The sequence below is a fragment of the Poecilia reticulata genome, chromosome 3, assembly GCF_904066995.2.
Source record: "Poecilia reticulata chromosome 3, P_reticulata-male-v2, whole genome shotgun sequence".
Taxonomy (NCBI): Eukaryota; Metazoa; Chordata; class Actinopteri; order Cyprinodontiformes; family Poeciliidae; genus Poecilia; species Poecilia reticulata.
Window position 1 is genome coordinate 23,283,095 of NC_088832.1, and position 70,627 is coordinate 23,353,721.

The window sequence follows — 70,627 nt, forward strand, 5'->3', positions numbered from 1 at the left end:
ACTTGTCACTGAATCTCTTTGTACTTCCTAAGATGTGGCATTTAATGAAAATATGTTAAAACATTTGAAGATTTGCAAGTAGCCAATTCAACATTTCCTACAAAGCTCTATCTAAATTGCAATATGATACTTAGAGCTAAATAAAATGCTACAGGGACATCTTGTGGTCAGATTGTAGAATTGCAGCTCTGCCCTTTATTTTCCAGGTGTGGACTGAACCATTTTAAAGGGGTTGATCAGAAAACATTCAGTATTCCTGATCTTTAATTTTAATCTAAGTAAATCCAGTTTTCAGATGAGGATTTTACTAACCTGGCCCTGTGTGAAAAAGTAATCGTCCCACCTTTAAGGATTCTTCTTGTTTTCGTTCAGCCACATTGCAGTGTTTTAAAATAATCCCACCTTAATCTTACTAAAGTCTAGACTTCAACCATTTTAATCCCATTGTTTTGGGTTTTTTGAGCCATTCACAGACAAACTTACTGCTGTGTTTGGAACTGATGACTTGTTATTCCTTTTCAGTTTGTTCTTTTAAAAAGCAAAATTTTGATTTGACTATTTACCAAATACTTTTTTACTGTTACTCGAGTCATTTCTTAGTTACTTGTTACTTTTACTTAATTAAACGTGTGTTAAAGTAGTGCTACCCCCCAGTTCAATTGTGGGTACTCTACCCACCTCTGTAGTAAGACTGTTCATTTATTACATTTTTTGCATTTTTGTGCTTCCATACAGAAGAGGCCGCCGCGCTTTCCTTTAAAGCTACAGCTGCTGGATTTAAACTGCACGTTAATCACAACCCTAAATATGCTGCAAAAACAAACGGCTGACAGCATTTCACCCACACGAATGAACTGCTGCTCCGCCCATTTAAACGAAGTGAAAGACGAGAAGTGACCCAGGATGACATAAATAAATATCAGGTTTGTGAGTCCGCACCCTTAGAGGAATGTGACTGTGTGCGTGGACGTGGCGTGGCAGGAAAATCCCGGACAAAGACAGACCGGGCTCCTCCACGTGGAGCCTGCCACGGAGCAAAACCCGCAGCGGGGACCAGAGCGGGGGAGGGCGGAGTGCTGCAGAGCCGGCGGGGCGGTGCGGGACGGGCCAGAGGTGTTCTCCAGAAATGAACCTTTAACCTGCGGAAATCAACGCGTTTCTCCTGTCAACACTCCAGCTATGCATTCAGGTAGGCTCGATGTGCAGGTTATAGAGCTGCTGCTCTGATTTCACCGACTGCAATGTTATTTAAATATTTAGTTTCCAGGTTACTAAGGATCCTGGGATTTAACAAGACCTTAAATATTTATCCGAGATGGAGGCTTGATGTTAAAGACGGACATCATTCAGGAACCTGTTTGTCTCGTCGTGTGAATGCGGTGGCAGATAATGCTGCAATGAAACGGAGCAAACTGCATCGACTGTATGAGGAAGCTGCAGTGATTTAAACAATAAAACATGAACAATACACTGATGAACCATCTAACTTTTAGTAAAGGACACAAAATGTGTTTTAGTTGTTGATCCAATGCTTATTGATAAAGAGAAAAATTGGAAGGCAATGACCATAAAACATTGAATTTCTAAGAACAAAGTATAACAATAACTAATCTTAAAGAGGCAGTTTTCATTTCGACCTACTTACCCTTCAACAGAGAATAAAAACTGCAGATTTTTTTTCATGCATCACAGCAAATTAGCTAATTTTCTTTTGCTAAAAGCTTCTTCTCTTTGATGTGACTATAAATAAGGATTCAGAATAATGTATTTGTTAAATCTGAATGGTTCTAAAACAGTCTGAAGATTTACAAGACTCAAAGAAAACTGACTTTTGGGTTTAAATGTAATGCAAAAACCGAAATAAACCGAAATTAATTTGTAGAACTGTATCATAACTTTGAGAATGTTATTTGTATCTTTTCAGTGAACGCAGTTATTTTCATTTTTATGGAAGCCATTTCCACGTCTGTAATGAGAACAGAGTTTATAAATGAATCCTGTATTTATGACTTGATCATGTTTTACTTATGAGATAAAACCTAATAATAATTATCACAACATTCGCTTTTACACAGGCAGAAAAATGGCTTCCATTGTAGTGTTGTTGTTTTTCTGAAAGTTGACCTTTTTAACTACAATATAAAGCAGAATGTTTGATTTTTGTAAGTTGCTAATTTCAAGAAAGAAAAAAAAAACAATGCTAAAATCAGCAGATGTGAACTTGAAACCTTCAGTTAGTGCAGATGAGTTTTAAAATAATTTGGTTTTGTTTCCCGTATAAAATGTCTTCGTTTTAAATCAGACTTCCTATTAAATCTTGAAGTGTAACAGTTTTCATTGTGGGGAAACTACACTGAATGTTTGATCCCATCATTGTGTATTTTCAGGTCTGCTCATGGGGTACCGGCTGGTCCCACCTGCTCTGTCCCTGTGTTTCCTCATAAACCTGAGCCTGGCAGCACCGGGTCTCACTGGGACTCAGAGGTGACCCAGTTACTCCATTAGGGAGCCTCACTCATCACATTTATAACATTTGAAGCTAGAATTTAAGCTACAACATGTCCAGGTGACGGGAGATGTTTAGATTCATGTTGTCACTGTTTGACACTAAATCAGACTAAACTATTCCTGTTTAAGGTAAAAATATTTTATTTTTGGTAAATATTGGGTGATGTTCAAGTTACACATGTAGGACTAAAAATAAATAAACAACACTCAACACGTCATAGATCTACTTTAATGTGTTGTCTTTGTTTTGTTGTCATTTGTTCGTCTTTCAGGGAAGAATCGGACGCCCATCCCCCTCCAGGACTGATCAACCCCTTCGGCTCTGGAGAAGAGGAACGCAGGTGAGAGGCTTTCAAACGAGGCCCAGCTGATGAACTGTGACCTCACTCAGAGAAATGAGCTTTCTAAGAAAGCCCATTTCAAGTTTATGCCCACATCACCACTCGTTTCGTCCAGCCGCACTATTAAGGTTTTACATCGTTGCTAGCAATCAAAACCTAGCATAAAATAAAATCATCAGCCATTGTTTTTGTCAGATTGGTTTCTAATGTTGACACATAAAACTTAGACTGGAACGATTAATCAGATTAATTATCATGAATCAATTAATCGTCAACTTGTCAACTGTAGTACACAGACTCAAAAAACATTTGCTGAGAGCTCAACATTTTCAAAGGAGTTATTAACCTAAAAGTGTTAAAAAAAATTATATATTTTGCATTTAAGATTAAAAAGTCCTTTTTTGTAAATGTTTTCTTATTTATGTGGCAGCTTTAGCTTCATCTGATGCAAATTCAGTAAAAAAAGATAAAAAAGCCTTTATTGACCACTTTTTGCTATTCATTTATTAATCAGTTAATCCAAAAAATAAAAAATAAAACAAAAATTAAAGGATATTAAGAAAGATGTTAAAGACTTGGGTTTTTCACATGTTGATTCTAGGAAGTATTTATTTATTTATTTTTCAGTCTAGATGAATGTTTTGCTCCAAAATATCAAGCGTACACTGAAGGAATGTTATGTTATTTCATTTTAGGCAATAAAATGCCTATTTTATTTAAAAAAGGAACTTAATTGTTTATCTGCCATTGTAATATTGTAAAGGCTTAAATGAAAAATGTGCAGAAAGCACCTATTTTTTTATTTGATTAATCGATTGTCAAATAGTCAATACATTAATCAATAACTGAAATAATTATTTGTTGCAGCCTTATATAAACCCCACAGGCTCCGTGTTTAATTTTTGAGAGTGGACTGAGCAGGTTCTGTCTCGTCACTCTGGATTTTGGTTTCTGCTGCTGAGCCAAACTCTGATAAGAACTGCAGGAGAAACGCCAAACTTTGTTTTAATTATTATTATATGAATATTCCCAGTTCACATCTTTATTTTAATAATTTCACCAGTTATTTTTTACTATTTTAATCTTTTACTTTCTGTTATTTCCACCTGATGTTTTGTAAAACTCTGTAATCGCAGGTTGTTGCAGAGCTACATTCAGAAAAGTCTACGCAACAGCCAGGGAAGTCCTGACATCACTTCCTGGGAGCAAGGTAGATGACACCTACTCCAAACAACACTTAATATCCAAGATCCATACGAATATGGATCAATAAATCACTGAATTATTGAAAGGGTAACTTATTTTAATGATTTAACTGAAGAAGTAAAAATTTCTCTGGTCATGGACTTGATTGTTCCCCATTTTATCACTGATCGGACCTGAAGCAACTTTAACTTTTTGTTTTGTTTCACCATACTACGGTGTCATATTTGGGCAGTTACAAAAAGAATAACTTTCCACCAAAATCTGAAATTTTGAGATTGATCTCAGAAATTTCCCAGAAAAAAAACACATGGATATTTGAGTTTCAAAATTCAAAACAAACCATCATCCTCCTGTCACTTCCTGTCGTCTTCTTTGCCGTTTTCAACAGTAGTAACGTCCAGCTGTTGATCATGTCTTGCATGATGCAAAAAAGTGTTTCCACTGTAGTTTTGCAAAATAATTTTATCTCAGTTCGGCCAAAAACCACCTCATTCTGACACAGAAACTTTTTGTTAAATATGAGTTTTTTCCAAATACTTTTTCAAAGTGAAATTTAAATGAACGTTAGTATACAACGCGTCTTCTCTGTTTTGCTTCAGAAGTTTTCTTCCTGTTTCGTCTCTACGATTATGATCGCAGCGGATTCTTGGATGGCTTGGAAATCATGAAGCTGCTCTCTGACTACAACTCCCATCATGCACTAGGACCAGAGGCCAGTGAGCAAGTAAGCTGAAGTGACTGAGTCAGTGTGTTGTTGTTTTTTAAGCCACTAGTCTTTCTTAACATTTCTTGTTTTTGTTTAGGCAGTAGTCTGTAGTATTTGTGTGCATTTGTAAAAACCTCCTTCAGGGTTCTTTGGCTGCTTTTTTAAACGTGTCTTTTCTTTTCGTGCCTTCTGGGTTCAGGTTGTGTCCATGGTGGATTTCTTACTACAAACTCAGGATCTAAACCAGGATGGCCTGCTGGACCCTTCAGAGCTGCTGTCGCCTTCATTTATCAATACACAGGTACACCGACAACATAAACTTTGACTGTTGGCAAAATTTACATGACATGCACACATTGTTTCATCTGTAATATTTTTTTATTTAAAAATCTGAAAGTTGTTATACTTAATAAACTACCTCCAATTGTCTTTAGAAGCTGCATTATTAGCAGAGTTGGGTAGTAACTAGTTGCATGTATTCAGTTACATTTACTGGAGTAACTCTGTGGAAAAAAATGTACTTTTTACAAGGCTGTACTTTTTTACTTGAGTAATTTTAGTGTGAAGTATCGATAATCTGTCCACTGTGAGAAACTTCACTGAGTGAAGAACAAACATGTTTTTAACAGAAATTAACAAGACACACACCTGCAGTTTTATTAGCTTCATATATTTTATTGAAAGAAATTGTTTTGGAAAATGTTTCTTTTGCTTAATTTTGTTATTTTGTAGTTATATTATTCATGTGAATTATTTTCATTTTATTTAATATTTAAATATTTTGTTTAAATGAGTTTAAATTAAATCAAATATTTAATATTTGTGAATACTACAATAAATACTACAATTATTATGTAAGCTTTCAACATTGAATTCAACTTTAAAGTTTAAATGTCAAAAGGTACTTGAGTATCCTTTTTACCAAATACTTTCAATCTTACTTGAAATAAGATTTTTATTTTTTGCACTGTGACCAGTAAAGGCTACTAGCATGCTTAGCTTTAGTATTAGCACTAGCACTAGTGATGTAGCTAAACTAGCTAAAGCGAGTTACCATAGCAATTGAAAATCTATCATTCAGTGTTACATTTGAAAACCAATATAACTGATTAAAATACTAATAATTGTAACAGCTTTTAATGTCCTCAAGATTTGCTCCAATGATTTACTGTTGCATCCTAATTGATAGATTTATTTATTTATTTTTTTTGCATTATTTTTTGAAGTGACGTTGTTTATCTACATCTACTTTAAAGGGCTCAAGCAACAACCAAAAACCTCATCAAGAGCAGGAGTTGGCAGAAGAGAACATGCAATCAAACACAATTACTGTGGAGTCGAATGCAGGAGCAGCGGAGCAGAAAGACGAGCAGCAACCTAACATAATGACGCTTCAGGACGAACCCATAAAGCAAACAGAGGAACATCAAGATCAAGAACTTCCTAATGCGCTAGCAGAAACCCACCATGACCCTGTGCATCAAGGACAACCAGAAATATAAATATTAACCACTTTAGCCATTTAGCCTGCTGCAGAAAAAAAAAACTTTTAAAGATAAAAGATAAATTATAAATTTATCACTGTAAATTGTGTGGTTTTTTTTTAAATATATGAATCTCTAAGCATATTTTAACAAATGGCTGTTAAAATGCTGGGACTATTCAACGGCTTTCTGTCACATTCTTTCTACGAATAAAGTGATTCCCACAGCTTTTCCCACAAAAAGCCTTTTTGTCACTATCAATGAGTCACATTCCCTACTTTCAAACCCACATCTGATCGGATTTGTCATTGTTTGCAACTATTATTATCTGTTTGGTATTTAACCATTATACCCAAGGAGTGCAATCAGACTGTTATTTACTTACACTGCTATGATATATAGTTAGCTTAGTAAACCCAGTGTGCTTAGATACAATGGTGATGTGCCATAAAATAACACAAATTTTCAGAAAATGGTCATCTTTGTTATTACATTCAGAATGACTAGTTGAAATAACAGAAATGTAAATTTTTTTAGCAGTTGATTCAAAATGTTTGTGGGAAAATGTTTGTAAATTGTAAATCAACTGAATTTATAAATGATTTATTTACTTTTTGAATTTGGTTTAAAGGCTACTGCCTTAATAATAAATAAATTGTTTCTTTGATTTATTTGTGTCCTATTGGTCTAATTGTGTTTACATTTAGGTTAGATTTTGTTAGAATTTATAAGTAATAAGTAATATATAAGAATGCACAAATATGTTTAAAAGAAAAAGTTCAAAAGTTCAAGCATATATATATATATATATATATATATATATATATATATATATATATATATATATATATATATAAGTGCTTCAAACGTTTTTCATATTTCATTTTATGTATTTATTCATTTTGTGACATTAACGTTACCTCACAAACCGAATAAACAGGTAACGTTCGGTTGCTAGGCAACATGAAAACAAGCTGAAAGATGGCAGAGGACATAGAAAGTGAAGGTAATGGAGTTAACCGACAGATTTAGAAGTACCGCAGGACTTGCTGAATTTGTTAGAGGTGTATTACGACAGCTTTCGTTTTTCGGCTCTGTTTCAGAAAACGAAAACATTTTGGTTATTCACAGGAAGATAACGGCCGCATTCGAGCCGTTTGACTACGAGTCCAAAAACACGGTGGACGTCCGGTAAGTAATAGTTGATGTACAATTATTAAAAAAGTACAAAATAACTAATAATAATAAAATGGTATTTCAGTTTTTCATTTTAAATATTGAAGCTCGTTTTCATTAGACACGGAGACACATTTAAGATTTAATTTCTATTTGTTTTGATGATTATGATTGAAATGATAGCATTTTGTCATCAGTAAGAACAAATCTGTATAAATTGGGAGAATTAAGTGTTTGGAAAACCTTCTGGACTGAAAGGTAGAAAGAGTATGTAGGTCTCCTTTTTTGTCGTAAGTATTTTTTTTTTAAAAAAGCTTGAAACCAAACGAGGTCAGGAAATGGCGCAGTTCCTGCATCAAGCTATGCAGATATAATGCTTCCTTAACTCTCATTATGTGCCTGTTTTCCAGGGAGATTGGTACCATTATGTATTCTCTGGACTGCTTCCCCACTCAAGCAGACATACGTGAATTTATAGCAGAGGTCAGAGCAGTCTTTATGTTTATTCTTTTCATACACAAATGAACTAATCACGATTATGTAAATGAGCGGCTGCTGGCCACGCCCTCCCAACTCACGTGTTCACCTCAGACGTATGAAAATGGCTTCAAGCAGAAGCGCAGCAGTACAACTTCACATCTTTGTTCCAAAAGCACAGTAATTCAGCACAAAAACGTTTTTTCCTCTAATGCGGCATTTTTCTAAAATTCGCGAGGTAAAAAGAGAAGCACTTCTCTCAGCATGTAAAAAAAAATAAAAAATCTGACAATGTCGGTAATGTCCCGACATGTTTTTCCAAACACTGTACCTTCTTAATATAAACTATCATTTCATGTTTACTACAATTCTGCTAGTCAATGCGCAGATATTGTAGCGCAACATGAGACACAGTCAGGACCAGCAAAGGCGTCATTTAGCACAGCGTTAGCTTATGCTAACGGACAACTCATGACTGTGCTGAACAATACAAGAAGACACACAAAACATTTTGTACTTACATCACCATCATATGCAGGTTTGTGACAAACAGGAACAGAACTTTCCTTCACTCCCAAGTATTTTAGATAAATCCGGTCCTGTAATGTTGGTAGTTGTTAAGAGGACTTCTTCCTAAAATGATTTGCGCGAACGACAAATTTCTTTGGCAACATCGCAGGGACATTGCAGGCAAAAATAAAATGAAGCCATGCAGCTCTGTTCTCCGTGAATGAGAGAAACGCATGGACCGCACAGAAACGTTTTCCTTTTCCAGAAGCCATAACAGCGGTAGTTTAGCGTCTTGAATGAAGTGGGTGGAGCTCCACTTCAGGCATTTAAGGTTGCTAGGTAACAGATTGTGAAACAACATAGAGGTTTTTGTAACATGGGCTCCTTTGCAGACACCAGAAGAATATTTACTTATTTCCAAAAAACAAACAAACAAAAAAAAACAAAAAACAAGTGGGTGTTTGTTGTTGTTATTGTTTAGTTTTTAGATGCAGGAAATACCCAAATTAGCATAATAGTGGACCTTTAATGTGCAAAAGTTCTGGTGTAAAGTTTAAAGAGTAAAACCCAGGTGTCTTGTTCTGTCCACCCAGGTGGAAGAAAATTCCTCAGGAACTGTACATCTAGATAGGTTCATGCCAGCTATGACCAAAGTCCTGTTGGAGAACAAGTAAGACAATTCATGTTGGCGTCATGACACCAGCATTCAGATTTTGATGCAGATTTTCTGTTTGTATAGTATGAAACTCCTTAATAATTAACTCTTTTACAGTTATTTTTAATCACCATCACCAGAAAACACACAACAATCTATTTTGTTATGAATGGACAGTGAATAGGTTCATCAGATAAAATGCTTTTTTTCCACAAATGTGTTTTTCATGTTAAAGAATCTTGCACCATCTACTATTGCAATTATTATCAAGTGTTTATATTGATTATTCACAAACTCTTAGAAGTATATGTTGAGCCTCCAGTCTGAGGTGACAGAAAAACTGATTTATGATTTAAATGCTTCTCTTTCTTGGCCTGACCTTTAGACAGACGATGGATGCATATTTTTTTCACAAAACAGTGAATTTCCTCTTGTCCAGTTGTCTTACATAAAATTAGATTCAAAGTTATTCTCATGAACTAATCCCCTATGAGCATTAATGTTTGAAGCTTTGTTAGAAACTTTACATTTTTATTCCGTAAAGTATATAAAAACTAAACTTAGACCTGTAATCCGGCGGCCCAAAGACTTTAGAGTAGTTAGAGGTTTGTGGAACTGTTTTCACACTGAACAACTCTTAAAATAGTTGTTCATCTATCCATGTTTTGTCTTTTCGTTAAAATGTGCAACATTTATTCACAAAACAACGTAGAACAAAATAAACCTAAACACAAAGTACATAAAATAAAAGAAAGCCTGAAAGGTAAGAGTCCTCATTTTCAAGCAATTCTTTTTATAAAGAGAATATTTTAAATCCACAATGATGCTGATGATATAAGAAGAGTATAAGTGTCCTGGCTGTAAGTCATTTTAAAATGTTCGTTGTAAAACACAATGACTCCTGTGTAGTCTCTGCGTTACTAATCATGTGTGATGTGTTTGAAGAATAGTAACCGGCGTTTTGTTGTGTCTGTTAGGTTTCCTCCCATCCCCAGGAGCAAAATATTTCAGGCATTTAAGGTGAAATTGGCTGTTTCTTCCTCATCCTGTCGTTTGTTTCTCTGAAGCGGCTCTTGCTGAAACTTTCTCAAGAATTCACATTGTCACACGAGCAACAATAGTAACCCGTAAACTGCTTCCAGGTTCTCGACAAAGAGCAGAAAGGTTTCCTCGAACCCGAAGAGCTGACAAAGTTTATGATGGAGGAAGGTAAAGCAAAAACTTCAAGAGGAAACAGAAGCTAATACTAGTTGTGGAGAGTGGATTCAGTCTTAGTATATTTTTTATTGAAAGACATTTTGCACATTTTTGTGTTTGTTTTTTAACCAGGTGAACCTTTCACTCAAGAGGAGATGGACGAGATGCTAACAGCACACACCAATCGGAAGGAGAACGTCATTTATTACGACAAGTTGATCAACAAACTCACTGCTGACGCTCCCAAGTAGAAAGAGTCACTGTGTGCTAGAAAAACCTAAGAAATAATTTGTTTCCTCACTATTTCATTAAATGATATTGTGCCAGTAAGTGTGTACTGGACTTGATGATATGGAGATAATCCAGGCTGTTCAGGTTCTGAGTTGCTCAGAGCTGCACTGTGGGCTCAAAATAGATGCTGGGAGACAGACTGGGTCTTAAAATAGCAAGACGTCTTGCAACCTCTGCAGAACATTTTACAGTGAGCTTATTTAACAGTGGAGATGTTCTTTTCCACACTGTAGTTGGAGCATATACAGAGTAAAGGCAGCGCCGAAACAGTAAAAGCCTCATCCACCTCATCTTCAGTCTTCAGTGGGTGAAGCTTCACTGTTGCCTTCTTACAGCTAAGTCATTTTAATGAACGTCAGAGAAAGTGCTGCAGCGTCGATAAACTAAGATCTCATTCCTTTATGAGGAAGTGGCAGAGAAATATAACCAGGTTATCTTTTATTACCACCATCTACTGGTGTGTTTGTTCCTTCAAACTGTCATTGTCACAAGTTAGTGAGCATCTTGGCTTTTAAAAATCTGTTAAGACTGAAAGTCGTTTAATAAATCCTGAGCTTTAGCTTTTTGAATTGCCTTGTTGCTGAAAATGTGCTATATAAATAAAATTACCTTCTTTCCTCTTATCTATCCTGAGTACATTTCTAAAAAAAGATAAACATTTTTACTGTATATTTGATATCAAAAAACATGCAATGGATGTAATAATTTTACATTATAGCAGATGTAATGCTGCTTCAAAGATTTCAATTAAAGCTTCAGTATGTAACTTTTATTTTAAATAAATGTTTCCACATATTTGTTAAAACTGTCCTTATGTTGTGACAGCCAACCTGAAAAGATCAACATCTTCCTGGAGCTGCTGTTACTGTCTGAACAAATGCACCGCTCCCGACCGAAAACAACCAATCACAGCCAGGAGGAACTTAATGGTGCAGTCAATCACCCTCCTGTACTCACTGCTCAGTGTGCTAACAGCAGAGAAACAACTTACCGTTACAGGAAAACCGTTTATCCTCCATCATCGGTGGCCATGCTAACTAGCTTAGTATACACAACAGATTCTGCTGTCAAGAAGAAGCTGAGTAGCAGAGAGGAAGAAGCGCCACACAGAGGGTGATTAACAGCGCTAAGACCCGCCTTCTGGCTCTGATTGGTTGTTTCTACACTGAGAGAAGAACTCGACTTTATCCGTCTCATACCGTCAGTGACAGTTTCAACAAATTAACATCTGATTGTTTTAAAGTAATTAGATTACACATTTACATTTAAAATGTGTAAACACAGTGAAACTGGTCAAGATGATCATACAGTCATTATCTTGTACTGAACTATCATTAATCCAAAGGTTAAAGGTGATGCGAGTTGGTAAAGCAAGTCGATGGTGAAACTAACGTTAAAGTCGGCATGAAATGATTTAGCTACATGAGGATGAGTCGATAAAAAATGTCATCGTGCTGCTCTATCATCAAGAAGCTGTGATGTGTCATGAATAATTAATAACAAAACAAAGCAATGATTGCTGATCAGCATTTTATCAGAGATGATTCTGCAATGACTCGACATGCATGAAGCAGTTACACAGCTGCAGAACACACATGAATGATCCCACTTATCCAACGCGTAGATAAGTGCTGCGACAAACAAACGGTTCCCTCACTGAGCATGCTGCAGTGTTTCCATCCACTGCCAATCTAGCATTTAAATCACAGTTTAAGACAAATACAGAAACTTCAAACAGAAATCCACAGAAACAGGCTGTAAAAAAACATCCTGATTTTATCAAACACCAACAGTGAAAACAGAATAAGGCTCATTTACCCTCACAGACCTGCCAATTACAAGCAAAACAAATGCACAAGATTTAAAGAGGTTTCCACACTTTCCTGAATTTCTGAACTCATACAATGTAACAAAAATCATGTGTTACACATATAAAGTGGTTTAAAAAAAAGTAGTAATTTTTAACCAAGAAAAGAAACTTTATGTTAAGATATAGGGATGAAACACACGTCAATCTGAAAGAGAACAAACAGCAGCAGCTGGAATGTTTGATTTCTACATAGTGAGAAGATAGTAGAGTTGGCTTCATTTCAATTAAAATTCAGTTGCATTAGTAAATAAAAACAAAATAAATGTAATGAGGTATAATGTCATTTTCCCAAACAAAAAAGGAAGAAGATGAGAACATCCAATACCAGATGAGAACTAAACATATAAATATATATTTTATGAATGGTCCACTGTCGTCAGTCATACGGATTATAATGTCCCGTTAAACCTCAAAAATAACTAAAGCTGAGCTGCTTAATCCAGAACTGTAATGAGAGATTTGGTCCAAAACAAGCAGTAAACAAAGTGATGGAGGGATAAAACTGAAAGAGCTGCAGAGACAAGTCATTACATCTGGCAACCAAACGTGACTCCATATTACTTTTGCATTATTTCACTGCAACTGAACTACAGAGAAATTACAGTCCAAACACAAACATACCAAAAACCACGACGCACAATTTTCACATAAACAGGGAGAAACGGGAGCGTCAAATCCCGAGAAACGGGAGAGTTTTACCTCAGAGAAGCAGAAGAGGCATCAAAAGTTTGAATCCAGCAAGTTTTCACTCAAAACTTGACGTTTCTACAAGATAAATTATTTGCTAAAAGGCAAGTGAGGCATTTGTAAATCACATCCTGCCAAAGACATATTCTTAACTGCATAGCTGTGCTCCAGGTTGAAATACAAATACAACTGATCCTACAAAAGCTATGTGTGCAAATCTTGGTCAAAAACCATAACAAAAGCCGAGTGGTGCAACAAAAACATCTGATCACATCCAAACCTCTTCGTCTCATCCAGAACAAGTGTCAAGTTTTTTTTAAGGCCTCAGAGAAATGAAAGGACAAATCATTAAAATCACCAGAGTCGGATGATGAAACATTTACTGAGTGTTTTATAAATGTTTTATTGTTAAAAATTAGCTAAACGGAAAAAGTGTAGCTACTAAGTTTCAATATTAAATGACACTGAATCAGTGAGATTGTCCTGAAACTAAAGAAAATCCAGTTGGATTAGAAAGAAAACTACAATTTAACATTTAGTGATTTTCTATTGCATGTCGTTTGGAAGTTAGAACAGAGTCAGCTACAGAAATATGTATGATCCGACTCTGAAGCAATAACAATGACTTTCTTATTTTCAGTTTGGGCCCAGAGCTGCAAATTTAATGATAGCGTTAGCTGTGCAGCCATGTCAGTACCTGAAGGATCGGGTGCAACACACCGAGACTCGAGAGTCAAAAGGACGATCTGGTGTCCCTCCTTAAATCTGCAGAACCAAGCCGGCAGCGGAGACGTTGTCCCCTCCACCCGCAGTCTGATAAACGTCAGTGCACACCAGCACCGGCGCCACGCAGATCTGGTAGTCGTCCTCATGCCAGCAGCTGACCGGCCGGCTCTCCAGCAACGGGATGCGCTGGCTGCCCTCGCGGTGGCTGACGGAGAACGAGTCGTCCATAATGAGCCTGGCTTTTCTCAGGTCGATGTCGTTTGAGCCGCAGACGTGACGGTTCGCCGTGAGCGAGGCCTTGGCGGTGGCGGACATGGTGTTCTTCCACTGAGAGCCGCGTGTCACAATCATGGCCTGGAAGGCTAGAGTGTGGACATGGAGGCGAGTCAGAGGCTTACCCTTCGATTTACCGCCGCTGGTGGCGCCGCCTGAGCTAGCAGCCTGGTAGCGCTGGTTGAGGATGCGGTAAACCTCCCTCATCTGGTCGAGGACGGTCGCTACGCGAGGGTTTGGGTCCGACAGCACCGTGATGTTGGAGCCTTTGAGTAGGCTGAGAAGATTAGGGAGTTCTTGTTCATTCATGCCTAAAGAGTCTGCCTGGAAAAGAAGAATTGAGATCAATGCTTAAAGGGGATTACTGATTGGTGATCGGCTGCTTAGAAACGAGAAATCTGATCTGAACTCAGATCAGATTCCACTAATGAGAACTCTTTGGTGTGGAAGTGGAAAAAATGAAGTCGGTGGAAACAAAAAGACATTCTGGACGGGAACGTGTCTGATGTTCATTTAGGTAACTATTAAACCGAAGGCTACAGTTTAACATGTGAATGTAAAATAAAATGTAGCTGATTTTTGTTTGGGTTTAAAACAAAAAGAGAAAATCCACAAAACTGCTAATTTAGGATGCAAGAAACTGTAATGTTTGTTTTACAATGGTAAAATCCCGTTTACTTGAAGAGCAGTGAAACACTGAGTGTCTCATGTCGCCTCTGCTCTACTATAAATATGAATGATCTCATCATACAAACTACAACGCTCCTATCAACGACAGTAAACGGCATCAACGGATGGAGAAGCATTGTTGAAATGAAGAAGAGTCAAATTTCTTTTTAACTTGTTTCTGGTATAAACACCTTTTTTTATACCAAAAGGCAACATAGTTACTTGATTAATGCTGCCCCTTTAATGTTTAATAATAAATAAATAAAAAAAACTTTTCTGATGGATTTGAAAATGGATTTGTTGTTATTTAATATATAAAACCCCCCCAGAAAGTTTCTAAAATCTGTATCATGACATCAGAGCTTTATAAAATAATAAAAAATGGTCACAAAACCTTTGACGCCTCTAAAAATAACTTGCTGTACAAAAATTATATTTAAAATGTAATACTATGATCATTGTTATATGGTTGTTGTTGGATAAAAATAATAAAAAAACATTCCGTTTGTTGTAAAACTCCATATTTTCACATTCCACGTCGTTCTTTCCAGTCTGCATTTGAGAAAAGTACTCAAACTATTTTGCTTGCAGATTTAAATCAGGAGATTTAAATAAACAAATCTAACGTCCACCTCAGTGTTTTCTACACACTGGCCTTTCTGATTTCCATGTTTGGATAATGTATTTGAAAATGCCAACATGGACACATTCATTTAAATATTCAGTCATACATACATGAGGGATGACATGGTGAAGAAGGTCGTCTACTATATTCTCGTCCACAAAACTTGCCATCTCAAAATGGATGCCGATCTGAGGCGACGAGGAGGTCAGCAGGTCCGCCAGCCGGGAGAGGACCGCCTCTCGCTCACCTGGAACAAAAACAACATGGAGGACTCAAAGGCACTTCAAGCAGCAAGGAGAGGAGGTGAAGGAAGCAAAAACTATGATGTGAATTTGTTTAAAGTGATGAACTGAAAGAACATGAATCCAGTCAAAAGGTCAAACTGGATCTGGGTCTAGTTTTGTTGTACAAATCGTCCAGTTCAGAGAGGAAAGTTCGGTTTAACCTGTTCTTCTCGCTATTTGAACTTCTGCTTTTTCAGCTGTCATGACAAATACAGCTCTGGAAAAAAGATTAAGAGACCACTTAAAATGATCACTTCTCTGATTTTACTCTTTATAGGTATATGTTTGAGTAAAATGAACGTTGCTCTTTTATTCTATGAACTAATGACAACATGTCTCTGAAATTACAAGCATAAATTTAGTTTTTATTTACAGAAAATGAGAAACGGTCAGAATAATGAAGACGATGCAGAGCTTTCAGACCTCAAATAATGCAAAGAAAACAAGTTCATGTTCATTTAGAAACAACAATACTAATGTTTTAATTCAGGAAGAGTTCAGAAACCAATATTTGGAGGAATAACCAGAAGGTTTTTCCAGAGCTGTATTTCCCCAGTAACTCAACGGAGTTGAAACCCAGTTTGTCTGTGAAACAAATTTTACAAATAAATCTGAATCAGGTATTCTTAGTAAATCGAAGCAGTTGATTATCTGAACAGCTAACCATCAAACTAAGTCATGTTTTCTACCTGAATTGAAGGGGAAGTTGTCCATCATCTGAAGCCCTCCCACCACCACCAGATCAGGTTTGAAATCTTCCAGTTTCTCAGCAAATTCTTCCAAAGAGTCCAAGTAGGGGTTATGAGTGTCACTGTGAATGATATATCTACAAACAAAACATGCGACGTCCAGTTTACTTACAAAGCACTTTTAAAAACAATCCAGTCTGACCTAAATACTTCCAGGTGTTCAACTTAAAACACAAAGATGCAATGAAATGGATTTAATAACAACAAAATATAAAACATAAGTGTCAAAATCTCTGCTATTCACAGCAGAAAACCTGATGTTTACTAACAGACGTAAAATTATAGCATGCATCTCAATTCAAACCTGCACAAGATCTGATTTTAAGAAAGAAAAAAAGAGAAAATAAAAAGCTTAGAGATCCACCAGAAAAATGAACCAGACATATTTTTCTTAATTTTCCAACACTTTTCAATTGTTGCTAACAACTCTCTTCAGTGTGCAGGTTGGTTATTGAGAGACGTCGTCTCAAAGTTACATATTTCCAGATTCACTGAGGTTTAAACATAAAGCAAAAGGTTGTGGGGAGCCATTTAGGCACATATTAGTTACAGCAGCTGCACAACCCTTTGGTACGTCTTGCATTTCCAGTTTTGGTAATTTGTTGAGGAATCTTTTGGTTGCTGCATTTCTGAATGAGTAAATTGACCTGCAGCTGACATGAGGCCCTGAAGACAGTGAGCAAAGTTAACTGAGATAATCGCCAATATAAACACACTAAAGACTTGTTAAATATACCTGTTTGCTCTGCGTGAGGTGTACGTCCCCCAGCTGGCACCAGATGAATATTCAAGGATCAGATGTATGTCTGGCTCTTCTATCACTTTACCAGCCACTGGCAAGAAAAACAAACATGGACTTAGAAGAGAATTAAGCATAAAAGAGAGGTCATGTTTAATCTAGATTACCTGTAATGTGCTGGGACAAAACTTCAGTGAAATCGGTGCTGAAACTTCCCCCTAACAACACGTCACATCCCTCTGTTGCCATGCGACCGGCCATCACAGGAGCATTGCCACCTACAGACCACCTGCTGCCAGGTAAGTCACGGGCGCCGTCCACCAGCTCATTGAAGAGGGTTTCATTAATCATAAAACGCCTGCAGGAGCAGGAAAAGAAAGTAAAACGACAATACTAAAGACTTAAAAGAGTTTGTAACATTATTCTTTTTGGTTGTTTTATATTACAGGAACAAAGTTTCCCCCAGAAAACTTGCTAAGCCCAGTGGTTGGTGCGATCAGGCATTCATTCATCCAGCAGCCCGTCATGTGTTTGCGTTAAAAAATGTTTAAAGTTGACTGAAAATTCGAAAATATCACTTGATAATTATGTGTTATTGAAAATTGGAAGATTAATACCTGAACACCAACTCTAAAGTCTTTAAAAATGCAAAACATTTTAAAAGCATTTTAAGCAATGTTTAGCCTGGTGGGGGACAAGTAAAGCCTGGTGGCCCATCAGGCTTATAATACACCAGAGAGAAACCTGCAGGAACACAACATCGCTGAGTTTTAGTGTTGTAACTAAATTATTATGTTAGTTATTAATTACGCAGAAATAAATTGTGCAAATTAAAGCCTTTTTAATACAATATTGTGAATGCATTAAAAGATGCAAATAAACGTACCATTCAAATTCATTCTATATAAAGAAATAAACATTTTGTTCCCCAAAGTGTAATAACAGAATTCCTTTAGTGATCATTTGTGGCAAATAATGCAGCTAAAAATATGTCTAATATCAACATGAGATAAGCTCAGCTCTTTCTGCTTGACTTGTAGAGCTGACCTGTTGATTAATATACTGCTCAAAAAAAATAAAGGGAACACCACTTAAGTGTTTAAGTGTTCCCTTTATTTTTTTGAGCAGTGTATATCATTTTTTGATTAACCAATTAATGATTGGCTAGCAAAAAGTGCTAAATTAGAGTTTGGTTTTTTACATCATTTGAACCAGGTAAAGCTAAAACTGCCACTTGATTAGTTATGGTTTGAACATATTAACAGAAAAAGAATCTTTTTTTTATCTTGCAAAATATATATAATTTTTATATCGTTTTGGCGTAATAACTACTTTTAGCGTTGTTCTTTCAGCAAACTGGTATTTTTGTAGAGTCTGTATTCTCCAGTTAAGGAGTATACACAACTTTTACTGTAAACATGCTGCTCGCCATCCAACATTACTTACTCTGCAGCAGCTCCCGGTGCAAAGAAGTAGGCAAAGCTCTGAGCCAGTTGTTCAGCATTCTCCAGATAGTCATAATGCAATGGCTGGTCTGTGTGAGAGATGCCTATCTTATTTAGGAATGACACGCCGTCTACTAGGAGGTCGACGCAGCCACCAAACCCTGAGGAGGGAGGAGACACAGAAGAAGAAATACAATTACACACCAACGTTTCTCCCTGCAGCAGCCATACAGTCCATATCTGAGGCCAAAACAGAAGAAGAGAAAAACACTGAAGTAAATTGAGGAGAAGAAGAACAAAAGCAAAGTCGTGCAAATTGTAGGTTTTACAGAAAAGCTGCGACATGAATGACAGTGGATCGGTGGGAAGAGTAGTTAGTCGTCTTACGACCCAAACGTTGTGGGTTGGATTTCAGTTTCCTGCTGACCCATGTGACCCAGCATGTGAGGCTTTAATGCAAAGTGATTTCAGTGGTCAGAATGATTACAACCTGCCACAATGGAGGGCAAATGAAACATTGAACAGACTAATTAAAACCTAAATGTCAGATCATCTTTCAATTAGATTAACATATCAATTCTAAAGTCATTCTGCTTCATCACAACTAAGTTTTCTACTGCTTTCTGCTAAAACATGACAGTTTGTTACACATTTTAAAAAAATATCACAGAGACTAATTTATATTGTTTCCCTTAATATAAATGATACCAGGACTGCAGCTAAAAATCAGTTATTGATTAATCAATTATTTTGATGATTAATCTATAAAAAAATAGGGATATTCTACATACTTTTCATTTAAGCCTTTTTATACAATATTGGAAATGCATAAAAAAATACAAATGAACAATTAAATTCCTTTTTGAAGTAAGAAAATAAACATTTTATTGCCTAAAATGCAAAAGCATAAAATTATGTTAGTGCACACTTGGTCTCCTGTTGCAAATGACATCTGCAGCAAAAAATAAACTACTTCTAATGTCCAAATGTGAAAAGTTCAGCGCTTTAACATTAATACAGTGTAGGGCTGATCTAATGACCATATTTTCAATTAACCTATTAATAATTAGGTAGCAAAAGGTGATTAATAGAAGCCTTCTTATACATAATTTACACTGGATGAAGTCAAAACTATGCCACTAGAGTTTTGAGTTGAACATATTCACAAATCTTTTTTATTTGATCTTATTTACAGTTTTGGCTCAATTACTGCTCTGGATAGTTTTTTCTTTCAGCAAATCACCTTTGTTGACTCTGTTTACTCCAGTTAACAATTAATTAATTCATCACGATTAATCGTTTCAGTCCTACGCAAAGTTATTGTTTTTTAATCTGACATTAGTTTACCCTGCATGAGATTGGGAAGCAATACGTGTCACCTAAAGTCAGTGTGAAATGATAACAGGCTGAGTCTGCTGTCAAACAGGGTAAAGGTTGGTCCAGTACAGATTATAAAGTGAGTTTGATCAAAGTCTAAAAACTGGATTTTTGGAACTGGGTCACGACATCCAGGCTGACATTTTTCAACATATTTACAGGAAACTAAACTAAGTTGCTAACTAAAGTGCTGGGAGTCCCGGTTCTTCTTTTTAAAGAAACTTTTTCAACAATTTGTGTTTGTGATTCATAAACGATTCGTAGTAAACACACAACAAGAAAGAGCTTTTGTATTTCAATTCATGGTGTAAAATTATGGAACAAAATTTAATACAATTTAAAAGGAACTATAAGGAGGTCATTTTCACAAGATATAGATATGGGTGAGAGTTAGTACTAATGTGTTTATGTAAACTGAGGCTAACACATATGAGTGTGTGGGTATGGATGTATGGATCCATATACTTAGACACATGTAAACCCAGATAAAATGGAAAATTAATTAACCTGTTTATTATATTTATTTTTTTATTTAATAATGAGGGTCCGTCTGAAAATATTATACGAGTTTATGGTGTAGGAGTTCATAAGTTTCTTACTTCTTCCTACTCCTTTTCAAGGATGTTAAGATAACTGTAGTACAAAAATATGTATCCTTTGCATTCCTTGTTCATGTGTGTGATTTTATACTTCTATCATGTTCGAAATAAAATAAATAAATGGAAATAAAGGGAAATATTGACGTAAAGCCACGAGGCTTAATGACAGCCACAGAGTTTCTGTCCATATGGTTTGAGGAGGGAAGGCCTCTCTTCAGAACAGACTGTCCCAGCTGCGGATCCAGTCTGGGATCTGGTGACTGAACATTTGTGATCATCTGTCTTCTCCCTTCGCTACCACAGAGCCTTGGAGAATACATTCACACCCATTGGGGTGTTTTTTTTTATTGCATTTTGCCATGCTGAAACCACAGGCTTTAATGAATTTCACTGAGGTTCTCTGTAATAGATCAATACAAAGCATATTTCTAAAGTGGCATGACATGAAAAATGGTCAACATCACAACCATCTGTTGTGGATACTATAAATTGGCCCAGTTAAAGTCCAGACCTCAATCCAGTTGACAGTTGATATCATCTCATTTTGCTTGAGCTATTCTGCTCAGAATAAGCAAAAACATCAGTCTTTAGACTTGAAGCTGTTTTGCATAAGAATGTAGCTACTGCAGGAGCTTCAGACTTCACCTCGATCCTACTTGGTCTTCTACTCTGTGACTTGTACCAGAGCACTCTTGACAGGACCTCATCTGCTTCCTGGGCTGTGCGGATCTCGTATGGTGTAAGAGGCTGGTTGGTGTTAGAATCTTTGATCAACTTCAGAGCACTAACGTGGATAACACCAATGCCTTGACATGGGTAACTCTGCTCCACCACCACAGACTCCATAGATGCACTTATGGCCTCCTGTCCCACTTCAGTTGTACAGCTCTTCATGTAACTGTCAATGTCCAACGGCATTCGCGACAGGCCATCAGCGTCTGTGTTGGTTTTGCCTGGACGGTAGCGGATGGTGAAGTTATAGCTGGCCAGCTCCGCAACCCATCTGTGACCCGTGGCATTGAGCTTTGCAGTAGTGAGCACATATGTTAGCGGGTTATTATCAGTGTACACCACAAATGATGGTGCATGGTACAGATAATCCCGGAAACGTTCACAAATGGCCCACTTCATTGCCAAAAACTCTAATTTGCCAGAGTGCAGGTGGTACTTTTTCTCTGCTGGACTCAAGGTGCGGGAACCATACGCTATAACTTTCATCTTGCCTTGCTGTCGCTGGTATAGAACCGCGCCTAACCCAACTTGAGATGCATCACAATGTAACACAAAGGGCTCTGTAAAGTCGGGGTACCCAAGGACAGGAGGTCTGGTAAGTGCATCTATGAGCTGGCTCACTATGTCTTGGTGGGCGCTAGTCCATTGAATGGGTGACCGCGATGGTAAGTGGCCTCTACTTTCATCACCCCCTTCCTAGTCTTGCCAGCTGGGACTGAAACAGAGTTCTCAGAGGATGGAGGACTAAGCAGGCTATAGAGTGGATGGGCTATGCGGGAGAAGTTGGCGATGAAAGGCCTATAATACGAGAGAAAACCAAGCATTTGACGTACCTCTCCGACGGTTGCAGGTGTTTTTTCTTTTAAGGCCATCACCGGGGCCAGCTCTGCTGGGTCCATTGTGTAACCCTGGCCTGTAACTAGCTTGCCCAAAAACTTGACACTTCCCCTGAACAGGTCACATTTCTTTGGAGTCAGCTTAACACCATGCTCCCTGTAGCGCTGGAGGACAAGGCGGATGTGCTCTAGGTGTTCTTCAAAATTGCTGCTGTGCACCAGGTTGTCGTCCAAGTACGGAAGGCAAATAGTGTCTCTGAGACCTGCCATACAATGTTCCATGCTCCTCTGGAACTCAGCGGGTGCAGAGCTCAGGCCAAAGGGAATGCGCACCCATTGGTAGAGCCCCAGGGCGTGATGAAGGCAGTTAAGGGGCGGCTCTCATGATCCAAAAACCCTGGTGGTACGCCTTGCCTTGATCTAACACTGAAAACCAAGAGCTCCCACCCAGTGCATCCAGCATGTCCTGGATTCTTGGTATTGGATGACGGTCCGGAACTGACTTGCGGTTCAGCTCTCTGAAGTCACAACAAAGCCGAAGAGCACCATCTTTCTTACGAACACACACCACAGGTGATGAGTAGGGAGACCTTGATGGTGTGATCCAGCCTTTGTTTAGCAAATCTTGCAGATACTCTTTCACTTCATTGTGAAGAGGTTTTGGGACTGACATGTAGGTTTTCTTTACAGGACTTGTGTCATGAAGGGTTATATGCATTTCCAGGGAAGGGATGCAGCCCACATCATCACTGTCATATGCAAATGCCTCACATTCTTCCCGCAACATCCTCTTCACAGTTGTTTGTTGACTTTCTGTCAAGTGCTGAAGATCCACTGGTGGATCCCATGACTTTGGTCTCTGTTGAATGTTGTCCGACTGTGTGTTATTCAGGATGAGTGACTTTAACTTTGAACTCTTTCTTTTCTCTTGTGTCCACTCATTTACTTTTGTCTGGATGTCTGCTGCATATGCAGTCTTTATTGGTTCAAGTCGTCCGATTACTTTACGACTCATTAGATAAATGGTGTGGTCTGTGGTGTTAGTCACTGGGATGGGCACATATGGCACTTTTCTGTCTGGAATTTGCACCAGTACGTCACTGAATATGACGCCCTCTGGTGGTGAGTCAACCATGTCAGCTAAAAAGAGCATGTCTTGACCCAGAGCATGTGGAGTAACATGTGCCCGTGCATAGACTGTGGTAACTTGATTTGCTCTCAAAGGCACTCTCTTTACTCCAGTCCTTACCACACCTGCCTCTAAGTCTTTTGTGTTGTTCTGCACCAGTCTGACAACATTATGTGCAGTTTGTACAGTTATCTCAAACGCTTTACTTACATAGTGTGCAAGTTGTTTTCTCCCACCTTGATCTTTACCTCACTTCTGTTGACAACAGCTTCAATAACATTGTAACCGATGATGGGATCACTGGCCACGGCTGGGTCACTGGCTACCAATATTGGCACTTGCAACTCACTGGTTGGGAAACAATCACTGTCTAATCTGAAGCTAACTTCTATCCAGCCAGTGTAGGGGATGGTTGTGTCATTTGCAGCAAACACTGTGAGCGTCTCATTGTCTAACAGTTCTGACACAGGTCTGACAACTGTGTGGGGAAGGTGGTTCTGCCGCCAGTTTTCATTTACAATGCTGGACTGTGCCCCTGAATCCCACAATACTTTGACTGGATGATTGTCCATAAAACAGTTAACAGTACAGCGGTTTCCCACCAGGCTTACTAACCTTGACTTGTGTTGAGGGGGTAGATAATGGACTTCAGTTAAAGCTGATAAGGCAGTAACTGGCATCTCATTGGAGGATGGTGGTGGGCTTGGCTGCTCATTATGGGACCGTGGATTCTGGACTACTGCTGGTCCCACCTCAGTAGCCCTTCCCGTTTCCCATCAACGGTCTTGGTGCTCGGCATCCACGAGAGTAATGGCCCTCCCGACCACATTTGAAACAGTGCATACAGTTGTCTCCTTTCCCTCTTCTCTGCACTTCTTACAGCCTTTTTGTCTTGTTTTGGTGCCATGGTGTGGGGACTGGTTTCCATAGCAGCCACAAACATCTCTTTCATTTCTTTGCGAAGTTCTTCTATGATCTGCTGTGTGTCTGTTTTAGTCTCTTTATTTTTAACTGTTTTCACCGCCACTGTAACGGGGGATTCTATGGGTTTCGGGTGGCTTTGAACCGGTGTCAGGGATGTCTGGCACGCTGTTTGGAGCTCTTGTACCTTGGGAATCTTGACTGCAGTGGACCTTCTTCGTTTCTCCAATCTTTCATTTTCTAGCTTTGAAGCTTGGTTAACTTTCTCAATCAGTTCTTCATCTGTTATGGTCATATTGCTTAGGAGAGGCAGCAACTGATACTTAATGGAGTCACTGAGTAGCCCAGTTTCGATGGAACGAAGAAACTTACGCTGAATTGTGGTTCTGCTGTACAGTTCATCGGTCTCCTCATTTGCTGCTTTCCATAGCAGTTTTTCTTTGAGCTCGATAGCACGAAAAACAAAATTTAGGGCAGTTTCTTTGGATTCTTGGGAGATATTGAGAAGCTGATGGTAAAGTTCAGTGGGGCTATCTACTCTGTAGTGTCCCTTTAGTATGGTGAGCAGTTTGCTAAGTGTTAACCCACGTTTATATCCAACATTTCTCTTAGAGGCATTCCTTGACTGATGGCCCTAATTACTGCTTCAGCTACTTCAGTCTCTGAGTGTCCTTTTTCAATCCCATTCTCGATCTGGCGTACTAAACTGAGGTAGGACAGTTTATCCTTCTGCCCACTCTCTCCAATCTGCCCAGAGATTTTAAACTCCCTCCTCAATGTTACCTCTTGCAGAGTTCGTTTTGGCTCTGGTCGGGTTTTGAGTGGATAATCTGTTGCCTGAACCGAAGTGGTGCATGGAATAGTGTCCTCAAGCTCCATCTGTGGCACAGACTCTTTAAATGAGGATTCCCCTCCTGACTGACACATTACTTTAGTTAGTCTCTGGATGTATGTGGCTGTTTCTTTGTAAAACTGTTCCACTTGATCCTCTTCTTCACTTTTCTCCATCTCATCAAACATGTCCTCTGCCAACCCGATGAGTGTCCTTTTGGTGTTACTTTGAGGCTCTCCGCTGTCCAGGCCGGAACACTTCAGTCGCCTGCAGACGTCCTCGAGAGGCTCTCTTTCCAACTGCCACAAGGCTGCACTCACTCGATCGCGCAGAAGCTGTGCTGCTTCCATTTTTTTTTTCTGGTTCGTCTCTTGGGAAGGAAGGTGGTTGGTGATGGTGTTAACTCACTAGCGCCACCTCCTGGCTGGCTCGCCAAAATATGTTACACCGCAGGAAATGATGGGCCGAGTCACTCCGCGTGTAGCATATTATTCAGTGAAAACTGTCAAAAGAAAATACAGCGGTTACAGTAGCGCTCCCAACATCCGCTGCAACAAGCTGTCCTCTTGGCAATGGCGGACTCCTCCCGCCTGCCAGAGTGTCACCCGCTGTTGCATTTAGTGCTACAACAAATACACATGCTCTCTACTGATATCACTGTACATCTACATCCAACATACTTTCATTAACTCGAACAATACATTAGTTTCGAACACATTTTACGCATTTTACGGCCCTATTTAGCCGACCTACCGAGCCCACATAAGCACTAGCCAAGCGCGAGCCGTTAGCCTCGCCACTTTAGCCTAGTGCTAACTCCGGCTTTATATCTAGCTCGGTAATGCAGCTATACTGAGGCACCTTTGTTGTGTCCTTCCGTACCCATCGGAGGCTACTGGTGTTATAAGATATACCTTCTAATACTCAGCTTACCTGTCAAAAGAAAATACAGCGGTTACAGTAGCGCTCCCAACATCCGCTGCAACAAGCTGTCCTCTTGGCAATGGCGGACTCCTCCAGCCTGCCAGAGTGTCACCCGCTGTTGCATTTAGTGCTGAGCGCCCTCCGATGGCGAACCCGAACATTGTTAAATCTTATAAACATTGTTAAATCTAATAAATTCTAACAGCCGCAGCTAACGTCGAAAACTAGCTGCAAACACTCAATGACATTTCAAACAAAAACAGAAAACTCTACCAGTAAACAAGCAAAATGAAAAATGGGGGGGCTACTAGTTTCAGGACTCGCTTTCATAGTGCCACATAAATTTAAGCCACACTTTCAGTTTGATTTTTTTTTTTTTTTTTTTTAAATGTTCAAGGGGTGTGAACATTTTGAGGATTGTTTTCATAAGGCGCTGCATGACAGACTACACTCCACCACAATATGGTAATCCTCAACATCTAACTTTCGCTCATTGTCAGTGTTACACCGGTCAATACTTCAAGAATTCTGGCTAGATTTATATTTTACTATTAAATAAATATCGCATAACCGGAGTACATATTAGACAGGTTACAATAATACCGTTACCAGTACTTTAACTCAATTTCCTGTTTAGGATTCAACAGAAACTGTAAGTAAAACTTGTGTCAGCAATTTCAAACAAACTGACTTTAATGTCAGGTATTTTATATGTTTAAGATTAGCGTTTATTAATGACCAGTGTCCACTTCAACCCCCAGCAGCCTAGCTTAGTGTCGCTAGCCCTCCGCACCTACCAACTGCCACTCTGGGTCTGGCGTCATTAACCCCGACTTTCCTCTCAGCCCGGAGCAGAGACGAAAGCACCGTGTCCAGCCGGTCGTCCAGCACTGTGTTCTGCGGTGAACGGAACCAGATGGCTAGCAGAACCACGAAAAGGGACAGAACAGATCCATACTTCATCAACGGAAGCCTGCTTCCCCCCTCCATCATCGCCCGCTCCTGCTGCCTGCGGCGGCTCTGGCTGGCTGACTGAACAAACACACCCCGCCTTCCGGAAGAGTAGACAGCCCACTGAGGCTTGTGCGTTTGTTTTTAAACCGGGAGAGTCCCGGGCGTGGCTTCGCTACGAGGAGATTAGCACAAGCTTCCGGGGTTTAATATTATGAAAATAGAAAAATACTTCTGTATTAACTTTTAGAAGGATTTAACTTCCAGCGTCACTTCGTAAACCATGCACTCGTTTACATTTTATTTAGGTAGCACCGCCATCCTGGCAGTAAAACTGACTGATCACGATTAACAAAACTATAAAGGCTTATTTTAATTGGACAATTTATCTTGTTAACCAAGATAAATTGGTAAATCTTGTCATAGCAAGATTTATTGCTATGACAAAAGTCATAGCAATAAATAAATACAAATTTAGAAATGTTATCATAAAGATAAAAGTATAAGCACTGTACATACTATACTTAAACATGTAAATTTACTGAATATTATTAAATGTTGAAGTAACTTTTTTAAAAAAACAAGGTTTTTTGTTTTCTTTTCCAGTAACGTTACTCTTGAGTAACATTTCTGGATATTCGACCAATTGAGCAGCTTCACTTGTTTTAGCACTAAACATGTAAATAAACCTACAGTATTAAAGTGAAACTTCTTGTTTGTACACAATCTTTGGTGTTTTAATATAATCTTCTAACTACAGAGCCTGCTGTGACATTCAGAGATCAACCAGGTAGAATAAACATTATGTATTAAAAATAAGTTCAGGGATATTTTCCCTCAAGTAGAGGAAACGTTTCTACCTCCTTGGACATCAAATCAATTTTGGTGCAAATTTGTACATATGGTCCATTTCAAAAACTTGAAGCTTTAATGAAATCCGTTGTGTTAGTCAAGTTCATTATGAAACAGCTATAATGAGCCAAAATATGCAATAAATGAAGACTAAATCAATATCTAATGCACATCACTTTAAATGTTCTTGTTGATTTAAGTGAAAGACATACACATCTCTAAAGAGTAAAATGTCTTTCTAGTAAACGGTCTTACGAGGGTTTAAAAATCTGTCTAAAATATAAATATAGAAGTACAAAATGAGAACCACAATACTGGCAACAAAAGATTCATTTAATAAATTCAAATGAACAATTCCCAGCATTTGATCATATTGGCAGTAAAAACTTCACTTTCACTCCATCTCATTGTAATCTACTTTTAAAATGCTTAAAAATAACAGGCACCTATTACAGGCAGTACATTATGACAGTCGGTAGTAGAGTATAATTTGTCCTTTAAAAAAAAAAAGTATCAAGGGTCATTGCATGATGAAATGTGTTCTGAGAAACAGCTCTGCTCATTGGGGTGCTTTTAAAAACGCCATTCAGTTTGATGCTGCATTGATCTAAAAAAATGGTCCTCAATTTTCATCGGTGCAACACAAGAATTGTTTCGTCTTTACAGCGAGACATCTGCTTTCCAAGCAATTAAAAGAAAAAAAAAAGAAGTAAAATATGGGAGTGTCCTAAAACAGACCAACATAGAAAAAAAAATGTAATTGTGTGCAACAGTTTGTCTTGTCTCCAATCTGAAAATTCACTTAAAAGCTACGGGAGTTTGAATTCCCCTCCTCAAATGCCATGCTGTGCAGAAGTATACTTTGTTCAATGACAGTGGAGTGTGGCGCCCTCTGGGGGTGACGCAGCATAAAACCTGGAAGTAGAAACAAACTTCATGAAGTCATATTTAACACAACATTTTCCTTTTAAATAGTCACTCAGTCATTACTGAGCTTACCTTGGGTTTTACTTGGGGATTCCAGCCACGATCTCGGACTCAATGCCACAGTGATTTGATCCACGAAGGATTTTAAAGTATCCTGAAAATTAAAGCGATAAAGTGAATTTAGTATATTTAATGTTCAGTACAAAACGAGAAATTAATGGAGGCTCTTGAACTGAGTGAAAGCATACATTAGGTCACAGCTTTGTGTGGGTTAAAGATTCAGGCGATATGAGGGTTAATTAGAATAGACACACATTTATAATCATGCTAGATCTATAAAACTGGTGTCCAGACTAGGTTTTTGCCCTGGTGCGTTTTCAGTTTGACGCATTATCAAAATGTTAAAACACTGGAGCCTAGTGCCATTTAGTTAATGGTAGTAATTTCCTGCTCACCATTATCACCCCAGTCAGTGTTCCAGGAGTTTGCACAGAGCCAGTAAGGAACACCATTTTCCTTTCCCCAGCCCAGGATCTTAATGGCATGTCCTCCCAAAGCAGTTCCTGACACATGCTGATACACACCTGAGGAGAACAGAAGAAATGCAGTAAGGGAATCAGGAGCAGTTACCATTTCACCTATCTGTGGTCTGCTGAGATTATATTTGTGAGTATTTTATGATGCTTTTCTTACCAGACTTGTAGGAAGGGAAATCTTCGTAGACTGTAAACGCTCCCTCTACAGGTCCGTTCTTGTAAATCTCTGATTTGATCTGATCTTCATCTGATGGTAGGCCGTAAGATGTTTCACCTGCAAAATACTTCAGGTTAAAATTCTGTACGTGTCCCATAGTGATGATTCTTAAAGGTCACCCATTATGCTGCCTTGAACAGGTTAGAAAAGGTCTAAGGTAGAGATGTGCCGATCAGGTTTTTTTCCTGCCGATTCCGATCACCCATGAGGGCCGATCACCGATACTGATCACATAATTATCATGTGGAAAAAGGAACCATGAATTCACCTTAATTTAGACAAAAACTTGTTTTTAATAACTTTTTCCAAGAAAAAAAACAAAACAGGCATTGTGCAAATTGTACTGCCATCGGTAATACCATCTTTAACAGACTGATAACATATGAAGGCTCTGAAGAGGCTAAATAATGTAAAGAGCCAAAATAAAACCTCTCAACATTGCCAAAAAAATTCAAGTATAAAACCTAACATTCAAAAGCAAATACAGGATCCATTACAATAAACAATCTTGAGTTACTGAATGAAAACTTCCTGATAGCCTGGCGACTAGCTGATTACTGCTAGTTCTGAGTGGCTGTTTCTGACTAAGCAGAGTAATTATGCAGAGCAGGGAGGAGGCAGAGGAGATCGATTATTTTTTTCAGAGATTATTGGTCTCATGTTAAGGACAGAAAAAGTTTTAATACGCATGTAAAATGTTTTTTTTTTAAGTTGGATGCTGCAGGTTTAAACAGGTTTGGTGTTAGAGTTTACTACCACACAAAATCATTCTTGGGTAATACGATTTTATTGAGGTCAGTTCTGCCCATTTTGACTGCTTTCAGAATGAGCCGTTTTAGGGCCTCCTGTCTCTTTAATTAAATTGAATAAGCTCCTACTGGCCACTCGCACGTGAAAATGGTTGCAAACAGTTGGATAATTATACTACTGTACATCTTTGAAAAGCGGAAGTGGAGCCTCCTGCACAAACAACAAGAATGCAGCAAGTGGTTTCTAATTTGCAAGTCAACAACAAAACACTTGTCTTTTCCAGCAGCCATTGAACAGCACATACAGGAATAATATTAACTGACCAAACATGCAGGAGCTCAGCTTTGGTTGCTAAGTGATGGGGCTGAGCTTGGGTTGCTAGGTAACAGCACAGTGCATGTTGAATGTGACTCAACAGTTGAGAGGTTTTTGAAACATCTTTCTCCAGACGTCAAAAAACATGAACGTTTTTGTCAAAAAGAAAACAGCCGAGGGTTTGAAGCAGTTGGGTTGTTTTTAGAAACAGTTGAGATCCAAATAAAAAGAAACGCATGCAAAAAGTAAATTTTGCATAATATGTTCCCTTTAAATAGTTCTTTCAAACAAGCCATATTTAAACAGCAGCATAATTAAATCTTCACATCTTACTGTCATTAAATGCGTCCTGAATGACTGATTTTGCTAAACAATCAGCAGCAAGTATGTAAACATCCAGATCAGTTCTCATGCTCATCTGAACTGCTCTGCAGCATTCTTACCATAGTGTTTGTCATTTTCATAGCTTGGTGTGTATCCAGTCTCGCACTGTGCAACACACTTGGGTGTGTCGCCGCCCTCCCCAGTGCAGGGAGGTCTGCTGCCGTTGACGTGGTGTTCACAGGGTTCGATGGTGTACGGTCTGCAACCTGCAAGAAACACGACTCAAGTTTTACCACAAAGCTTTCAGTTTTAGCATCCCAAAACTGAAAGCTGAGAAACACTGTTGGAGAGATTTTAATCAGACACTGATTGCACACCAAAGCATAAATTTAGTGAGAAACGATACAGGGCACAAAACAGCCATACACAGACCTTGTCAAAAGGTGACAGTCTGTTTATAAATTCTGAAACTTAAAGTCCTTTATAAATAAGCAGAAACAAAGAATCTGCTATGATTTTTAAAACTTTAAAATAAAAAATAAATGCTTTTTAGAAGAAGATTTTGTCAAGAAAGTATAAACCATCTGCACCACTGACACCAATTCAAAATGTATATTTAAATAAAAACAACAAAACAATGGAATTTGGTGCATTTATGCCATCCTGAGCCAAAACAACAAGACAGTTTGGATATAAGCATTCAAAATCACAACAATAATAATTTGAATCATTATGCTGGCATTCAACATTGCAAGATAATATTATATCCTTTGACTTATTTATAATTTCAAAAAAAAATAAAGGACACTTGTGTAAATAAACTTACCAATATGAGAGTTGTAGAGCCCTCCAGTCACCAGTCCATTTGTGGTCCAGAAGTCCCAAGCATTTGGAGGGTAGCCACCATTACATCTTAAACAAAAAACGAAATATAAATTAATCACAATCTCTGTAGGTGCACACATTCAGCCTCTGTCTTTAAGTTTTCTTCCAGCAATTATCTTGCATCAAGTTCAGAAACTGCAACTCATTTTGGAGTTATACAAACTTAAAACACAAGTTACCTTGACAAAAAAGTGTTTTTAAAGGATTATTCATACACTATCCACTTAAGATTAGCTTTATACTTTGTAACCAAGTGTTATCATTGTGCTTGTCACAATGATAACACTTGGGTTTAAATCATGGGTTTAGTCACTGACCAAGCTAATAAAAATCATAATTATGTCTAAAGGAGGACAAACTTTGAAGGACCTACCCCATTCCACAGCTGTCGCAGCAGGTGAGCAGATCCTGAGCGGAGATCTCCACACTGACTTTTCCATTGGTGTGAATGCAGATACGGTCAGAGATGGCCTCTGCTGCACCAAACGCCTAAAAGCAGAAACACCACATGGCATGAGAATTACAATAAAAGTGTTCAAAGTTTCATAAAAAATGTAAAAAAAGTGGACGCTGAATTTGCATTTATAATTTAGCGATGAGTTTTCCTCACCCAGCAGGATCCACAGGAGCCCTGGTCTCTGATCTCCCTCAGGGTGGGACAGTTGGGCCACTGCTCTCTGGAATCAAATTCTGCTGGCAGCTTCATGCCTTCTGCATACTGAACCCTGAAGAGACGTACGACTGGTGTGAGCGTTACCCCATGAAACCATTTACTCAACAGGTTTGTAAATCAGCAGAAGCTGTAACATATTACTTTGAGCAAGTAGAACCATTAATATCGAGAAATGTTAACTTATTTTTGGCAAAATGGCTCAAGCCCCTTAGATAATGAGATGTTGGTCTGCTCAGTTCTGCCTGTTTTGAGCTTCTTGAGATGTTTTAGGGCCTCCTGTCACTTTAAATCCAAATAAGCTGCTGCTGCCCTACAGCTCAACGTTTGTACTCCTGGGAAAATGGCAGCAAGTGGTTTCTGAATTGCAAGTCAATAACAAAACACTTCTCTTTTCCAGCAGCCATTGTACAGAGCATACAGCAGTAAAACCAGCTGACCAACATCCTGGAACTCAGCTTGTGTTGCTAGGGAACAGGACTCCGTTGTTGCTAGGTAACGACAGAGTGCCCGTTGAATGTGACTTAACATTCAATAAAATTTTTGAATTAAATTGAATTTTGATTTTGAAATGGCTAGTTTTCCAGACAACAAAATCATAAATTTATTGTCAGAAAACGGCTTGGTGTTTTTTCTAAATGCTTGAGTCGTTTACAGAGGCAGTCGAGACCAAACTGGGAGAGTAAAAACGTGCAAAATGTAAATTTTGCGCAATAGGTCCCTTTTCTATTCCCCTCCATTGATCTATTAAGCTCACCAGTATTCCCATCACTGATGGACAAAAGCATCCCCACAACATGACAGTTTTGATATAAACAGTGTTTTTAGTCTACATCAGAAATGGTTGAGATTTGGTCTCTTGTATTCAGTTTAAACATAGATGACACATAGCTGTACCTCTAAACACAACTGGTTAACTGGATTTTATTTTCGGGGCATCTACAAAGATTTTTTTCTTAAGCCATGATCATTTTCTTTCTAATGCTCCATGATGAACTGGCATGCTTGGTTCAAAAAAGCATCAAAATACTGAAGGTAGAAGTTGAAAATGCAAATAGTTCAATTGGATTTTATAAATGCATCGCATCTAGAAATATTACATTTATATTGACCTTGTGAGACTTACATGATGGGCAGCTTAGGTCCCTTAAGCAGAGTGCCGCAGAGGTTTTTGACATAGGCGTAGTCAACATCGCGGAAGCTGTGGCCAGCCTGCAGAGTGGAAGTACGAATTAGTAAAACATTCACAGGATTCTGGAGGAAAAACAAGAATAAACTCACCTTCCAGGTTGTATTGAGCTTATTGATGTAGTTGACCATTTCACTGGACAGAGGACGGATGTGGGGTCTGGCCAGGCTCACAGACAAGCTGGCAGCCAGCGCCAGGAGAGTTGCACACAACATTCTGCCCAACACACACAACAAGAAAAAAAATGAAAAAGGGGAAAAAAAAAAAAAACTAACATTTTCAAGCTTTTTACTCCATGACTAAAGTGTTTGCATTTTTTGGTGAAATTCCCATGAAAATGTTGCACCTGGATGCACAATGTTTCCCTCTTAGAGACACTCCTAAAGCTGCTAGTTCAGCAAAATGTTACGGCAGATTAGACATTCCCACACCTTGCGGAGATACAAGTACAAGGATAAAGCACCAGCACTGTTCTCAGTCAAGCCTCCTACAATGTTAACAAACCGCATCACTAAACATGATCGAAACCAAATGCAAGATGTGGAAAATACAAACCAGAACACTTGGAGGGGTGAATTCATGTCTAGGGCTGGGTGGTATGGACCTAGTATTTTATTGTTATATTTTGTGGAAATAATGTGATAAAAAAAAAAAAAAAAGTCATACAAACTGCTCTTAAGGACGCCACCCACTTAAAGAAATGTGATTTATATCATCAAACTGCACAGGGTAGCTGCATCAATCATATTTTTGAATTTCCTGATATTTTTTCAGTTTAGAAAATTTTACAAATAATATTTCCAATAATACAGTCAGTTTTTAATTTAACATCTTTAACTGAAATGTATTGAGCCAACAAAAAATATTACAAGAAAATACCTTTGATAAAAGGTACTATAAGTGCCCATCCTAACTCAAGTCTGCAGATACTGTTTATATTACGCAAATACAAATGTTTTAAGAAATGGGTCATAAATATGGTTTACTAAAGGTAACCAGAAGATGAAAGAAGTCCAGCTAAAAAACAAAAGTATAGTTTGTGGTGCAAGATAAAAGCAGATTCCTTTCATTTTTTTTTTTTTTAAAACACTTTGTTCCTCTTGGAAAGTCTCTCTCTCTCACCACAAACACGTGTTTGGGCATCCATCCTTCCTGTAAGTTTTAAATCTAGAAATTCTTGAGAAACTAGTAATGAATCACATGACAGATGATCATGAGTTACTGTCACCAAAAGAGAAGCAGAAAAAAAGTTTCCCCTTTTTTAAAAAGTGTAAGCGCTAAGAATGGGAAGAACTGCTAGTGATCATAATAATCAGCAAACAGCATAGGATATTAATAAGGAATAAGCAAAGATTATTATAAACCTTATTAGTTATTCGCTTTAAATAACAAACCTTGTATACAGGTATACTTGCTTGCCTTTGACTCCTATTGAGGAATCTTCTGATTTATTTTAAGAAACGGTTCAAATTAAAAACAGTTCCAGTGCGATTTAGGGGAAGTGAAACGCCAGCTCTGCCCATCTGCATTCTCACTTCTCAAAAGCAATTAAAACTTCATAGCTTGCTTTCAAGCTCCAGACAGTCTGACTGAGAAAAAGCTGCCGAGTCACTGCAGAATGCACAAACAGCTCCCCTCAGTCACAACTCTTAGGTTAGAGGGATGAGACTTTTTTTCACCCCCATCAAGAGGTTTAAGATCACATCATAACTTCATGAGTCAGCAGCAGATCAGGCCCCAGAAATGACTGATGACCTTTCCAAAAATCTTTCCAGTACTGATGATGGCTCAACCTCAAACAGGGTCTCTGAAGCCCTCAGAGGGTTTTTCCACTTATGCTGTCTAAACGGAAAACCTAGCTAACTGATCTTAGCTTAGAGTAGGGCTGCAAAACGTTTCATGATAAGCATTCCATAGCAGTCGATAGATAGTTATTGATTAGTTCTCTGTTTTAATTGATTAGTTCACCACTAGTTTGAAATGCTGTCGAACTGGTGGTGTGACCTTCCCTCTTATCCAGTTTTTACTCCATGCGGTTGTTTATTTTTAAGCCATTATGAGACACGGTGGCAAAACTTAAACTGCTGCTGTGCCAGTTACTCTAAAGGTTGCTGCTAGGCAACCAAGAAGTGATGGCGTTGCTAGGTAACCAAAGAGTGCATGAGTTAGTTGATTCCACCAACTTTGCTCAGCTGGGTGTGAGAAGTTGGGCAGCTAAAGCCTTTCCTCTGCCTAAATCCCCCAGAATGCTGTGCGGTTCTGGATCAGAGTTCAATGATTATTTCATCAGTCGTTCTATTGATGTTAGTCACATGTCTATCGCAATATATATTGATTTTTTTGTCCAGCCCTAGCCTTATGTGAGGTAATCAGACGCTTATCCATGTCAAACTTATTTCATTTTTGTGAATTTTAGTGCAGTTAAACAGCCAAACTGAAAAATCAAAAAAACAGACCATGGCACATTGTTCTAAAGGGGATAAACTAAGACAAGTATGAGTTTGATTTTACAGTAAAGTTCAGCTGGTCCCTTTAACTGGGTCATTTAGGGCTGTACCAGCTTTTATGGTGATGAATAGGTGGAGTAAATTAATGTTTCATAACATTCCCTCTCTGTGAGAGCAAACAAGGCGAGAGATTGGCAAAACACCACAGGCTCTTATCAGAAACTCACTGACAATAAAACCTGAGAACTGAGGGCAAACAGCCATTTTATAATCAACTTATGAATTTATTTTTTTTACCGTTACATTAAATGATTTTACTTTAAACTGAGGGTTATTTAGCCGAAGTCCGTCAGGTGTTTGATCCCCTTCTGTAACATTTAGATTTGACATAAGCCATTTTGTCTGGGCCTTCTTATAAAACGGTTTATTTTCCATTTCCTTCTACTGACTTCAGTGTCAGGTTTCATAACCGTATTGCTGCTGTGCTCCTTTGTGTGGAAAGGGAATGCAGCTTTTCTGCACCACTTTTCTTCTTTCTTTTTTTTTGTTTGTTTTTTTAAATCCACATTACTACACAAGTATATATATCAGGGCCCATGTTTGAACTATTTGCACCACCTGCTTCATGTTACCTCGAAGGGTACAGCTAACAAGTAACTGCGGTTAAAAACGTGCAAATCAAGACAAAAAATTTAATCCAAAGATTTATGTCTTTTCACCCGATCTTTGACTTTAATTTGAAAAAAAAGAGCGTAACCAAGTTAGCTGTGTAGTTTTAGCAGTATTTTTGTGAAATGTGGTTTATCTAACCACTTATTTTCGTAGCAACCCATTTTCTTAGAAGCTTCAATGTAAGAAACAAGAACCTACCTGTCGCTTATTGATGGTTTTTTGGTGTCACCTTCGGCCCAGTTCGACCCTCCAGTCTCTGCCTGTTGTTTTACTGTAGGTCTGGTCCTATTTATCGCTGTGAACACGTGAGTCGGTCACATGAACGCAGCTCATGTGACCCTGCTGACTAACTGTGGCCTTCCGCTCCTTCCTCTTTAAAATGAAATGAGGTTCGCTTCCTTGTGTTATCTTCCTCACTGATTAAAGCACATTAACAATAATGTGAATCTTTATCTTGATAATGAAATAGAAATATGTAAATTGACCTAAAGTCGGCTTTTCTCAATCTATCTGAGCAACTTCGATGTAACCACTAGAGGGCGCCAAAATCAACCATCACTTGTTTTGTGTGGTAATGAAACCTTCATAAACGGACAATTCTTAGCAATGTTTTCACACCTCAAACTTTTTATACTTGTTATAACACCAAAATTTAAGCAACATAAAGTAGCATGTAGCTGTGAAGGAGAGGGGAAAATATGGTGCCAGAATGCTTGATGTTCACATCCCTGCTTTATTTGCAGTTTTTTATTCAGTTGTTTTTTTATGCACATTTGTAATTTTTTTTAATGTCCCTACTCAGAAGTAGTTTCACATTTCTTTATTGGAGTATTGTCTTTGTAATAGCAATATAGTATAATTTTTGTGATGTAAATTCTCTTATTCATTTTTGTATTTTTACCTTAATTTGAATAGCATGCTTGTATTTCCTTTTGATTTACCCACTGTGACAATAAAGGATATTATATCCTTTACAAATAAAAATGTGAAAGGTGTGGTGTGCATTTGCATTCACCCCTTCCCCTAAAGCCACAGAATAAAAACTGTCAACCAGCTGAATTAAGAATATTTGATGCCAGGAATACTTTTAGATGCACAGAATTCACGCTCAGAATCTCAAGACATCATTAGTCTTACTACATAAAGAAGTAGGAAGAAGAAAGCCATATAAGTCGCTTGCAAGCTGTGTAGGGAACAGTGAACGTGTGGAAGAAAGTCTCCTGGTCAGTGAGACTAAATTTTCCGACAAGTGTTTCAAGCCTTGTGCAATAAAAATAAACAAAATTTACACATGAGAACAAAATTGTTGGTACCCCTCTTTAATGACAAACATGGTTACTGAAATAACTTTAATTAAAGAAATAATAATAAATAATAATAATAATAATAATAAAATAATAATAATAATAATAATAATAATAATAATAATTCAAATGAATGAGATGGCTTAATTAATGAAGAGAGAAATCGCTTTTGAAATATGGCTTAACAGAATCATTAAAATAAATTAATGAAACGGTCCAGTCAAAAACGACATACCTGCTTGAAAATTAAATACATTTTTAAAAAGTGTTAAATGCAATTTAAAGAACAACAATTTGAACTGCGCAAAGCTGATGTAGCTATGAATACAACAGTTTTTGGCTCACGATTGGGTCATTTTGTCACATTTTTAAAAGGCCAGATGGTTACAAAGTGCTTTTTTTCCCTTTCATTTCATCTAAGCTCACATGGTTATGAGTTTTATTCAATAGTCAATTTGTAGTAGCAATCACTGCAAACCACAGAGAACATGCTGACTGTTTGTACACTTTCTCTTCCTTTTTATGAATCTGTCACCCGACTATCAGACTGATGAAGCTGACAAAAAACACAATGAACTCAGTGACTGTTCTTCTGACAAAAAAAACCCCTAAGGAACACAAGAGACAGTTTTCATACCACACCTGTGAAATATGCAACTCAGAAACCATAAGACTGATTGCCATAATGCCAGTAAATAATTTTCCATTGATTATTGAGAAGGATGTGAATATTTATTTTTCTTTATGCCATTTTTTTGGAATGAAAGTAAAGTTAAAAGTTCAATATTTTCTGTTAAAAATTGTCTTTAGATACCATCTTCTTGGTTGAATGTAAAATAATGTCATATCTAAATCTGCCAGACTTATTTTTGGTCTCAAAACGAGAGCCGGCTAGAATCGCAACACATTTCTAGCACTGCTCAGAAGACTGGACACGATAAATAGACAACATTAACAAAACATTAACATTATACATACATATATTGCAGTTTGACAAAGTAGTGAAAAAAAATTAGAGTATTTGTACTAAATAATGAGTAAATAAAACAGTACATTTATTACTAACTGTACTTTCCCAGAACAAATAAATTGTGCACGTATAGCCCCCGGGAATGTTTTGTATGCGCACACTTGCTGTTACGGAAAGTGACAGAAGTACAAGGAACAGTGAACTTCCATATTTCAGTTCTTTAAAAGAGTTGGATGCAAAAGGAGTAAAAACAATTATTAGTTAGATTTTCTCATGGCCTTTCTTTTTGACAGAGGGAATGCCACAATGAGGTTTTCTAGCTTGGTGGAAGACATGCCTTGATTTACAGCATCTTAAAAATGTTGGTGGATGAAAGATGACATAGAAGCAAAGCCAGACGTATGTGCAATTTAGGTGAGTGTTCTTTTTGTGTGTGCAGGCTTGGCTAAGGGAAGAGTGAAAATGCAGTGTAAAAGTGGTTAGTGCCCCCTGCTGGTGGGTAAAAACTTACGGCTGTTTAGCGCGGTTCCCTTACATTGTTTTTCATATTTTTGTCGATACTTTGCAATTATTTGCTCACACCATAAAGGTGTCTGTCTAAAAATATCAAAAGATATATCGGAAGGAATTTCCAAAAATATTTACATGTTGTGTAGAATTTCTAGACTAGTGTTTAGTCTAGAACTAGTGTTTAGTTCCGTGTGTAATTTAAGATGGAGTTCCATCGCTTCTTGGTGTCATATAAATTGTCTGTGTCGCTGTTAGTCCTTCGCTTACGGCCATACCACCCTGAACACGCCCGATCTCGTCTGATCTCGGAAGCTAAGCAGGGTCGGGCCTGGTCAGTACTTGGATGGGAGACCGCCTGGGAATACCAGGTGCTGTAAGCTTTTGCTGGCTCTTTTATTAACGCATCTTTTGTGAAAGACGACACTGAAGCAAAATGTGCCAGGAGGATGAGTAAATGTACAAGTTTATGCCCGTGTTGAGTTAAAAAGTGTGAAAATGCAAAGTGCAAATCGTAAGTGCCCCTGGTGGTAGCAAAAGCTCACAGCACCTGTTATTCCCAACTTTGAATTTTTGAAGACGGTTTTCTCAAACGTTTCAGTGAACAATTGTCGTCTAGTTAGTTGTTTTCACAGAGGGAATTCCTATATGATGTTTGTAAACTTAGTGGAAGAGACGCCAAGACTGACAGCAGCGTAATGTTAGGTGTAGCGATGAAAAAATGCTGGCGACAATGAAAAACAACATAGAAACAAAATGCACAGCTCTCGCTTCTTGGTGTCATATAAATTGTCTGTGTCGCGCTTGGTTCCTCGCTTACGGCCATACCACCCTGAACACGCCCGATCTCGTCTGATCTCGGAAGCTAAGCAGGGTCGGGCCTGGTCAGTACTTGGATGGGAGACCGCCTGGGAATACCAGGTGCTGTAAGCTTTTGCTGGCTCTTTTATTAATATATCTTTTGTGAAAGATGACACTGAAGTAAAATGTGCCAGGAGGATGAGTAAATGTACACGTTTTTGATCTGTGCTGCCGAGTTAAAAAAAAGTGTGAAAATGGAGAGTGCAAATCCTTAGTGCCCCCTGGTGGTAACAAAAGCTTACAGCACCTTTCTTGTTTGTTTTTTTCACATTGATTTAGGTGTGAACTGTTTTGATATTTTTTCCCTTTTCTTTGACATGTCAATTTATTATTTATTTCTCAGTTCCTGGTGACTCAGAGCCATCTGTACCTTCCCAGCCTGCATGAGTAGAAGACTTGGCCTCGCTTCTGCTGCAACTGAAAGTCAACACTGACCCTCACCTGGGGCCAGCCGACTATAGTTTTGCTGTAAACAACCTTCTTCATCTGTGAAGAGAAAAGTCCTGAGTCAAATGAGGCGGCTGTTAATGTCAATTAAACATTTGGAAGTGAGGCCAACACAGACTGCACGGTTTCGTTCACTTCCACTGCTGCAGCAGCTAAAACCACAGACAAGTCATAGTTAAATAACAATGCACAAAATCGATGTTATTTTTACTGGTATCAGTGTTACAGATGCTGATTTTTCTGTAAACAGGATAGAACAAGTAGGAGTGATGAGGCAGAACCAAATATGTGCTTCACAAATCCTCCTGGAATCTCTTCTGATTTATTAAACATTTCCACCATATCTGATCTTTCTTTGAAATATTCATTGTGTACATGTTATTGTCCTTGCCATTCTAGACAATATACTTATGTCACACACTTAAGTCTCAGAATAACCCTCATTTGTTACCCCATATGCTACTGCATAAACAATATACAATGTGTTTGTATTTGTTTTCTGTACACCAACATGCTCACAGAAAGACAGAAAATCGCTGTTCCTCTGGCGCCTGTTAGTTCAGTTGCTATGCAAGTAAGTAAAACACAAGTAAAAACGTCATACCTCATACTAACCTGTAAACATGATGGAACAAGTCGAAACTAATGTGAGCTTCACAAATCCTCCTGGAATCTGTTCTGAAGCCAGTTGTCAGTTATGCAGACTGGAGAGACTATAAGCTCACACTGCCTCCTACTGGCAGCTTTCTGCTACTGCAATAACATTAGTAGCAATAGACGCCAACTTTCGATATTTAAAATATACATAAAAACATATTAATTAATTCAATAGAAAATAGATAAAATACTATTACTACTACTACTACTACTAATAATAATAATCACATAACACAAACAAATGATAATATTTATGTCACATTATCATTTACAACTATACTTCTATCCACTGATTGGCCCCTATTCAAGTGAATGGATTGCTATCTATTCACTTGGATAGACTTCTTATGATATCCAAGTGAATAGCATAAGAAGACAATAGTAAGGCTTCTAAAATGTAAGTGATATAATCATGTTGTATAAATTAATGATTTCAAGCGATCACGATGAGGTTAGATGGCAGCTTGCTTGAAGCTCAGCCTAGGAGCAGGAGCAGACAGGTAGCCGGACCTTATGAAGAGAGGAGATGAGAAGAAGACCGGCATAGATGAGAAGGAGGCGCATGATGAGGTGATGGACTGAGCAGGTGAAAAGAAGAGCATCTTCCAGTTTACACCAAGGTTCATTACAGTGCATTTTATGCTTTATGTTTTAATGTTAATGACTGGAGATTACAACTCACAGATTTTAAAATGAACATAATTCATTCTTGGTGCTTTAATCTTATAGAAGAATGCTGCAGTTAGATTGTAAAACAGACATGTGAGCCATGTGCCATTTCAAGACATCCTGGTAGTCAGGAGGATTTGTGAGCTTTAAGCACAAATACTCTGTGTTTGATCTGTAAAACAACAAAAAGATTTGAATTTACAGGAAAAACAGATTTAGTTTTGACTATTTATTAGCACAGTTTCATGATTGCATCTTGCCGTGTTGTCTAGTTGTTTATCTTTGCAGATCTAGTAGTTTGAACCTTGAATAATTCGAATGCTATAGAACCAGCAAGTTATTCATAAAAATATTATTTCATGTTGAACAACATGAATATCTTGTTTTGTTTAACAATAGATCAAAGAGAAAATTACACATTTCCACCTAAACTCCTTCACAAATCAAATAAATGTTTTGCATCATCTCCTCTGATTCTGTGTATCAGTGTAACATTGTATCCTGGCTGCTTCGCCTCAGCAAAGTTTATTAAAATTGTAACTTCCTTGCCTACAACACTGCACAAGCAACAGGATGGGTAAAAATCCTCAACACAGTCTTGAAAAGATGCTTATAAATGTTGTTACATTTGGGATCAATGATCAAAAGACCAAAGAGAACCTCAGGGAGGACGTGGCCTCTAGAGCCTGAGTCCATTAGAAAACTTGTTATAATGGTGACTTTCGACGTGTGAGATTTATTTCATTATATTCCATGAAAAATATTGGCCATCTGTATCCATTTACAAGAAATAAATGCCATATCCTCCTGACTACCAGTAGTTCATTTTTGTCCTCTGGAGAAGACATTTAGGGCTTTTCAATGATACCATATGTGAAGGGGTGGGACTTTTGTACGTACCTTTTTCTAATTCATAAAAATTGTATTTATCAGTAATAACACATTTTATGGGAAGAGACAAAGTAAGTGCATAAAAGCTTTTATTACCTTACAAAGACTGTGGGATTAAAAAAAATGGTGATTGGACAATATTTTTTTCCTGGTAGTCAGGAGGGTATACTGCAATGTTTAAAAAATAAAATCAGAAGTACATTCAAAATCCACATGTTTTTGTTTTTGGGACTGAAAAGGAAGTGAATAGTCGCAATAAGAATAATTTTTGCATTTTGATCCAACACATATACTCATTTCAATTTTTTTATTTTTTTTTGCCTTTTAAATTTGCATAAAAAAAATCATAAAATAGTAAAGAAGTACTAATTTGTTTACCATTACAAATTTGCGTGTGACAAACTGAACTGACGTTATTTGTAAGATATTAGGCACTGAGACATTTGTACACAGGTGGTGTTAACCTTAGTTTCCCCCATAAGGAAAACCATTTCCATATGCAGGAAATGGTTTTACACATGGGGGAAAGGGTTTTCAGTTTTGAATAACATAACACGTAAAGTTAGAACCAGATATTTACATAAACCAAATAAAAAAACGAACTTTTTTTTTTTATCACATCTGAAGTTAAATCAGACAAAACCTCTCTTATTTTAGGTCAGTTAGAATTACTAAAGTTATTTATGTTTGCTAAATGCCAGAAAACTTAGAACAAATATTTTTTGTAAATATTTTTGTAACTTTCCTCACATTCAAAAGTTTACAATCATTTGGTCAGTATCACAGAAATTATTAACTGATACTTGAGAGACAAACAATTATCCAGGTATAGATGGAATGATGAACCATAATGATGTTCAAGAAGAAGACTGAAGACTCTCATTCTAATCCTGGCAGTTAAAAAGTTAATGTCACCTGTGTACAAATGTCTCAGTGCTTAATGTTTAACAAGAAAAGCCAGTTTAATTTGTAACAAATGGTTCACTTGCTGGTCAAAACCTAAGTTAATTTGAAATCCTGAAAGAGGTTCATGATGTTTCCCAGAAGCATACAGTATTTATTAAAATGTTCTGTATTCATCATCTTCAGCGATGTTGTCTGGTTGTTTATCTTTGCAGATTTAATAGTTTGAACCCTGAATTATTTAAAAGCCATAGAAACAGCCAGTTTCTTTCGTATTTAGTATTTAATTTATTCACTCTAATAATTGCACATTAATTCTTTTATTTAGATTTTTTTTATAAATAAAAGATAAAAAAATACACGTCTGATCTCGGAAGCTAAGCAGGGTCGGGCCTGGTCAGTACTTGGATGGGAGACCGCATGGGAATACCAGGTGCTGTAAGCTTTTGCTGGCTCTTTCAGTGTCGTCGCGCCAGGAGGATGAGTAAATGTACAAGTTTTTGCTCCTGTAGAGTTAGAAAGTGTGAAAATGCAGAGTGCAAATCGTCTGTCTTAGTCTGTCTAAAAATAACAAAAGATATATTGGAAGTAATTGCCAAAAATATTTACATGTTGTGTAGAATTTCTGTACCTAGTCTAGTGTTTAGTTCCGTGTGTAGTTTAAGATGGAGCAGCTGAGCCCAAACTGTTTAATTTTACTAAGTTAAAGTGCCACATGTTCCGATTCAGCTTTGACCCTAAGATTATGTGATTAAGATGATCAAAAAGTACAACATAGTGCCAGATAAATAGTCTGTGTCGCTGTTAGTCCTTCGCTTACGGCCATACCACCCTGAACACGCCCGATCTCGTCTGATCTCGGAAGCTAAGCAGGGTCGGGCCTGGTCAGTACTTGGATGGGAGACCGCCTGGGAATACCAGGTGCTGTAAGCTTTTGCTGGCTCTTTCACTAAAATATCTTTTGTGAAAGACGACACTGAAGTAAAATGTGCCAGGAGGATGAGTAAATGTACACGTTTTTGATCTGTGCTGCCGATTTAAAAAAAAGTGTGAAAATGGAGAGTGCAAATCCTTAGTGCCCCCTGGTGGTAACAAAAGCTTACAGCACCTGTTAGTCCCAACCTCCTTCCTAGATGGGAAGGAGGCGCATGAGGAGGTGATGGACTGAGCAGGTGAAAAGAAGAGCATCTTCCAATTTGAATTTACACCAAGGCTCATTACAGTGCATTTTATGCTTTATGTTTTAATGTTAAGGACTGATGATTACAGCTCCCAGATTTTAAAACGAACATAATTCATTGTTGGTGCTTTAATCTTACAGAAGAATAAATCTAACGTCCAGTGAAACCAGTTTCTTGTCCTTTGCTGCAGTTAGATAGTAAAACAGAGGTGTGAGCCTTGTGCCATTTCAAGACATTTGTGAGCTCAGTGTTTGATCCTTAAAACAACAAAAGATCTGACTTTACAGGAAAAACGATATAGTTCTGAACATTTATTAGCACAGTTCCATGATTATATCTTGTCATGTCTGGATGTTTATCTTTGCCGATTTAGTTTGAACCTTGAATAATTCAAATGCTATAGAAACAGCAAGTTATTCATTACTACATGTTTAGCAACATGAATATCTTGTTTTGTTTAAAAAGAGATCACACAGAAAGTGATAACAGTTTTTGCATATTTCAACATAAAATGCTTATACCACACCATACCAGCTTTATTTATAAAGCACTTTAAAACAACCACAGCTGATAAGAAGTCCTGTACATTAAAACACAACATAACAATAAAAAATAAATAAAATAAAATAAAAACTCTTACAGTTTAAAAACAAACATACAATTTAAAATTGGTCCTGCTGGAGTTCAAAGCCAAGTAAAATAGATGGGTTTTAAGACGAGCTTTAAAAGTGGACAGTGAAGGGGCCTCTCTGACCTGCAAGTCGTTCCATAACTTAGGACCCATGACAGAGAAAGTCCTGTCCCCTCTAAGCTTCCTTCTTGATCTCAGTACCTCCAAGAGCAGCAGATCTGCTGACCTGAGAGACCGATAGGGTTTGTAAGGGTGAAGAAGCAGAGAGGTAAGCCGGGGCAAGATTATGCAGTGATTTAAAACAACCATAAGAATTTTAAAATTAATCACAAATCAAATGTTTTACATAATCAGAAACCCATTTGTACAACCAACATGATGGGTAAAAATCCTCAACACAGTCTTTAAAAGATGCTTATACATGTTATTACATTTGGGCTCAATGTTCAAGAGACCAAAGAAAAGCTTAGCCTCTAGAGCCTGAGTCCATTAGAAAACTTGTTATAATGGTGAATTTGTGAGAATTGTTCCAGCATATTTCTGGAAAAATATTGACAATCTTTATCCATTTACAATAAATAAATGGCATATATTATTTTAAAAAATCAAATCAGAAGTGCATTCAGAAATCACCTGTTTTTGTTTTTGGGACTAAAAGGAAGTGTCTAGTCGCAATAAGAATTTTGCATTTTGATCCACCACATACAAATACTAATTTCAGCACTTTATCTTTTGCTTCTTAAATTTGCATGAAAAGATTTACAAAATAGAGCTTATTTGCTTACTACAACAAACATGTAAGTTACAGTCTAAACCAGGGGTGTCAAACTCAATTTCACCGAGGGCCACTTCAGCATATTGGCCACCCTCAATGGGCCACATTGATGGTACAAATCAGGAGTGCCCAGGTTCAGTCCTCCAGACTGCAACTTTTAGATGCATCCCTGCTAAAACACCCTAGACAAAAGGTTGACTTCCCTGATTAGCAGCAACTCAGTTCTGTAGAGGCTTATAATGAGTCAATGATCCAGGTCTGATTCCTCTTCACCCAGACACAGAGATCGCGTTAACCAAATATTTTCCGTATTTGACCGGTTATTTTTTTAAATGACCAGAAAATTTAAAGCCCGTCGGTCATTTGACAGGAGGTTCTAATTAACACCCTTGGCTGGTTCACATGGGCAGACATTATATCTCAGTTTTATTCGCAGGGAAAATCAATAAGGAGCTTGAGGTGACTTGCCACCTGTACTTCAATCTACTGCTGCCTGCAACAAGTTTTCAAGTTTCTTTTCAGAGAAAATTCAAAAGATCAGAGGATTAATCTGCACATCTACTCCAAAGACAGTACTAATGCTGTGCCCAAACAAAAATGCAGGAAAAATTACCCAATTGAAACTACTAAATTATAAAACCCTAGAAGAAATTATAAGTCAATTAAGCTCCGGTTCCTGCTGTCTGATTGTCCTGCCCATACATTTCTTTAAGAAAGTCTTGCCTGTCGTTGCTAATGATCTGATCCAAATAGTGAACTTGTAAAAGTGTTCAATGACATCCATATAAATACAGACTGTGGGAGAACCACAGTGCTGGTTCTGTTGGACCTCAGTGCAGCTTTCGACACTGTTAACCACGACATTTTACTGAATCGACTGAAGAGTTGAGTCGGACTCTCCGGTCCAGTGCCCAACTGGTTTGAATCTTACATAAAGAACAGGGATTTCTTTGTTTCAATCGGAAACTTCTCATCAGAGAGGTCAAAGGTCACATGTGGGGTACCCCAATGTTCAATCCTAGGACCCCTTCTTTTCAATATTTATACACTCCCACTGGCTCAGGTTATAACAGGAAATAGGATTAGCTACCATAACTATGCGGATGATACACAGCTCTACATCACGATGTCACCAGGTGACTCTGAATCCATCCAATCACTGAATAGATGCTTAGAACAGATCAATGTGTGGATGTGCCAAAACTTTCTCCAGCTGAACAGAAACAAAACTGAAGTTATTATCTTTGGACCTAAAGAGGAGCAAACCAGAATCAATGCACAGCTTCAGTTATTACAACTAAAAACCAGCGATTAGGCCTGAAACCTGGGAGTAGTGATGGACTCTGACCTGAACCTTCAGAGCCACACTAAGACGGTCACAAAGTTGGCCTTCTATCACCTGAAGAACATCTCCAGGAGTAGAGGACTGATGTCTCAGTGCGATCTAGAGAAACTCATCCATGCGTTTATCTTTAGCCGCATTGATTACTGCAACAGCGTCTTCACAGGTCTGACTAATAAATCAATCAAACAGCTGCAGCTGATCCAGAACGCTGCTGCTCGGGTTCTCACTAAAACCAGGAGGATAGAGCACATACCAGTTTTAAAGTCCCTATGCTGGCTCCCTGTAGCTCAGAGAATAGACTTTAAAATACTGATGTTAGTTTATAAATCACTGAACGGTTTGGCATCACAATACCTTAAAGATCTGTTATTGTTGTACCAACCGTCTAAACCCCTCAGATCTTCTGGTTCTGGTCTGCTCTGCATCCCCAGAACCAGACAAGGAGAAGCAGCATTCAGTTTCTATGCACCACAGATTTGGAACAATGTGTACGATGTGCAAATTCACATCTTAACACACATTAAATACATGAATGAATGCATGAGTATGTACTGGCATACCCACACACTTACACATATTCTAAATACGATTTATTAACCCAGTGTTAAAGAACCTAAATAAGGGATTTCTAACAAAATTTGATTTATTACCCAATAGGTTGATCATAGACAACCTATTTAAAGTCAGCTTAGTAATTACTTTAAAAGCTGACGTTCCTCTGAGTATTTATCACATTCTAACAAGACATGCTCCACCGTTTCCATCTGATTGCAATAATTACAAGCCCCCAGTCTCATGCTTTCCCATTTTAAAGAGCAAACTGTTAAGTCCAGAATGTCCAATTCTAAGTCGAGTCATAACTACTTCCTCTCTCCGCCTTCCACTCAGACAATTACTACCTTCCACACTTTTTGGAATTGCATATAGTTGTCTCCCATTATCATGATTGTCCCATTGCTCCTGCCAAATCTTAATTTCTTTTTGAATAATAGATTTACCCTCACTTTTACTGAAGGACACTCAGAGGGGACCCAGAAATTCAACCACACACACAGGAGTATATAAAAAGGGAAAAGTATTTTTTCAGATACTGGTTTCTGCTCAGGGAGAGATCAAACAGACACTGAGGAGAGAGGGGAGAAGACTGGTGATGCACGGATAAAGGAGGGGCATCTTAGAAATGTTCACCTTAACCGACCTGTAGAGCAGTGGACGGGTGGAGCAGAGGGTCTGATGACAGGGAGATGCAGGAAACCAGTGGAACAGGCTTCTGTGGAGGCAATGAAGATCTCCACGGGGAGATCCAAGATGCAACACCCAGGGACTTTGTCGAAAATCAGGCAGAGGTCATACACAGGAGGACAGAGAGAGCAAACTTGGCTTTGAGGGGCAGGTGGTAATCAGTGGTCGTGAGGCAGAGCTTGGGTCAGGGTCCAGAAATCCAGAATAGAAGGGATCTGTGAAGGACTTGGCAGGAGGGGTAAATCCGTGGCCAGAAGGGGGGATCGAAGAAACACAGAAGGCTTGGCAGGAAACGCTGGATCTCTACTGGCTCATGGCTGTCGATAATCTGGCAGGGAAGCAGAGGCTGAGGGGTGTTTAGTAGGGCAAGGCCCAGGTGGAACAGGTAAGCAATCAGGCGTGGCAGGTGAACTGAATGAGTGCTTAATACAGCATGGACAGGACATGAATCATAACACTTAAAGGAATATTCAAATGAACAATTTCTGATTTCAAGGCCTGCTTAGCTAGAATATCTACTTCCTCATTTCCTTCAATACCTGCATGTACAGGAATCCAGACAAATCGAACCAAGCATTTCTTGCTATGTAGACGAACTAATAATTGGTATATTCTTAATATTACATCTAATCTGCAAGATTTGCCAGATTTAATAATCTGCAAGATTTGCCAGATTTAATAGTCCTACCCAGTTCTACCACTATTTGAATCTTTAGATCCATCTGTGTATATGACTATGCTGTCTTTATAACTCTCAAAATATCTATTAACTACAACCCATTCTGGAGTCTTTCCCTTTTTAAGAATTTCCCTTAATTGAAGATGAACTTCTGGAGATATAAATAACCATGGTGGAATTTCAGAATGAAGAACTGTAACACTATACTTGAACATAGTTAAACCAAGATGTTTTGCCTTTATGTCCCCAATCCATCCAAAACTATTACAATTTAATTTATGATGTTCCCAACAATCCTTCAGCACCATCTTAGCTGGATGATCATACTTATGTCCTTGAAGGTTCATCCAGTACATATACATTAGTTTCAATCTTCTTAATCTTAACAGAAGTTCACCAGTTTCTACTTGTAGAGCAACTAAAGATGATGTTTTGAAAGCTCCACAACTAATTCTCAATCCTTGTGTTTGCTCACTATCAAGTTTTCTCAAATGACTGTCAGCAGCTGCCATATATGCTATACTCCCATAATCCAGAGTAGATCTCATGAGAGCCTGATTGACTCCCAACAGTGCATGTCTTGAAGCTCCCCATTCCTGTCCAGAAAGACATCTCAACAAATTATTCACTTTTTTACATTTATTTTGAACTGATTCTATTTGATGTTTCCAAGTTAAGCTTTCATCAAAGATGACACCTAAAAACTTCACTGTTTTCACTTGTTCAAGCTTTTGTTTATAAAGGTTCAACTTGACTTCCTTATGTCTTCTATAAAAACAAATAACTTGAGTCTTTGCAATTGACATCCTAAATCCCCATTTATTAGCCCAACCTTCCACTTTCAAAATGGCATCCTGCATCTTTTTCTGCAAATATCCCAGATTATGTCCTCGCACCCATAGAGCACCATCATCTGCAAATAAAGATTTGCCTATACTACTATCTATCTCATCAAAAATGTCATTAATCATAATATTGAAAAGAATTGGACTACACACACTATCTTGAGGAGTACCATTCTCAACAGCATACCTAGTTAAGAAATTTGCCCCAACCTGAACTTCTATTTCTCTATCAAATAAAAAAATCTAAACCCAATTATAAATCTTACCTCCTACACCAAGTTTCCTTAATTTAATCAATAATCCTTCTTTCCATAACATATCATATGCCTTTTCTATGTCAAAGAACACAGCTATCACTAACTCTTTATTTGCTTGAGCTTTTCTTACTTCTGACTCTAAACATAGAACTGCATCCATCGTATTCCTCCCTTTACAAAAACCACTCTAAAAAGGACAGAATTTATTTTACTCTCGATAAATATGAAAGCCTATCTGTAATAATCCTCTCCATTATTTTTACTAATTGAGATGCAAGAGCTATAGGTCTATAATTTGACGTGTCTGTTGCATTTTTACCAGGTTTTAGCACGGGAATTATAACTGACTGCTTCCATTCTGCAGGAATACTCCCAGTCATCCAAATCAAATTAAACAATTTTAATATAACAGTAAGAGATGAATATTCAAAATGTTTGAGCATTGTATAACATACTCCATCCTTCCCCAGAGTTGATTGTTTAGCATTATTAATAGCTTTTTCTAACTCATACATAGTAAAAGGCATATCTAAATCCTGATTTGAAACTACTCTCTTAAAAGTAACTTCTGGATTTTCATCCAATAATTTTCTTTAAAACTTTTCATATCTTCGGATACATTTTCTGAACCATGCACCTTAATCAATGTTTCTGCTAATAACTCTGCTTTTTCTTTATTACCAATCGCTATTTTCCCATTTAATTCTAAAACAGGTAAGGAAAAACTATTTTTAACACTATTCATTTTCTTAATAACTCTCCATACCTCTGACAATTTAGTCTCTCTTCCAATGGAATTACAATACTGTTTCCAACAAGCCTTCTTAGCTGCTCTAATAGTCTTCCTAACTATAGCTTGTGCTTTCTTATATTGAATTAATGCCTCAAAGGTATGGCATCTTCTTACCAATTTAAAAGCTTTATTTCTTCCCCTTATAGCAATACTACATTGCTCATTCCACCATGGAATAGATTTTTTATTTCCTCTTCCCTTGTTTTAGAAATTGAACATTCATCTGCATTAATTAGGACAGACTTAATCTTTGCATAACACGTCTCCACATCACAAAACAAGTTCTCATCCAGTTTATTAATCTGACTGTCAACTAAATTTTTAAATAACTCCCAATTAGCACTACTTAACCTCCATCTTGGAATCTGTCCTTCCTCTTCTTTTATCACTTCAGAACCAACTGAAACTAGAATAGGAAAATGATCACTGCCCATAGGATAATCACTCAGCAGCTCCCAAGATGTACAATGGGGAGAACAAGTATTTGATACACTGTTGATTTTTCAGGTTTTCCCACTTGCAAAGCATGTAGAAGACTGTAATTTTTATCATAGGCACTCTTCAACTGTGAGTGATAGAATCTAAAACAAAAATCCAAAAAAATGCAATGAATGATTTTTAAATAATTACTTTCCATTTTTTTGTGTGAAATAAGTATTTGATCATCTATCAACCAGTAAGAATTTTGGCTCTCACAGATATGTTAGTTCTTCTTTAAGAAGCCCTCCTGTTCTCCACTCATTACCTGTATTAACTGCACCGGTTTGAACTCGTTACCTGTGTAAAAGACACCTGTCCACACACTCAATCAATCAGATTCCAGCATCTCCATAATGCCCAAGACCAGAGAGCTGTGTAAGGACATCAGGGATAAAATTGTAGACCTGCACAAGGCTGGGATGGGCTACAGGACAATAGGCAAGCAGCTTGGTGAGAAGGCAACAACAGTTGGTGCAATTATTAGAAAATGGAAGAAATACAAAATAACGGAAAATCTCCCTCGGTCTGGGGCGCCATGCAAGATCTCACCTCGTGGAGCATCACTGATCTTAAGGAAGGTGAGGAATGAGCCCAGAACTACACGGCAGGACCTGGTCAATGACCTGAATAGAGCTGGGATCACAGTCTCAAATAAAACAATCAGTAACACTCTATGCCGTAAAGGATTAATATCCTGCAGTGCACGCAAGGTGCCCTTCCTCAAGCCAACGCATGTCAAAGACCGTCTGATGTTTGCAAATGACCATCTGAATGATCCAGAGGAGAAATGGGAGAAGGTCATGTGGTCTGATGAGACAAAATTGAACTTTTTGGTTTAAACTCCACTCGTCATGTTTGGAGGAAGAAGAATGATGAGTACAACCCCAAGAACACCATCCCAACCGTGAAGCATGGCGGTGGAAACATCATTCTTTGGGGATGCTTTTCTGCAAAGGGGACAGGATGACTGCACCATATTGTGGGAAGGATGAATGGGGCCATGTATTGTGAGATTTTGGCCAACAACCTCCTTCCCTCAGTAAGAGCACTGAAGATGGGTCGTGGCTGGGTCTTCCAGCATGATGACGACCCAAAACACACAGCCAGGGCAACTAAAGAGTGGCTCCGTAGGAAACATCTTAAGGTCCTGGAGTGGCCTAGCCAGTCTCCAGACCTGAATCCAATAGAAAATCTTTGGAGGGAGCTTAAAGTCCGTATGGCCCAGCAACAGCCCCGAAATCTGAAGGCTCTGGAGGAGATCTGTATGGAGGAGTGGGCCAAAATCCCTGCTGCAGTGTGTGATTTTTACAGATCAATTTCTTTTGAAATAAAACTTTCACAAAAACTGCAGGTGTGTTTCTGTTTCTGGTGAATGTTTGGTTAAAACAAGCTTGTTCTTCATTTGGTGATGTTATTCACACTGGATAGGGTATCCACAAGTTTTATTCCACAAGATTGAGTGTGTGGACAGGTGTCTTTTACACAGGTAACAAGTTCAAACCGGTGCAGTTAATACAGGTAATGAGTGGAGAACAGGAGGGCTTCTTAAAGAAGAACTAACATATCTGTGAGAGCCAAAATTCTTACTGGTTGATAGATGATCAAATACTTATTTCACACAATAAAATGGAAATTAATTATTTAAAAATCATACATTGCATTTTTCTGGATTTTTGTTTTAGATTCCATCACTCACAGTTGAAGAGTGCCTATGATAAAAATTACAGTCTTCTACATGCTTTGCAAGTGGGAAAACCTGAAAAATCAACAGTGTATCAAATACTTGTTCTCCCCACTGTATTATTTAACTGGGGTGATGATGACGATGGTGCCAGGAGTTCACCCCACTGTCGGTGTGTTTTTGGTTCAATCCCCAATTCCACCCTCCTTTTGTTGTTGTTGTGTCCTTGGGCAAGACACCTGCCTTCTGGTGGGGCAGCAGGTTGCCCCAGGACAGCTGTGGCTACTATCCAGTAGCTTGCCAATGTGAGTGTTTGGGTGAATGACTGTAGTATGAAGCACTTTGGGGTCCTGTGGACTTGATAAGGAACAAAGACATTTACCAATTATGTTATTTTTCTGTTCTTAAAATACCAAAATTTCCAATTTATATTTTGATCCATGTTATAATAATGTATTTCCTAAACGTCAATAATTAGACATCTGTAGTTCACCCATTTTCCCTTCTGTGCACCACCCAGGTCTATTCACCAGACCAAAACCCCTCAGTGTCAGAAATAATGAGATGTGATTAAGAATAAACCAGACTTTAATGTTTTATTGTGTCTTCTTCCACTGTCAACAACATGTTTCTCATCACTACAGCTGACATTAAGCTGCAGTCTGTCTAGGCCTTTTGGTTTGTCTTTCATCAAATTTACAAGCTTCATCTTGGCGTTCCCACATCGCAGCGACGGTCCAGCCCATGTCAGAAATATATTTTATGTTTGATCTGTTTTATTAAGATAAATAGCAACAAGATATTCATGTTATTTAACATGAAATAAGATTTCTTTATGAATAACTATGTTTCTATAACTTTTGGATAATTCAAGGTTCAAACTATTAAATCTGCAAAGATAAACAACCAGACAACATGGCTGAGAATGATTAAGGATACATACAGAACATTGTAATAAATCATTAATGCTTTTGAAAAATAACATGAACCTGAAAAGAATTAGACCAGAGAATACTTACTTCAGACGTGATGAAAAAAGGTAATCTTTCTATTTGTTTTATGTAAATATCTGGTTCTAACTTTACGTGTTATGTTATTCAAAATTGAAAACTGTTTCCACCATATGAAAATGGTTTTCCTTATGGTGGAAGTTTTTATGCAAATTTAAGAAGCAAAAAAACAAACTGTTGAAATGAGTTTTGTATGTGCTGGATCAAAATAAAAAAAAAATTCTTATTGAGACTAGACACTTCCTTTTATTTTTTGATTTTTGTTTGTATTTCCTTTTCATTCATGTAAAACACTTTGAATTGTCTTGTTGCTGAAAATGTGAATATATAAATAAAATTACCTTAACTTACCTCTTTCATAATTTTAAATGAATTTAGGTTTTGACCAGCAAGGGTAGGTCATTTGTTACAAATTAAACTGAGATATTTGTACACAAGTGACATTAACTTTTGACCTTTCCAGATTTCCAAAGACGGCCAGGATTAAAATGAGAGTCTTCAGTTTTCTTCTTGAACATTATGATGGTTCAACATCATATCTATACCTGGATAATTGTTTGAACTGATGAACGTGGCTCTTTCAAGTACCAGTTAATTGTTCCCAAGAATGAACCAGACTTATGCAGCTGCACATTTGTCTTCCTGATACTTAAACTGATTTCTTCTGAGTTTTTCATCGTGACAAACAAGAAATCAGTGTGTTTTAAGTGTGGCCTTCAAATAAATTCACAAGTCTGGCTCCAGTTAACTCAAATGTGTAAGTCAATCAACCTGAAGTTTGTGGAAGAAAACGTTTGACCCAAGTAAGAGAAAGTTATCTGTGATACTGACCAAATGTATGCAAACTTTTGAGTAGGAGGAAAGTTACAAAACAATTTCTAAAAAATGTTTTCGCCAAGTTTTCTTTCATTTAGCAAGTAGAAATAACTTTAGTAATTCAAACTGGTCTAAAACAAGAGACGTTTTGTCTGATTTAACTTCAGACATGATGAAATAAAAGGTCATCTTTTTATTTGTTTTATGTAAATATCTGGTTCTAACTTTACGTGTTATGTTATTCAAAATTGAAAACCATTTCCTCAAATGGTTTTCCTTATGTTCAAATTTTTTATGCAAATTTAAGAAGCAAAAAACCAAACTGTTCAAATGAGTTTTGTATGTGCTGGATCAAAATGAAAAAATTATTCTTATTGCGACTAGACGCTTCCTTTTATTTTTTGATCAAAATCTTTTTATTATTTTTACATAAACTTTTTGTAATTAACAACATCCACAATGTTACATTATTGATGACAAATAAAGAAAATATCTTCCTGAATTCTTTGCAAAAAAACCCCACAAAAAACATTGTCCAGTACCTTTCTGATTCTAAATATTTATTTGTTAAAACAACAAAATTAGCAAAAATATTTGGTACTGTGATATAAATAAATAAAGCAGGTGTCAGAGTTATGAATATATTTAGTTTTAATCCGGGCTGAGTTTTAAAGTGAGAATATGTAGAGGTCAAGAGTTTTTAGTGCCCCCTGGCGGTGGCACCTGGTGCTATCCAAGGTGCTTTAATCCTTTAAATTATACATCCAATTTACATTTTGATGTATATAATATACGTGAACTAGTAATTTCCTACTGGTTATTCATCACTTGTGCAGAACCTTTTTACCTCTTCTAGTGTTCAGCCCATTTGTGTAGTTTGAAAACAAGAAGCTTCTCTGAAATCTCATTCTGTTTGGTTTTATTAGATACACAAAATGGAGTTGGAAGACCACAAGTGCAGTGTGTGTGACAGGACTTCCTCTGTAAAGTCCTTGCTCACTCAGCATCTGCAGCATCATGGTCTGAAGGTGTATGTGCGTGTGCATGCGTGTGTGAGGTGTGTAAGTAGAGCTTGTCTCAGCAGCCACTGGGCTACAGGTAGTGGAAGACTCAGCTTTGCTCCTTCTCCAGCTGGCCAACGACACCGACCGTCACCTGGTGCTGGCCAACCTGAGGCGGAAGGTCGCCTCTGGGGTCGGCGCTCTGCACGAGCACAACAGGTCGGCTACTGACATTGTAAAGCGGTATGAGCCTCAGTGGGGCTACATCGTGTTCGGCCGACGCCTGGGAGCAGACACACCTGAGACCAGAGAGACCCAAAAGACAGAGTTCTCCTGGATGAGTTACCCTCGGGCGGGACGGGTCACCAAGGGCAGCCATCTGTTGTACCTCATCAAGATGCTTAAAAACCATCCACCTGCCAGAATAATATCAGGGACTCATTAGAGATTCATCAGTCCAGTCCAGGTGCAGATATTTTATAGGTCAACCAATAAAAAGTCTTCATTTTGTGTCTTTTTTCTTGTTTTTATTTTTTTTACCTAATAATTAATATTTTGTTCACATTTTATGTGACTTTTGTTTGTTTAATTGTTTTTTATGTTACTGTCATGTGTATTGTATTTATGTGTGGTTGAACAAATAAAAGGTTTCATAAATATGAATCCTCTGTTAATTCAATCTATACTTAGGTCATTTTGTCTTGGTTCCATAGCAAATCAGTCCATCACAATCAGAAACTCATTGTGTTAATCTTTACTTCGTCTACATGTGACACATATATGAAGTTCTTACCAGTGAGGAGAAACAACAGGTGAAAGTTTTTAGCCAGTAAACACAACCTACAGGTCAAATAAATATCAGTTTAACACATTTCATCATGAAGTCACACTTTTAAACATGGAAGAAGGAAAAAGGAAAATCCTGCATAAATCACCCTTAATTATTACAAAATAAACATTAAATAAACTTACAATTAAAAACTAAAACAAACTCTCTTGAACTCAGAAGTGTTTAACAATTTCTTTTTTCTTATAAAGTGTTTGGATATAATGTTATCACTGATATGAACAAAGTGCAGTTTCATCACATAGCATAAAAAACAGTTTCTTTAAAAAAAATCATTTCAATTGTAAAGATGGTTTCTGAAAATTTTTCAAAGTTCATCAATTGACTCATGAAACAGGTAAAACAGATTTGTTACATTTAAATGTACTTGGCTTGACTGTATTCTTAACAAAAACAATACATTTTGTGCATTAAAGTGATGGACAACATATTTAGTATTTGTTCTTATTTCACAGAATACTCCAAACAAAGTTTATTAGTCTTGAGAAGCAAAAAACAGTGCAGTAGAGGGTCAACTAGGTTTGTAACACCTTTGGCTGTGATCTTTCCTTTTTATTTTTATTTTTTCAGGAGAGATCAGAGACCAGGATATGGACTTTGGGGGGTCATTAGTCATTCCCACCAGGTGCTGTAAGCTTTTGCTGGCTCGTTCACTAAAATATCTTTTGTGAAAGACGACATTGAAGCAAAATGTGCCGGAAGTATGTACAATTTAGGTGAGTGTTTTTTTGTGTGTGTGTGCATGCTTAGCTAAGGGAAGTGTGAAAATGCAGAGTAAAAGTGGTTAGTGCCCCCTGCTGGTGGGTAAAAGCTTACGGCTATCTATTACCTGAAAAATATGTTGTACTTGCGCGAAGATGTTTAGTTTAGTGCGGTTCCCTTTCATTGTTTTTCATATTTTTGTTGATACTTTGCAGTTATTTGCTCACGCCATAAAGGTTTAGTCTGTCTAAAAATATCAAAAGATATATCGGAAGTAATTTCCAAAAATATTTACATGTTGTGTAGAATTTCTGTACCTAGTCTAGTGTTTAGTTCCGTGTGTAGTTTAAGATGGAGCAGCTGAGCCCAAACTGTTTAATTTTACTAAGTTAAAGTGCCTCATGTACCGATTCAGCTTTGACCCTAAGATTATGTGATGATGATCAAAAAATACAACACGGTGCCAGATAAATGGTCTGTGTAGCCCAGAGTTCATCGCTTACGGCCATACCACCCTGAACACGCCCGATCTCGTCTGATCTCGGAAGCTAAGCAGGGTCGGGCCTGGTCAGTACTTGGATGGGAGACCGCCTGGGAATACCAGGTGCTGTAAGCTTTTGCTGGCTCTTTTATTAACGCATCTTTTGTGAAAGACGACACTGAAGTAAAATGTGCCAGGAGGATGAGTAAATGTACCAGTTTATGTCCGTGTTGAGTTAAAAAGTGTGAAAATGCAAAGTGCAAATCGTAAGTGCCCCCTGGTGGTAGCAAAAGCTCACAGCACCTGTCATTCCCATCCATCCATCCATCCATTTTCTTGCACCCTTTTTCCCTCAGTGGGGTCGGGAGGGGTGCTGGTGCCCATCTCCAGCCAACGTTTCAGGCGAGAGGCGGGGTACACCCTGGACAGGTCGCCAGTCTGTCGCAGGGCTACCTGTTATTCCCAACTTTTAATTTTTGAAGACGGTTTGCTCAAACGTGAACAATTGTCGTCTAGTCAGTTGTTTATACAGAGGGAATTCCTATATGATGTTTGTAAACTTAGTGGAAGAGACGCCGAGACTGACAGCAGCGTAATGTTAGAAAATGTGCCAGGAGGATTAATAAATGTACAAGTTTATGCCCGTGTTGAGTTAAACTGTGTGAAAATGCAGAGTGCAAATCGTTAGTGCCCCCTAGTGGTGGCAAAAGCTTACAGCGCCTTTCTTGTTTGTTTTTTTTACATTGATTTAGGTGTGAACTGTTTTGCATTTGATATTTTTTCCCTTTTCTTTGACATGTGAATTTAATTTTTTATTTCTCAGTTCCTGGTGACTCAAAGCCATCTGCACCTTCCCAGCCTGAATTGAGTAGAAGACTTGGCCTCGCTTTTGCAGCAACTGGCAGTCAACACTGACCCTCACCTGGGGCCAGCCGACTATAGTTTTGCTGTAAGCAACCTCCCTCATCTGCGAAGAAAAAAGTCCTGAGTCAAATGAGGCGGCTGTTAATGTCAATTAAATATTTGGAAGTGAGGCCAACACAGACTGCACAGTTTCGTTCACTTCCACTGCTGCAGCAGCTAAAACCACAGACAAGTCATGGTTAAATAACAATGCACAAAATCAATGTTATTTTTACTGGTATCAGTGTTACAGATGCTGATTTTTCTATAAACAGGATAGAACAAGTAGGAGTGATGAGGCAGAACCAAATATGTGCTTCACAAATCCTCCTGGAATCTCTTCTGATTTATTAAACATTTCCACCATATCTGATCTTTCTTTGAAATAATCATTGTGTACATGTTATTGTCCTTGCCATTCTAGACAATATACTTATGTCACAAACTTAAGTCTCAGAATAACCCTCATTTGTTACCCCATATGCTACTGCATAAACAATATACAATGTGTTTGTATTCGTTTTCTGTACACTAACATTTCATTGGTGCTCAACGGTAATCCATTTGTTAGTTTTGTGGTGATTTGTGCAGAAGTGTTTCCCCACCTGCATACAGCTGAGATGCTTGCTAGCAGTTGCCTAGTGAGCGTCCACTGCCTGCGCTGACTTGAACAGGTGGACGCCATCGATGTGGAGGCCTGCAGGTGTCTTCAGCTCAGTGATGATGGAATCAGTCGCCGAAGTCGTCTCCTGTATCATTCATTCACATTAATGATGAATAGGTGAAATTATTCTAATAACGGTAAACTAAGGTCAGTCCTAACTACTGCATATTTGTTTAAATGAGTTTGTATTTATGAAATGTAAACATGGATCTAATGTTGGCTCAATCCCCAACAACCCACCGACAGTGGGGTGAACTCATGCCACCGTCGTCACCATAATCCCAATGAAATAACATAATCACAAAACAACAAAATCAGACAAAATCTTTTCAGGTAAATTTCTTTTAAAATAAAACTTTAACAAAAACTGCAGATGTGTTTCTGTGTCTGGTGAATGTTTGGTTGAAAATAGCTTGTTCTTCATTTGGTGAAGTTATTCATACTGGATAATGGATCCACAAGTTTTAATTTACAAGTAAGAATAGAAATACTTCATAATAAAATTATTCAAATTAACGTACATTTATGTCTTCATGTACATTTATGTGGGATTAATCTTTGCTTTGAGATCTGTTATATGTAATCTTGAAATGTATTTTGATCGAGATCTTAATGGGTGTCTTAAAGAATCAGATAGTATTTGGCAAAGATTTGTAGTTCTTTAAGTTTATAGCATTGTTTATTTCCTGGTTCGGTAAAGGGATCCTAAAAAGCCACGTTCACAGAAACATCTGCATCTTCCAGCTGCTGCTTTCCCTTCTTGAGAAAAAATACACCGACACAAGTTGGCATATTTTCCCGTCTTGTTTTACTACCTGTATGTGTCATTAGCAGGTGAAGTTATATTGTTGGCTTTACCATGGGATAAACGCAAAACTTGTCCCCTAAATTGTTTCTTGCAGAGGCAGTTCATATTTATTTTTACCTCTAAATGAACTGGACTGGTTCTAAACAGGAATAGTTTATTTGTTTTGTGACAAACTTCATAAAGGTGCTGAGACTTTTATGTTCAAACATGTTAAACCTGCAGCCGTGTGAATGTGAGCAGATAAAACAGAGAAAAGACAAAGTGTCTTTTTATCCATAACAGAGTTCCTTATGAACATCTTGTAACATTTCTTGTCTATAAAACTCGCAAGATTCATAGTTTCTTTTGCAAAGGACATTTTAGTTACATTAGACGTTTTGTTTTTCACAATGTGGCATCAGGGTTATTTTACTATTTTTTTATATTAATGCATGTCCTTAACTTGATCTTTGTTAGCATATTGGCTCCACTTCACACCCAACTACCTTTTAGCCACATAAAACTGTTTTTATTAGCAGATGAATATGTAATCACGTCTCTAATTAGTCAAATCTCAGACTGTTACTCGTCGGTTCGTCTTGTTACTCCAGGCCACTGCTCCTCATCTCTTCTCCCTGGTTTCCTCTTGGTCTCTTCATGTCTCTGATTTGAGTTTATTTTTGTTCCTTGGACTTTGATTTTATTTAAGTTTGATTTTTAATTCAATCTACAACAGAACCTTTACGTCACATCATGACAGATGATGGTAATGAATTGGACTTCAAAGCCACTCTGTCCATCACGGTCAGCTTGGAATGAATATATGTAATGTAAACATTTAAATATAAATAAAAATAGTTCTTTGAAGAACCACAATAAAGTCTAACTATGTTACAAAATAAAGTGGCAACAATGGACTTTTTTCTTCAAGTTAAGAACTAAAATATGAAAATGTTTTATAGCCAAAATATTTGCTGGACATGATGCATATTGTGCATCTATAGTCAGAGTAATGATGTCAAAATATTGCCACTGATGCATGACGTCCACTTTAGTGGACAGGTGATCATTTGTAATTTCTCCAAACACAAAGTTGTTATTAGGAAACTACATCAGTAGTTTTAGTCTTTGTTTCATGTCATAATATATTTTTTCACCTGCAAGAGTTTCTACAGAAGGAGGGACTGGATATTCCTGAGTGGGTCGGCATGCTTTTCATCTGTCGTCCATATTGGATTTAACTGAATTTTCATGAACTTGCAGTGGATGGCCAGTAGTTAGCAGTGTATTGTATGATGCATTAGTGTCCAGTTCAGTGGTTTGTGTGCATTTACAAAATAAAAACCCATATAAACACAAGGAAATGACTTTTGTATAGCTGGCCACAAAACAGTGTATTTTGTCCTGATTAACCACCAAATAATAACATTGCAGACAGCAAACTAAAGCCATTTATAAATATGTTTACAAGCTGCCTGTCATGTAAGCTAAAAAACATGAACTAATACAGCAGCTTAATAAAAGCCAGGTATAAAATAAATTAAATAAATCTTACCGTAACAGGTAGGATGTATTTAAAGGAAATCTGCTGAGTAAGCAGTATGTGAGGAGGCATTGATATGCGCATTACCACAAGATAGGATGGATTTACGGGTAGCACGTATAAACAGCACACCAGCAGACAAGTTGAAGTGTAAAAAAGGTCAACACAAATGTCCAATTCTGTTTCCTTGCAGCTATGAACCATATTTCACCACACACACCTACACACACACACACACACCACACTACACACATGCACACACACAAACCCACTTTTTTGCTACTCTGTTTTCTTCAATGGGAAACTGTGAGAAAGCAGGTGTTCATACAAGTTTTGACAGGAACCTTTTCTGAGAAACGAACATAAGAGGAGGGTTAAGTTATAATAAGGGGAAATGTTTAGTTATTAGTAAAATAATTTGTCAATGGAAGAAGAATTTTTTTCAAGTTTCTTTAGAATGATGAGATGTTAAAATTCCTCTGTATGCAGGTGACAATGCAGATAAGTGTCTGTCCTGTGATTGGACAGATCAGTGTCTGTCCTGTGATTGGTGGCTTTCTTTCCAGCAGGAAGTTGTGAACAGAGTTTAAAAGCTGCTGCAGGACTGCAGACATTCACAGGAAGCTGGACCAGCAATGGCTCTGCTGAAGGTTCTGCTGCTGCTGCTGGGGCTGGGTGAGTCGGAAACACTGGACACACTGGGGACACTTGTGACACTTCCACTGGTTCCAGAAAGTCTGCTGCTTTCTGTGACTCTCAAACTTCCCTCTGATTCTGTTTCAGACTGAAACTCCTTTGCATATGAACTGTGATGCTTTTTAATCTTTTACTGTTTATCCTCTTTCTGTTCCTGCAGCCAAGTTTGCATCTGATTTATGAGTAAAGTCCTTCTTTTTCTTCTTCAGGTGTTTCAGTGAACTCAGGTGTTTCTCTGCAAAAGAGAATCATTGGAGGTCAAAACTGTGATGACAGGGATCATCTTTATTATGTTCGGCTGGAGAGCAGCAATGTTACTCATAAGATCCGCTGTGGAGGATCTCTGATCCATCCTCAGTGGATCCTGACTGCAGCTCACTGCTGGAAGCCAGGATGGTAGGAAAGAGACAAGAAGACAGTTTTATCTGCAGACAATCAGGTTTTCTGTCTGTTCAGTATAATCTAAACCTTTTCTTCAGGACTAACACAGCAGTGTTAAAAGTTCATCCACGGACTGCTGGGCAGCAGATTCAGGTAATCCAACAAGATGGTCTGATTTATACGCGCTTCGGCCGGCAGCATGACATCATGTTGCTGAAGCTTTGGAGACCAGTAAGAAATGTCCAACCTGCCCAGCTGCCAGACTGCAGGCGTCGTCTTAGAAAGTAAGTCTTTCTCTGATCATAACATGACTTCAGGTTTTCTGTCTTCACTCCTCCAGTCCTGCTGCCTCTGCTTCAGCCAGTCAGGTAATCAGGCTACCAGCAGAACCAGAACCTGTTTAGCTCAGGTGTGTTGGACCAGAGACACATGTCACTGAGGACTGGAGGTGGACACTCCTGTGTCAGTGGATGAAGTCCTTCATGGATTTATTTTCTGTTCTTTCATTGTTCTTCATAACAATTAATTTTCTTCTTTGTTATCTTGTATTTTTACATTTTATTTTTATTGTGTTTTAGAGGCGATGTTGTTCAGCTGGCAGGAGAGGGAGCAACGACGACCGGCCCCAATAATAAGCGATGTGAGAGAAATATTGAAGTTATGAGAATAAAATCTTTTTTTATGTCTCTATAGAGAAGTTTGAGTGAAGAACATGTTTATGATTCTCATGTTTCTCTACAGTGATTGGTGCTCCTATTCCAGCACATCTTCAGTGTGTCAACATGAAAGTTCATCAGGTTTCAGACATCCTGCCGGCACGTGGGCATTTATTCTCTGCTGGAGCAAACAACAAGGATATTTGCCATGTAAGCTTGTTTCTTCAATATCTCTGCAGTGATTAGAAGATTTTTCAGTTTTACAAGATAAATAAATATATTGATATACATTTTTTCTACAGGGCGACGATGGTGGAGCAGCGATGCACAACGGCATGATTTATGGAGTAATTTGTACTGGTGGAGCAAACTATGCATGTTGGAGACGTGTTGCATTAATGGATGTGTGTGAATACTTGGGGTGGATAAAACAAAAAACTGGACTTGAATAAAACAAACTATCATGAAATAAAATTTTCAAATTTCCTCTCACATGTAATTTTATAATTGTATTTTTATCAGTTTCATCCACATGTTTGTAGTATTAGAATATATTAATAGTTTTGTTTTTTCCCACCTGATCTTCACCTCCCTAATGGAGCTTTCTCTTCACCTCAGAAATGAAAAATAAATCAATAAATGCATGAAAAAGAAACATTTTCTGGCTGATTGTCTTTACATTTATGGTTCAGTTTGTTCAGTTGATATTTTCCCTGAATTGAGTCTTAAAACATGAGTTTTAAATCAAAAAGGAGCAACAGAAGTAATTTATTTATTCAGTTTTTGTCTTTAGTTTTCATCAGAAATGAACATACAGCATCTAAACTCTCTAGCTCTGGAGTTACTATTCCTGATTTAGTTCTAGAGAACTTTAAACTCCACGACCAAAGAGCTGTGCACAAAAATAATGAAACAGAAGTCACATAATACAACTATTAACAGATCATAAAATCCTAATAACTTAAAAATAATAGTAATGATAATAATAAAATTTTTAATAAACATGCTGTTGTGGACATTTTCTTTTAACAGGGTGAGGGATAACTGTTTCAAGAACCAGAAAATGAATATATTCTTAATTTAATCTCTCTCTGTATTTAATTAAGTCTCTGCTCACTGATCACAGTCAGGAGAAAGATTGTTGTTTTGTAATTATGTTATTTAATTGAGATTATGCCACGACAGTGGCAGGAGTTCACCCCACAGTCGGTGGGATGTTGGGGACTGAACTAACAAACCACCACAACTGGTGGCTTACCACATGCTTTAATCCTTCGCCACCACCAGGAGGACTAAAGACTGTTACATTTTCACACTTTTTAACTCACCACTGTCCACTTCTACATCTTTTCATACCTCTGCTCTGGCACATTTTGCGTCACTGTCAAGTTTCACAAACGATATTTTAGTGAAAGAGCCAGCAAAAGCTTACAGCACCTGGTATTCCCAGGATGTCTTTCATTCAAGTAGTAATCAGGCCCGACTCTGCTTAGCTTCCGAGACCAGATGAAATTAGACATGGTCACCAGGCCGTAAACAAAGAACTAACAGCGACACAAACACTTTATCTGTCATGAAGCAGTGCTAGAAAGTTGCTACATTAAATGTCTGTGTTTTTTTATCCTCTTAATCACATAATCATAGGCTCAAATCTGAGTGTAACCTGAATAAAGTCAGATTACATTTGACTTTATTCTCATTAAATCAAGGTTCTAGAAGTTGCTTCACAGGAATCATCTCATGTGCATATGAAGATAATAGAACGATGGAAAAGAACTATCAATAGTGAATGATCATTCATCTGTTCTTAATTTTTTCCACAAAAATTGAATAAATTAAATAAACCTATTACTACTACTACTTTTGGTATGAAACCAGTCCAGTTCATAAGAGGTGGAGAAAATATGATTTGTATCTGTAAGAAATGAAGCCATCCATAGAACTTCACCTGCTTATAACACAAACGGGTAGTAAAACAAGGGAAATAAATATGTCAGCACTGTCCCTGCACACTCTATCAAGCTGCAAGCAGCTGTGCATGGAGTTGAGTAATACAAACCACTGCATGTTTTCTCAAGAACAGCCTGCAGACATTTAAAACAAAAACCACATGTACAGCTCACTGATAACGAGTTGTTTATGTGTTAAAAATCATATTTTATGTATATGTGAGCTTGGTGGCTTTCTATAAACTTGGATGCTTTGAACACATTTGGTCTGGGATTTAATGTTAGGAAACTGTGAACTTCATTGAGTTTTTGAAGGCAGTTTGCTCATATTTAACTACAGTTAAAAATAGAAAAAAGCTCTGATGCTACATTGTGAAATATAAAAAGACTAATGTAAATAACATGTCATTCATAAAAGAAACTATGAATCGTGTGATTTAATAGATAGGAAATGTTACAAGAAATTCATGAGGAACACTGTTATGGAAAAGAAAATAACTATTTATCTGCTCACATACACACAGCTGCATGTTCACACAGGGCCGTGCAGAGACCTTTAGAGGGGCAGGAGCTCAAAGTTAAAGAAGGGGCACATTGAACAAGATCTTAAAACATCGTGCAACAACATTACAATCCATATTATTCAAGAATCTAATATATAATTGCATCATTCTGTATCACTGTCATCATGTGGGGACAAAGCAAAGCAAATGTAGTCTATGTTTCTCTGATAGGTTTAATGTTGCTGTTTCTGCTGCTGATATCCTGGAGGGCTGAGCTGATATGAGACTGTAGCTGTTAAACAGACCAGAGGAGAGAAGATTAGAATTGTAAGGTTCAGATATCTAGATGAGGAAATCTCAGTAGTTGCTGGTAGGGGCTATTTAGGGCCCTTATAAATGCTTGAATTGTAACACAGACCATAAATCTAAAACTTTAACATTCTTTTATTGAGAATGACAGAGCTATTAAATTGTATTTAATAAATTCAGCAAAGAAAAACTAAAAATGATAATAATAATAATAAAAAAAATTAGGATTTAATTAGGAAGTTTACTTTGTAAAATGCAGAGAATCATTTTGATATTTTTATTGTTGTGTTACCATGGCTACAATATGGTGTAATCTTTGTGACTGAGCTGGGTTTGTCAACAAATACACGAGAGCAAATAATAACCAATAAACAGTGATTGATTTTAAATTTGGCCAATTAATCTGAGCTCTAAATCTAAATCTATATTTAAACAGTTAGTGTTAGTGATGCTGATGTTCTTAATATTAATCAGAGAGCCTAAATTATGATTCTGACTAGGGCCCCATATTACCTTGGACCGGCCCTGAATGTACCTGGAATCCCCCCGATGCCAGTCTGCCGATGCTTTTGGGACATCTTGAAATAATTAATTGTGAGATGTTTGGCTTTATGTTGCAGTTCAAATTATTGCTACAGTATTGTTGTGGCCATTTATGTTAAATTTTGTGAATTATAATTTATACTAATTTCGTTTTCTTCTTTGGGTAGCTAGAATATATATAAGTTAGTTTAGAACCAAAATCTGTAATTAGTTTTTTTTATAATTGTAATTGTTTAGATTACTTTGGTAAACTGTTAGACCCTCTCATTAATTTGAGTAATTAAGAACACAGTGGGTGCTTGGTGCAGGTTCATTGTTTGGGCCAACATCCGGTGTGATGACAGGAGATTTTGTAAAATGACTTCTTTGACCACTTTTTGAACTTGAAATGTCAGATTAAGCTAACTTTAGTTTTCAACTAAGTTGTAAGAATTTTTTTGTAATTACTTGTCTATTTTTACAAGAAATAAAGAATATACTTTTTCAAACAATCAAGAATCAAACCACCTGTTACCACCCACAGCCTTTGTTGGAAATGTTTGGTTTTGGAACAAAGAAGGCTGCGACAAGTATTTTCACTAATGTTTATGTGATATTGTGATATTTTGTGAGCTCCAAATGCAGTGGGCTGAGTCTTCCTTTATCAGTTGAGGTTCTGCAGTAACCTCTATTCACAGTCGTGAACTTCCAGCCCAGATCCTGTCAGCAGCGGCTTTAAACCACCTGGTAGAAACGTTTAAGGTGAAGCAGAGAGTGAACAGTGAGCAGGTGGTACCGGGGCATGGAGCTGCACCATGGTGACAATCGAGGTCTTGTTTCTTTATATCAGACTATTTGATATCTGATATAAAGTCAGACATTCTTTATATCTGTTGGTGGGACCGACTCAGGCTGCTCGTAGGGAACCGGGCATTTAGTCCAGCACTTGGCAGCCTCATAAAGTTAAAGTCAGAAGTTTTCTCTGCAGCCGAACCATTTCTGTGTTTAGGGGCAAAGAGGGTTTTTTCCCAATATTATCAGGACAATTACAACAAATAAATAGAAACTGTTTTTTTAACTTCTTCATCAAACTTATGTTTTTATTTACAAGTGGGAACAATATTCTTGCCCATAATTTGACAGATGTTGCAGATCCGTCCCCCTCCTCCTCACCAGGGGTCTGGTGTCTAAACAACCTAAGTCATCAGACTTAGGTTAGATGGAGGGCAGCCAGACTAATTTATTTTGGTAAACTATTATATTTAGCAAAATATTCTTGTTGAGGAGCAGAAGCAGGCCTCCTGATACACATTTTTAAAAAAAACTCAAAAAGGGTAATAGTGGCATTAAGAATAAAAAGGGCTCAAACCAGCAGATGTCACCCTGTTTGTTTTCAACGTTACCTGTAAAATCTTAAGTAAAAATAATTTTTTATGTCAACTTATCTAATCATTATTATTTAAAAAATCTTATTGTGGTATTTGTCAAAATCAATGTATTCAATGCTTGTATTGTCCCACATGTGTAACAGTTCAAATTTTCCCCCTTTTTAATAAAAACAATAACACCAGAAGTTTTGTTACTTTTTCTACCTTTTTTTAAAAAAAAAGATTTTCTGTTTAATCAAGGATCTATGCAAATATAAGACCACTCTGTAACATTCCATACATTTATTACTATTTCTACGTAGTTTCAAAATAAGAAAAGTATCACAACATCTCTTTGCATTAAAGTGGTGTCAAATTTACACAGCGCTTCTTCAAACCCCTCAAAGACTCCCACAATAAAATCAGTCAATCCCAATCACACACAGTTATTCACATTCTCTAACAAAGACAGTGGAACATAACCCCGCTTCAGGCTGACCACAACTGGTTGGGGCTGTTAATTGATCACTCAAATTTGTCTTATGTAAAGTTTTAAATATAAAACTTTGTTTCTCCCACTACATGTCGGCTGCTACATGTTGGCTTGTGTTCTTGATCAGCTCATGTGAGATCATAAGTGCCAATTTTGCAATCAGTGGCTGGGATTGTGGTTGGTTTTTGGGTGCTACATCTGCATTTCTGCAGCGTTGCTTTGCTGGCTAGTGATGGGTAGATGAGGCGTCATGTAGCGTTTTGACCCATAGCAAAACCGTATTGATACTGTTTCCCTGAATACTGACACAGGCTGGACATTAAACATCACTACAAGCAACATAGTTGACAGACTGATTTGATGACCTAGTCTATACAATAAGATTTGTCATTGTATATTATATATTATTTATATGTTTTACCTTAAACTAAAAACACAAATCCAGCAGTATAACATCCAACAAAAAACATTTGATTCATAGTATATTCTCGTTCACTATCCACCTATACAACCACCACAAAACAAGCAAACACACCAAAACACAAATCTCCTCTGCATCCACCTTCCTTATTTCAGACAGAGTGCTCCACCAGAGCTCAGTCTCTGACACACAGACTGAATCCCTGCATGTCAGTCAGCAACATTACACACACATACACAGGCCAGGGACACACACACAAACTGATCAATGTCACATTCAGACCACAACGGGGTCAACAGCCCTCATAAGACCACTTATAAGGACCCATACTCAGAATATGCATAATAGGGCCAACTTCCCTCAACAGAACACTCAAAAGAAATAAACTAAAAATGATGTCAAATTCCCTTGTACCGATTTTCCTTTATTTTCCATCATTTAAGTGCTCCCCAAGAACTCTATAAAACAGAGAGACCTTTTAGAATGGTCTTACTTTAAAATTACCCTTGTAGCAGAAAGACACTTCGTCAAGTTCATTGGTTATGTAGGCAGCAAAACCCAGATGCACCTTCTCCCGTTTACTCCATTAAATTCTTAATCCACCATAAACTACACTGTACTCTTCAATTTAGGAACAGAACACCACAGACACCAGCCCTCTCAAATTATTTGCATTCAATTAAACAAATACAATTTTCTATTTACCTTTCCTTTTGTTTCTGTTGGTCGACCAAGAGTTCGGTATCTGGTGTGCT

General features: G+C 37.7%; 5 protein-coding genes and 4 non-coding genes across 10 annotated transcripts; 7 read left to right on the forward strand and 2 right to left on the reverse strand.

Moving 5' to 3' along the window:
- Positions 1-760: 760 nt before the first annotated feature.
- cgref1 (cell growth regulator with EF-hand domain 1) lies at positions 761-6,471 on the forward strand. Its single transcript, XM_008405797.3, has 7 exons — positions 761-1,189; positions 2,388-2,484; positions 2,781-2,849; positions 3,986-4,059; positions 4,655-4,779; positions 4,961-5,062; positions 6,018-6,471. Exons 1-7 carry the CDS (start codon positions 1,180-1,182, stop codon positions 6,261-6,263), a joined length of 723 nt encoding a protein of 240 aa, XP_008404019.2. The 5' UTR covers positions 761-1,179; the 3' UTR covers positions 6,264-6,471.
- A 671-nt stretch (positions 6,472-7,142) lies between these two features.
- Positions 7,143-10,590, forward strand: drc8 (dynein regulatory complex subunit 8). Its single transcript, XM_008405796.3, has 7 exons — positions 7,143-7,251; positions 7,349-7,436; positions 7,832-7,904; positions 9,002-9,078; positions 10,041-10,083; positions 10,206-10,272; positions 10,393-10,590. The coding sequence occupies exons 1-7, from the start codon at positions 7,227-7,229 to the stop codon at positions 10,509-10,511; spliced, it is 492 nt and encodes a 163-aa protein (XP_008404018.1). The 5' UTR covers positions 7,143-7,226; the 3' UTR covers positions 10,512-10,590.
- Positions 10,591-12,064: 1,474 nt separating this feature from the next.
- adpgk2 (ADP-dependent glucokinase 2) lies at positions 12,065-27,031 on the reverse strand. Its single transcript, XM_081605279.1, has 7 exons — positions 26,766-27,031; positions 18,620-18,779; positions 17,341-17,531; positions 17,171-17,267; positions 16,375-16,511; positions 15,512-15,648; positions 12,065-14,431 (listed from the first exon to the last, which is right to left on the reverse strand). The coding sequence occupies exons 1-7, from the start codon at positions 26,959-26,961 to the stop codon at positions 13,868-13,870; spliced, it is 1,482 nt and encodes a 493-aa protein (XP_081461405.1). The 5' UTR covers positions 26,962-27,031; the 3' UTR covers positions 12,065-13,867.
- A 1,052-nt stretch (positions 27,032-28,083) lies between these two features.
- LOC103461591 (cathepsin B-like) lies at positions 28,084-36,993 on the reverse strand. The gene is made up of 11 exons (XM_081605281.1): positions 36,902-36,993; positions 33,677-33,800; positions 33,522-33,607; positions 32,336-32,450; positions 32,099-32,214; positions 31,667-31,752; positions 30,960-31,106; positions 29,392-29,508; positions 29,154-29,282; positions 28,771-28,852; positions 28,084-28,686 (listed from the first exon to the last, which is right to left on the reverse strand). Exons 2-10 carry the CDS (start codon positions 33,797-33,799, stop codon positions 28,779-28,781), a joined length of 993 nt encoding a protein of 330 aa, XP_081461407.1. The 5' UTR covers position 33,800; positions 36,902-36,993; the 3' UTR covers positions 28,084-28,686; positions 28,771-28,778.
- Positions 36,994-39,748: 2,755 nt separating this feature from the next.
- On the forward strand, positions 39,749-39,867 carry LOC145551219 (5S ribosomal RNA). Its single transcript, XR_014087059.1, has one exon. It is a non-coding gene; the product is annotated as a 5S ribosomal RNA (ribosomal RNA).
- Positions 39,868-40,298: 431 nt separating this feature from the next.
- On the forward strand, positions 40,299-40,417 carry LOC145551227 (5S ribosomal RNA). The gene has a single exon (XR_014087066.1). It is a non-coding gene; the product is annotated as a 5S ribosomal RNA (ribosomal RNA).
- Positions 40,418-44,726: 4,309 nt separating this feature from the next.
- On the forward strand, positions 44,727-44,845 carry LOC145551238 (5S ribosomal RNA). Its single transcript, XR_014087076.1, has one exon. It is a non-coding gene; the product is annotated as a 5S ribosomal RNA (ribosomal RNA).
- A 13,849-nt stretch (positions 44,846-58,694) lies between these two features.
- On the forward strand, positions 58,695-58,813 carry LOC145551242 (5S ribosomal RNA). The gene has a single exon (XR_014087080.1). It is a non-coding gene; the product is annotated as a 5S ribosomal RNA (ribosomal RNA).
- Positions 58,814-63,145: 4,332 nt separating this feature from the next.
- Positions 63,146-64,967, forward strand: LOC103462799 (snake venom serine protease serpentokallikrein-1-like). Of its 2 annotated transcripts, none has more exons than XM_017303848.2 (6): positions 63,146-63,250; positions 63,481-63,667; positions 63,751-63,936; positions 64,231-64,292; positions 64,394-64,518; positions 64,611-64,967. In XM_017303848.2, the coding sequence occupies exons 1-6, from the start codon at positions 63,211-63,213 to the stop codon at positions 64,758-64,760; spliced, it is 750 nt and encodes a 249-aa protein (XP_017159337.2). In that variant the 5' UTR covers positions 63,146-63,210; the 3' UTR covers positions 64,761-64,967. The 2 variants fall into 2 exon arrangements, with proteins under 2 accessions (XP_017159337.2, XP_081461408.1); XM_081605282.1 differs by having other exon boundaries at positions 63,161-63,240; positions 63,480-63,667.
- Positions 64,968-70,627: the final 5,660 nt, after the last annotated feature.

Excerpts from the sequence above, each read along its gene's own strand:
- LOC103461591 (XM_081605281.1), bottom strand. The coding sequence starts at position 33,799 with ATGTTGTGTGCAACTCTCCTGGCGCTGGCTGCCAGCTTGTCTGTGAGC. Across the intron at positions 29,283-29,391 it reads TTTCCCTTCCTACAAGTCTG|GTGTGTATCAGCATGTGTCA; the intron begins GTAAGAAAAGCA and ends TGTTCTCCTCAG. Across the intron at positions 28,853-29,153 it reads CACTGACTGGGGTGATAATG|GATACTTTAAAATCCTTCGT; the intron begins GTGAGCAGGAAA and ends TTTAATTTTCAG.
- LOC103462799 (XM_017303848.2), top strand. The coding sequence starts at position 63,211 with ATGGCTCTGCTGAAGGTTCTGCTGCTGCTGCTGGGGCTGG. Across the intron at positions 63,668-63,750 it reads CACTGCTGGAAGCCAGGATG|GACTAACACAGCAGTGTTAA; the intron begins GTAGGAAAGAGA and ends CCTTTTCTTCAG. Across the intron at positions 63,937-64,230 it reads TGCAGGCGTCGTCTTAGAAA|AGGCGATGTTGTTCAGCTGG; the intron begins GTAAGTCTTTCT and ends ATTGTGTTTTAG.
- drc8 (XM_008405796.3), top strand. The coding sequence starts at position 7,227 with ATGGCAGAGGACATAGAAAGTGAAG. Across the intron at positions 7,437-7,831 it reads AAAAACACGGTGGACGTCCG|GGAGATTGGTACCATTATGT; the intron begins GTAAGTAATAGT and ends CCTGTTTTCCAG. Across the intron at positions 10,273-10,392 it reads AAAGTTTATGATGGAGGAAG|GTGAACCTTTCACTCAAGAG; the intron begins GTAAAGCAAAAA and ends TTTTTTAACCAG.
- cgref1 (XM_008405797.3), top strand. Across the intron at positions 2,485-2,780 it reads GGTCTCACTGGGACTCAGAG|GGAAGAATCGGACGCCCATC; the intron begins GTGACCCAGTTA and ends TTCGTCTTTCAG. Across the intron at positions 2,850-3,985 it reads TCTGGAGAAGAGGAACGCAG|GTTGTTGCAGAGCTACATTC; the intron begins GTGAGAGGCTTT and ends CTGTAATCGCAG.
- adpgk2 (XM_081605279.1), bottom strand. The coding sequence starts at position 26,961 with ATGATGGAGGGGGGAAGCAGGCTTCCGTTGATGAAGTATGGATCTGTT. Across the intron at positions 18,780-26,765 it reads CAGACCCAGAGTGGCAGTTG|GGTTTGGTGGCTGCGTCGAC; the intron begins GTAGGTGCGGAG and ends CTCCCTCCTCAG. Across the intron at positions 14,432-15,511 it reads TTCACCATGTCATCCCTCAT|GCAGACTCTTTAGGCATGAA; the intron begins GTATGTATGACT and ends CTTCTTTTCCAG.